Raw genomic sequence first — 72089 nt, 5'->3', positions numbered from 1 at the left:
AAGTGAATATAATTTACACAAAATGTAAAAGAGGCTCCATGGTTGATAATGGTAATACCAGGGATGGAAAGAGCAATGAAGATTAATTTCCTTTGAGACAAATTTGCTTTGTTACACTACATTTAATTGTGCCTTCATCCTACATGATTCCCAGTAATAATTAAGGCCTTATACATATATTTGCTTATATTAAAACATATAAATTAAAACATATAAACCTAACATTCATGTAATAGATCCAGTTCTTCATAATTAAGATATTTTTCAGATTAGTAATTTCTACTTGGTGGGAATAAACAGAGCGAGACATTAGAGATGAAAACAGAAACACATAAATGAATAACTTAACGTTTCCAGTGATATTAGAGAACACTTCTGACTGACTGCAGTCAGTAGATTTTGGGTCAATGTCCTAAAATACCCTACCTGACACTAGTGCAGCAGCACCATCACCACAAGGAACACAGTGATTCAAAGAGAAGGTCCACCTCCACTTTCTCAGGGCAATGAGGGATGGGCAATAAATGTGTTGCCAACAGTATTGACACCCTGAAACAAATTAAAGAAAAATCATTCCATTGTTCTGAAGTAAATGAATAGCAGGTAGAAAGAAAGTACAAGTCATAAATACTCTCTATATTCAGTCAACATATTTATATCTCCTTAGTATAGAGAAGGCTGAGAGGAGATTTGAGAAAGGTGCTTAAAATTGTGAAGGGCTTTGAAAGAGTAAATAAAGAAAACCTGTTTCCAATACCGTCATAATCAGGGGCACAGGACATGTTGGCAAAAGAACCAGAAGCAACATGAGGAATAACTTTACAAAAGCAAAATACTGTAGATGGTGGAAATTTGCAATGAAAACAGAAAATGCTGAAAGTAACGGATCAGGCAACATCTGTGGAGAGAGAAAGAGAGTTAATGTTTCAGGCCAATATCCTTTCAACCTTCTCTCTAAAATATGTGTGGTGCCAATTGCTGAGCCAGTGCTTGTTCGGGTCAGTTTTGAGTGTAGCTGCATATTCAGAAAGGTACCCACTTGCCTCATTACTATGAGGTCTCAGCACCCATTCCTTGTGGTCCCGGCAACCAAGTAAACAGGTGCATGCAGCTGCTATCCCAAACCCTGTGGTCCGCTTTCGGGTGAGGCTAAATTTCCATGCCTTTTTGTCAAATAGCAGAGGGTGCTAAACTAATGCAATCTTTGTTTGGTGGCACCTTATCACTGCTTTGTTATTTTATGCCCTGGTGGTGTCCTGTACCATGGGTCTTATCTCTTAACCTTTAATGGCTGCTTGTTAAGAAAATCTTGTCCTTCAACTTAACAGTGTAAGATAAATGTTGTTAGGTCCCACACTGCCGCTGGCATTGGGACTGCAAAGTTTACCCTTTTCCGTCTTTTCAGACACAATTGAAAATAATTAAAATTAAATACATTCTTTCATTCTGAAGCTTTCAAAATCTTTCCAATAGTCACCTGCCAAAAATACATGGAAGGAATATTTTAAAAATGTATTGAACTATAGAAAATTTAATAACTCTTATTCAAACACTGAAAATCTTACCTTATATGTGACTGTAGGCATCAATTCATTAAATTTACACCACCTATGTTAATATCATCTGTATGAAATACTTTATGAAATATTTTCCCTATTTCATAGCAACGTTATTAAAATTAAAAGCAATCAATATTGTGAGAAATGCATTACTCACAGTGACAGTGCTGAGAACTCATGCAAGATACATTTTATATTTAAAATCATGCAGCTATATTTTACTTCTCATAATCTTAAACAGTGTGTGCTATAATGAAGAACTATAAGTTACAGTTTATATCGCATTAGTTGCTCTGACTATAAATCACTTGCAACTTAATTGCTGTTGAATTATCAGGTCAGCCTTCTTGCAGTCTTTTTAATAACCTCAAAAATTAAGCTGAACTAAACAAAATGCATTTTATAAACTGAAAAAATGGGTTTTCTGCAATATAATGGTTCCTCATTATAACACACACAAATGACATGACCTCTGATAAAACACTTATACCTTGAATTTAGGTTCTTTGAATACTGGTGTATGAATGCCTAATACATTCATATGAAATTCCTTTGTCTGTTATTTTAACAGAGGCATTGGAAGCCTCATTGAAATAATAGAAAAATACATTTCAGTGCGTTCATCCACTAGAATTCAAAAAATCTCATTATAAGGAATTGGGGGTGAGATTCTTATGTTACTGCAAAACAGGATAATACCTATTTTTCTCCAAAGTGGCAACCAATTTGTAGAATATTATGGAAAGCATGGTTTTGATATGTGCAATTTCTAAGAATATGATTTCACTAATTCTCCTGTTTTTCTTTAAAGAGAAATATCAACCTTTATTCTTTTAATAGAGTAACTCTGTAAATCAGCTACTGTGTAGCATACCTTTCATTTTTTTGAATGACACCTAAAATGACATTCTGTGGATGGCAGGGTAGGATTAACATATTACTAGAATGAGATGATATTGTAATAGTACGAATGGAAACCTACTTACCTCACTAAATCCTGGACTTGTACATTCTTGGAGAACCTGTGACCCCCCCTATCATCTTCAGAGCATGTAGCCCAGGGGGAATTTGAGTGACGTTCTCAGAAACTCATGAATTTCAAACATAGATAATTAGAATTTTTCCAAATTACAAATGGGAACCGAGAGAATTACCTGTACGTAGATTTACAATAAGTTTTACTGACACTTTTTAAAAGGTTGCAGGATTTTACAGAAAGAAAATCCTTTAATTCTAGGGGGTCTGAAGGGTTCAACACTCAATTAGGCCTAAATGATTCCAGCTATTGTGTTTTTAGATCTATGTTTTGTTCATCAAAACTGTGCTCTGCAAACTCACTTTCATGTATATGTTTAGAATTTTTTTTATTGACTGTCAGCAATAAGTAACAATGTTAAATCATCTTATGACAATATGTATATGGAAAACTTTATAGTATAATTGACTCTAAATATATTAAGTTATCATATTGCAATTAACTTGAAGACTCGATTGTTAACTAACTTCAGTACTTTAGTGAGTGAATGGCTAACGATTTGAATTTTCACATAGTAAGTAACTAAGATTATACATATTGTGATAAAATTAAGTGAAAGGTTCAATCAGAAGAATATTCCAATTCTGCCCACGTGCTATGGTAATGTGTACATGTTTGGAGACGTTCCAAAACATAACAGCTGTATTTGAGCATTTTGCCCCAGACTTCGGTCACACCTCATAGCATGGTCCAGGTTCAGAACAGGGTTGGTGTGCAGGATAAGGTGAACCCAGGTGAGATAGAGAATGAGGACCTGCAGAAACAGATCCTACCAACAAGTACAACGTTCTTTGCTACATGTGAGGGTGAGGATAAAGACTATTGGAAGGATATCCAAAATGCGGACCATGGTACCTTGAAGCAGGAGGCTGTCCAAATGGTGGGGTGGGTGGAAGAGGAGGGAAGTGTATTGTGGAAGTTGTGAGGGATTCAACGATTAAAAGGGACCGATAGCATTCTTTGTAATGGATCGAAAATCCCATGTGGTATGTTGCCTATCCAATGCCAAGGTGAGGGACATTTCAAACTGCCCTGCAAAGTTATTGGGGGAGTATCCAGTCATTGTGATCCATGTTGAGACCAACAGTACAGGGGAAAGTAGGCAAGACATCTTGTTTGGAGAGTACCAGGAATTTGTAACTAAATTAAGCAACAGGACCTCAAGGGTTATAGTCTCTGGATTATTACCTGAGTTGCATACAAATTAGTGTAGGGCTAAGTAGATTAGGGAGGTGAACACATGGCTGAAGGAGTTTTATGGGAAAGATGGTGCCACTGACGCTGGTACTAGGATTGTACCAGTGGACAGGCACCATCTGAACTGGGCTGAGACCAGGATCCTAGCAGAAAGGATAAATAGGGCAGTCACAAGGACTTTAAACTAGTAAATGGCGGTGGGGGTTGGGGAAGGGTGCAGGAGGAAGGACCAGGCGGAAAAGCTTGTATAGATAATAATTTGAAAACAAACAAGAAGGAACAGAGTAAAGTAAAAGTCAGAAATTGTGCTTCAGGTATCATAGGAAAACTAAAAGGTGTAAAGCAATTGAACCAGGAGAGAGAAATAAGAAGCATGAGAAGAACACTAGATCAAAAGGACAGGTTAGAGTATGTGGCCCAAATAAGTGCTCTTTGTACAAATGTATGGAGTGTAGGAAGAAAATGAATGAATTTCAGACACAAATTCAACTGAGATGGTATGACATGATAGACATTACTGAGACATGGAGCTGGATTGTGTGCTCCCCCGCCAGCGGATTTTGACCTCTAGCCCACACCAAAAGGTACTAAAAACATCTTTGTCAGTAGTGCCCGCATCACAAGAAAATGTTTTAAAATGAAATTAATAGCAACTATTATTTTGAATAATTGTCCACCATGAGCAGTAATCCAATACAATTCCTCCTAACATTTTATTTCTGAAATTGCCAGTGAGCTTATGGCCCAATTTTCACTCCTGGGTTGGGTGTGCAGAGTCAGGAGAATTCCCGCCCACGTAAAATGGTGGTGATCAGCTGTGTGCCTGCCTGTGCCCTCAGCCCCGCTGACGGGGAGAAATTCTCCCCATTATTTTTAAAAGAGCACTCTCATTGAAAAAAAAATTCAATATACAGAAATTCCTTCAACTAGCCTCTTATGAAAACCAACATTCTATAACCACTTGAAGCTGTCAATTAAACTGTTCACTTAACAGACACCCCACTGTGATAATGTTAGTTTGTCAAATTAGTCATTGCAGTACAAATCCTATAATGAAAGCCCTCAGGCTTGTGTCAACAGGCAGAATGCAATATTGTCACAACTGGTTCCCAGGCAAGGCTCCCCCACAATTTGTTATGATCACGGATGAGGTAGCCCAAATTGTTGTGCTCCCAGGTGAGGAGGGATGAACTGGCTCCCTTCCTTTATTCAACCGCCTTGGTTGGTCGCAATGAGGTTAATTTAAAAAAGATCCCTTCCCCCATGGATACCTTTTCCCATTCCAAATGTATTTATGTTTTAAAAGGAGCCAATTTAACCAGGCTGCCTTGAGTCAAAGAAAGCATGGGTTTATTAGTTACTAAAATGGGAGAAAAAAATAATAAAAACACACCACATATACAAGCAGATTATAAATGAGAAATTGAGTCCAAAAATAAAAGTAAAACAAAAGATATATGAATCAGTCCTTTGGCTTGTCCATGAGGAGTAGGTGGTGAAATGTTGCAGCCGTTTAGTTGGGGTGATCCCAGTACCGCTAACTTTGGCAGTTGATCAGTTGGTTTGGGGATTCTTGGTTCTGTAGGTTAGCTGAAAGGAGTTGTCCTATTTCCTTTTTGACTGTGGCTTTGCTGAGTTGTGACTTGCTTCCAGCAATCAAAGAGAAAAGACTTTTTTTACCTGCAAGCACAGGGATCCCCAATTGATGTTCTTCAGCTGTGACCTTCACAGCACACGCACACACCAGAACAGAACACCAGATCAGCCCATAGAACTAAGGTTGCAGTTGGCTTTTTTAAACCTTTTCCTTGTGTATTTCTGGAATGGACAAAACAAACATGTCTTTCGCCCAGATCTGTTTTCTTTTCAACTCAGTTCATGTTCACAGTATGGAATATAACTCAACAGGAGGTGGTTTTGGCTGAGATGGTAATCATTTTCCGTTATCTCTGCAACCACAGGAAATTATAGTTCAGTTGGCATTGTATCTTTTCCTTTGAAGTGCCTCTGTCAGAAGTAGGCCATGTCACACCTTTTAGGCACGACATTCTGTTCCCTCTGAACTAGTTCAACAAGAAAACCACAGAGGAATTTTCCAGCAAATGGTTACCTCACAGTCTCAACCAGATTTTGCTTGTATGTCCTTTTATTTAAAAAAAACACATCTTACTTAAAATTTCAATATGTCCATAAGCAATTCAGGGGTAGGATCCATCGTCATGGCAATATGAAGGACTTTTTTTTAAAACTCCAGTCTGGTATTTTTTAAATTTAAAACCCATCAGAGTTAAATCCATCAACAGTTTTAATAGTTGCAATGAGTTTTGACAGTTCCAGTGATTTTTAATAGTTCTTTGACAGTTATGACAGTTCTTTGACAGCTTGACAGTTCTTTGGTAGCTTTGACAGTTCCCATGAGTTTATGCACATTTTGCGCACAATCATGTTTACATTTAACAATCCCAAAGGGTGCCTTACCTCTCACAAGGGTGTCCCTGGACCATATTCAAAGGGCTACCTTACCTCTGCAAAGGAGTCCCCTGGCTTTCTAAATGAATCCACCAAGTTCAAACCAGCTCTTACCTGGCATAATCTACACATGTCAGGTTTCACACTCCTGGCCTGCCAAAATCCCACTTCAGTGGAGGCTGATGATTTAAATGGCTATAATGGCCATAAACTGGGCATGTGCGAACCCGGTCCCGACTCCTGTCCCGTCCCCGCAAAAATAGGAAGCACCGCGTTTGTGTGTGGGACTTAGAATTTCTGAGCTTGTCCACCATTTTCACCACAATGGAGAGGCTCCCCATCATGGTGAAAATCTTGGCCTATGAGACAACATTCTCCACAGAGAGTCACCACATCACCCTCTACCCATCCCCATGGCCTCTAATGCCCTCCATGCCAACCCATGCTACCACACACTCCCATGGCTCCTTGTACCCTCCATGCCAAATCATGCGTTTACATCTCAAATGGTTAATCACATATAAAAACAAACATACTTCTATTCATACCATCGGCTCTTTAAGCTGTCAATCAAATTCTGAAGCCAGAACTCCTGTTGAGATGATTGTAGCTTTGCAAAGTTAGCCAATCATTCATAAACTACCCTTAGGTAAAAGTCAACAATTTGTGAAATTGCTTGGACAGATGCTACATTATGTATGTAGCTGACTTTTTGGTTAACTCTGACAGTTGCAGCTATTTTTTTTTAAGTTTAAAGAGCAGGGGATTTAAAAACCTTCAGATTATGACAGTCAAAAAAGACCTTATCTGCCCTTCAAGAGCCCTTATATCTACTATATAAATTTTTGACTCCCACGCTGTGGGTTAAATCCTTTGCAGCAGTCAAAATGGAGTCTGTCTGAACTCAGCACTGAGTTCAAATGCCCCTGCTGAGTTTGTGTTTCCCTCATGTGTGAATCACTGCCTGCCCCTTACCCCTTCTGGCAAAAATTGGATCCGTTGGAATGGGCCTGGGACTTCCACATTCGGGTTTCACCCAACATTTTGAAAGCTCCAAGGAGTCCTCATGACTCTGCGTAAATCTGGGCCTCTGCGTCCGTCTTCACAGTAGAAGACACAAGTTACATACCAGAACTAGAGTAACCTAGGGGCTACTAAGTGTGAGGAAATTTAGGTAATTGATATCAGCAGAGGAAAAGTAGTGGAGAAACATGAGGGACTAAAACCTGACAAATCCCTCAGACCTAATGATCTACAAGGTCTCTAAAAGAGATAGCAACAGAGATCGGGGATGCATGGCTGTGATTTTCCAAAACTTCCTAGATTCTGGAATTTTCCAGCAGATTGAAAGTGAGCAAATATAAAGAAATGAGGGAGAGAGAAAACAGCAAACTACAGGGGACCGGATATCAATCATTGGGAAAATGCCGAAATCTCTTAATAAGGGAGTCTTAACAATGCATTTTAAAAAGCATAGTACGATTAGAATAAGTCAACATCATTTTATGAAAGGGAAACCTTTGATAATAAATTTGACAAATTTATTAGAGTCTTTTGAGGGTGTAACTAGTGAGGTAGAAAAAGGGGAACCAGTGGATGAAGTAACCATGGGCCAGAATTTTACGTCCCATGGGCGGGTACATGCCCGACCCAAATGGTCATGAAGTCACACGAGATGACGTCAGGTGAGCGTCCCTATTTCATTGCGCACTCACAATGTTTCACTTAGTGGGCGTGTGCGGCAGTTGGAAGAGTGCCCACTGACAATTAAGTGGGCAATTAAGCTCATTAGTGATGCAATTGTAAGCGATTTTTTGTGGCCTGTCCAACCTTACGGTTGAGGGATGGGTCAATCACCCAGGCAGCCTTTACATTTTTGATGAAACCTCATCCAAGGGTGGGATTTTATATCCGTTAGGATATAAAATAAAAAATATCTGCGGACATTGTTTTTATGAGGTATGCTTTCAGGTGCTTGATTGTGCTGCATGGACATTTTTTGCAGCATTTCTGTGCTTCTTTTTATTATTTGGAGGTCTGAAGCTTCCTGAGGCAGCTGTCGGCCTTCAGGGAGCTCAGTAGAAGTGCTCACCAGCATCCGCAGTGACGTCGGCACCCTCCCTCTTCCCACCCCCACCGGCAGTGCTAAGCCTTTCTCAGGGCATGTTTTACGCTGGAGGGCTGTTAATTGGCCAAGCAGCGTGAAATTGCGGCAGGGGGCCAATTGCAGTCAGGGGACCATTTCCCGTCTGCTCCCAGGCCTGCCAATTGCGCATGCCCAACAAGTGCAAAATTCAGGCCATGGATTTCCAAAAGGCATTCAATAAGATGCCTCAAAAAAGGTTAATACACGAGATAAAAGCTTATGGAGTCTGGGTGATATATTAGCATGAATAAAGGATTGGTTAGCAGACAGGAAGCTAAGAATAGGGATAAATGGGTCATTTCAAATTGGCAGGATATGACTAGTAGAGTGCCGCAAGGATCAGTGCTGAGGCCTTTTTTATTCTTTTGTGGGATGTGGACATTGCTGGCAAGACCAGCATTTATTGCCCACTCTATATTGCACTTGAACTTGAACTTGCTCAGCCATTGCAGAGGGCAGTTAAGAATCAACCACATTGCTGTGGATCTGAAGGCACATGTAGCCAAACCAAATATTGATGACAGATTTCGTTCCTTAAAGAACACTGGTGAACCGATTGGGTTTTTACAACAATGATAGATTCATGATCACCATCACTAAGACCAGCTTGAGATTTGATATCTTGTTAATTGAATTTAGATTTCACCAGACGCCATGGTGAGATTTAAACTCATGTCCCCAGAGCACTAGCCCAGGCCTCTGGATTACTAGCCCAGTGACATTACCACTATGACACCGCCTCCCTCCAATCCATATTAATGACTTAGAGGAAGGGACAGAGGGTAATGTATCTAATTTTGCTAACAATGCAAAGCCATGTGGGAATGCAAGCTTGAGGAGATAAAGACAGGTTAAGTGAATGGGCAACAAGGTGGCAGATAGAGTATAATAAGGGGAAGTGTGAAGTTATTCACTTTGGTTGCAAGAATAGAAAAGCAGAATATTTTTAGAAGTATGAAAGTTGTAAATATTGATGTTCAGAGAAATGTGGATGTAGTCATAGAAGTTACACTGGAAGTTCTTATGCAAGTACAGTGAACAATCAGGAAAACAAATGGCATATTTGCCTTTATCGTAAGGGCATTGGTATCCAAAAATAAAGAAGTTTTCCTACAATTGTGCAGGGCTTTGGTGAGACCACACCTGGAAAACTGTGTGCAGTCTTGGTCTTCATATTTAAGGAAGGATATACCTGCATTGCAGGCAATACAGTGGAAGTTCACTAGATTGGTCCGTGGGATGAGAGGGTTATCCTATGATGAGAGGCTGGGTAAATTTGGCCTATATTCTCTGGAGTTTAGAAGAATGAGAGGTGATCTTATTGAACCATTCAATTATGAAGTAATTTGACAGGGTAGATATTGAGATGTTGGCCTGGATTTTCACTCCCAATGTGGTTGCACAGAGCCAGGAATTCTCCTGGATCACTGCACCTGCCTCAGGAAAAAGCATCCTGAGTGGCAAGATCTTCATTTTGGAGGCAGTAGGCGGATGTAGGTGTGGGTATGGGTGCAGGATAGATTCAGGTCCGCCACTGCTGTACACAGATCGGAGGAAGCCATGAGGGCTGCCAAGTGCTAAAGCAGGCTAGTTAAAAGGTTCAACTTGGTTCTCTGGTACTTGGTTCCAATAGCTTTCTAAAACATTAGGTTCCCTAGGCCTTATCCCTCACACACCTTCAATTCCCCCACCCACTTACCATGCCCAGATATGCCAACCCATACCTCCACCCACATACGTGGCCCCTTAAAGCCCCTATGCAAACTCATCCAGTATCCATGATTGGCAGACCCAAGAGCCATGCTGAGATGAAATAAAATAATGTTCTATCAATCACAGACTTCACTATATATTCATGAATGCCCATTCAACAATTAAATCCCTACAAGTCCTTAACCCCTGATAAAAAAAAACATTTGTATTCATAACCCCAAATCAATGACAGCTAATCCTTTCATAATCTCTTTGAGCTGTCAATCAAACTGTGAACTTACAGGCTCCCACTGTGATAATGATAGGTTTTGGAAGGCAGTCAACCATTAATAATAGCACTTTCGGCTAAGTCAACAAACAAATTGAAAGTGCTAGAACATATTTTTTTCAACTATAAGACACAGGCAGGCAGTTTTTAAAAAGCATTTAAGATGCAGGGGATTTAAATAACTTGACAGCTTGACAGCCTACAGACCTTATCTGCCCTTTAAGAACATCTAAAAAATCATAACTCACCCATTGCAGGATAAGACCATTGCCTCAGCAAAAATTGGGTCCATTTGAACTACTGAGTTCAAATGGCCCTGCTGAGTTTGGGTTTCCCACATGTGAGACATGTCCTGCCCATGTTACCCCCTCGCCGGCATAAATGCTTTCCTCTGGATATGGGAGTGGGACTTCCATAAAAGGGGTCTGTACACCATTTTGGATATGCAGTGGAGTCTCCAAGACCTCACAAAAATCCAGGCAGTTGTTTCCCCTGGCTGGGAAATCTAGAACAAGGTTGCAAGTTTTCAGAAGAAGGGACCAATCATTTAGGAATTAGATGTGGAGAAATTCCTTCATTGAAAGGGTTGTGAATTTGTGAATCTTTAGAATTCTCGAACCCAGAGGGTTGTGGATGTGCCATCATGGAATATATTTAAGCCTGAGGTAGACATATGTTTAATGTCAAGGAATCAAGCGATATGAGGAGCTGACAAGAAAGTGGAGTTGAAACCCAATATTAGCCATGATCACATTGAATGGCAGAGCAGGGTTGACAGATCGAATGGTCTTCTCCTGTTCCTATTTCTTATGTTTTATGTTCTTATATATACAAATTTTATCATTCTTAAAATTAACACTGTGAAGTTCATGGGCTGGGAAAGCACAATTACCTGATATGTCTCCCTTGTTAGTCCCAGGAATATAGAATTGGAGAATTTGGTGCTTTACTATAATATAGCAAGTTATACAATCTTTAGTAAAGATATGGCTCAAGAAAATATATTATTTTCCTCAAGAGAGATTGTTTAACTGAATTTACAACAGCCATTCATTCTCTACAAAGAATGGGGTAGAAACTGATCATCATTGAGCCCATTCCAGATCAGATATCAAGGGCAAAAAGGAATGATTTTGCAAGGCTCTGCCCTCCATCCCATGAATGCCTGAAAATACTCACCTAAAACTATTAGGACATTTGCCTGTGGTAATGAGAGATCTAATGCCTGTTTTAGGACTTCTTGGGAAATTGGTTTGTCCTCAGTGGAGCAGAGGACACTAGAAAGCTACGTTAAACTTTTATTTAAATTTATGTGGAGCCAGGAAGAACATCTCCGAGCCCCACAGCACTCCTGACAGTCACTGATAGTCAAGATCAGCACCCCTCCCACAATCTTCCACCAACCACCACTCCCACCTACCCAGCATTTACCTGAGGGCCATTACTGGTGAAGCAAGTGGCACAATTTTTATGAGATGGATGTGCTGCTAGGAAGGCACGACTAATTCCATAGCTTTCCAAATTTATTGTGGGTCAGTTTTGCAGTGGCACAGCATCCAATACATCTGCAACTTTCCATTTCTGTCAGTGATTTGTATTGTAATAGCTTGTATTGGTTTCTATGAATTTGTTCCTGCAGTAATTATATAATTGCAAAATAAACAATAATGCATTTTGCTGCAATGTAAGTTCTCTAATTTATTCCTTTAATTTTTAATCTTCATGTTAATACAATATCAGCTTCAATGTTCTATCATTTTAAAGTGTATTGCCATCTAATTCTCTGGAATTAAGTTTTTCAACACTGTACAATTTTGAATCCCCATCTGAAATGTGATGAGCAAACAAGGAGTCCGTATATATATAAAACAGTTATATACACACATCATTATATGCATATATAAAATATAATCTACTTATGTAGTACAATTACAATTCCTCAAATTGTTTCAGAAATAAAAGAGGTTGGCTAACAAGGTCTGATTAGCTGAAGAATGTATTTTGATGCAATTATATGGAAGCGATATTGTGGTGTTTTCTGGAAAAAAGATAATCACACATTTTGTATTATTTTTCTAATTATTCATTCACATATTAATTTGAATGGTCTGTACAAACTATTCTGTTTTATAATATATAATGATTAACTGTATGCCTCACTCAGAAACACAAGCTTACTCCAATATACACACAAGATGTTATAACCCAGTTGTGCATCACACTAGACAATCTTGTAATACCACTCTGCTAATCACATCATTCTGGTGTATTTTTGCTCATATTGCCCTTTCACTTGTATCACATAGCACAGCATATTCACTCCAGAAAACTGACAACATGGAGTTTTAAAACTGTTAGTCACACTAACATAGGCATTAGGCTTCTTGCATATGTCAATGTAGGGCATAGCGCCAGTTTCAGGAACCCTCCTGGAAATTGAACAACACTGAGCAGAGCAGGCACCAGGAGGGGAGAAATTGGCTCCTTTGTTGTCTATTTTCCAGATGAAAGACAGAGGCAAAGAGGACCAATTTTGGAGCACAATGTCCCATGCCCGATCTCTGTCTGTGCTACAAGCACTGCCGTGTTAGTAAAGGTGGTTTCCAGGCATGCCTGGAAGCTATGTAAAACAGACTCTTTGAATATGTTTATGAGGGCCTAACATCTACTTAAGGACCCCCTTCTGGAAACTTAGCAGAGATGTGTGGAGCCTGCTCTTCTCAGGATTATTTGGCCTGCATGTGGCCTAACAAAAGGTCCTCAAAGGGATCGCTGGAGGCCAGCATTGAAGTCTTTTAAAACTTACCTTTATGTGAAGCTGTGAGGAACAGGAGGGGTGCTCTTCTTGACTCCAGCACAGTGCTGCAGGCTGTTGGCAGGCATAATTAAGCCTCATTCTCATTCTCCTCGCCTACCTGTCTCCGGTACATACCCTTAGGGCTACTGCCAATGAGGCAATCAGCCCAAATTAGATTGAGCAAAGTGGTAAGCTATTCCCAGAGACATGACAGGCTCTGCTGCCATAATTATTAAAATGAGGCTTAAGATCCAATTTTAAATGAGCTTCAGGCCTCCAGCTTCTGGTACACACTCCATATGTATTTGTTTCCTTAAACTGACTACTTTCTGAGACATTATCAATGAGCAGCTTTGTCTGTGGAACTGTACCTCCTGGTTGCTCTTCTCCTTTGGTGTAGCTTTATCTTGCATTACTGTCCAATTTCTTTTGTCACCTGCTTCCTCTATCATGAAGACATAAATGGGAAGTCCCATAGTAAACCTTATGGTAAAGATCAGCCATGGTTCAGTTGCCTCTTGCCTCTGAGCCACAAGATCCTGGGTTCAATTCCCACTCCAGGAACACAAAAATCAAGGCTGACACTCCAGTGCAGCACTAAAGAAGTAATGCATTGTAGGAGGTGCTATCTTTTGGATGAGATGCTAAACCAAGGCCCCGTCTGCCTGATTGGGTGGGTGTGTAAGATCCCAAGACACTATTTTGAAGAGGAGCAAGAGAGTTATCTCCAGTGTCTTGGTCAATATTTATTTGTCAATCATATCACAAAAAACAAATATCTGTTCATTGTCACATTGCTGTTTGTGGGAATCGATGTGTGCAAATCGGTCACCACATTCCTATATTATAAAGATGACTATACTTCAAAAATACTTCATTAGCTGTAAAGTGCTTTGAGCTGGCCAGTGGTTGTGAAAATCGCTATATAAATGCAAGGCTTTTTTCTCATGTGTGACAGAAGTGCTAGAAGAGAAAGAATTTCTCTGTCTGAAAGGCAGAACAAATGAGAAGAGTGTTCTCTAATCTCTCCAGTGAAAGCTGATTTTTCAGATAAAGCTTGTGGACATTCAAAGCCTGTGATCGTGATTTGACAAGTCATGCAAGTATTTTTTTCCCTCTGTTTGACAGGCTTAGCTTAATTTGAGTGCAAATGATGGGCAAACGATAAAATTTCAGGGAGAGCAGATTTCTCTCTTACTGTCCTGTCACTTACAAATACAGATCATATTGAGGATGGGCACATCATCAGTCAGCACCCAGTTATATCATAATTTAAGATATATTTTAGAATGACTGTAGCCCTGGCCTTTCTGAATGATTTTGCCAAGTCCTAGCCTTGCCAGGACTACAATCCTTTTGCTTTCAAATAGATCACAGAAATATGGACCAATATAAATCTTCAGGTGCAAACAGGAAAATAGTAGCAACATTTTTATTTTATTTGGTCTGTCAGGCGCTTGACCAGAGCCAAAACCCATCACCATGCTTAAGAGTCTATAGACCAAGCTACCTACAGAGAAATTCAACATTTCTGTTTGGTGTGTACTCTCTTTCCTCATAGGACACCCACCCTCATCTGCCTAAGCCAATGAGCTTTGTTGTACTTTGGAAACAGACAAAGCTTAGGGATTTGTGCTGGAGCTGAACCTGCTAAAACTATGCAGCTTGCCAGAACAAAGCACTGCCGTCATACTTAGAACTTCCTTACCAATTAGGAAATTTATTTGCAAGATTATCCGGAACCAAGTAGGAAGAATCCCAGCCCAATAGCAACTCCAGATCTCATTAATCAGCCAAGTCAATTAATCATCAAGAGTGCTGCAAAGTTAGCAAAGTAACACCTTGCAGACAACACCTCAAACAGACCCTGCTTATCCTCCCCACAGAAGAATTAAGCAACTTGCAGGAGCTGATTTGAGCTTTCATTGGGCACATACCAGAACCCAGAAACTGTTCATAGTGGCATGGTGAGCAACATAACTCATTATAAAGCGTCTGAGTGCATTGGGCACCATTCTTTTAACCTCAGTATGGACACATATATCCCAACTGAATGGTTGTTTTACCAGTTGGGAAGTGCATAGCTTCATAAGTGGGTGCAGATGTTTATCTCTCTGCCGTCCATATATTGTAGACACTGAACTCTGGATATACTGGCATGTAGTCTCATTTCAAATTTCCATATTGTATCTTTCAGCAGTTGTTTACCAAACTTCAAAGTTTCATCATCAACTATATGATAAATATCTGCCTTCAATGTGGAAAGCTTCATTGTCTTCATGTCCAAGTCTAATATTGTATACCAGGCCTACTTGGCACCACTTGCTGAATCCAGATCCTCATGTGATGTTCTGTGACATGCCACATTAAGTGTAAGGAAATAATTAATCAGATTATCCCTCTACTGATTATCCCACGACTAACTAAAATCAACATTGATCATTTAAACAGGTAGCTAATACACCAAACTAAAGAAAAGGTACTTTCACATTAATTAACTAACAATCACAATATGTCCTACAACCCCTTTCACTGTGCACAACGCTCCTGGCAGATACGTAGCATTACAAAAACAAGTCCCAAGTTATTCCCAGCTCTCTAGCAGGCTCACTTCCCCTTGCCACACCAAGCCAAAACTTACAGTGTTTTGAAAAACATTCCCCTTAGCCTGAAACTTCCAGGTCTGACTTTCAGCGGCTAACTCCACCTTGGCAACTCATTGCTCCTTATATCTCCAAAAGCCTTGTCTGTTCTATCCACTTTTTTTGAAGAGAAAACAAGCTCTCACAAACATCCTGCTTGGTTGCTAGCACAAAACAGTCTTTCTCTGTTCTTCACAGCAGTAGCTACTTTGTTACTCCACTCAGCAGTAGTTCCTTTGCTTTTCTCTCTCTGCATTTAAAAAAAGCAGCTGTCCCTTTTCTATAAGTTACTGTGTGAAGGTGTGAAAACTGTCACTTGATTTCAATAGCTTTCTGTTTAAATTTCATTCCCATGGTAACCTGAACACATAAGCCGGTTTCCGAGACTGTTTGGTATGACCTCACCATCCCCCTTTTCAGAACCTTCTGTGTCACCCTAAGCCAGGGGAGACATTTCAAAACACAACTGTCCTACAAAGTTCGGCAATCACAACAATAGCCCAAATCTTCAGGTCTTCTACGACAGAAGGTGCACATCTGGACCCAGTGGACCTCCTGACACATTGGGCCTATGTGGGAATTGCCTGGGAAGTTTAAGCTTTCAATGGGCTAATTCCCTGCTCCCTTGCGCTAAAATCTCTGACTCTGAATTAGAGTCGGACACTTGGGATAGACCTACGCAACTTAACTTGATAGTTACCCAGGAAATGTTAGACAGTTTAAAATCTTGTCTGACAGCTGGGTAACTACACAACTAACCCTCTCCAATCATCCCCCTGATGACCTGACTAACCCTCCCCCCGACTACCCTTGACTTAGACACCTATTCCCCTGATCCGACTACCCCCCGAACACCCAACTACCCTGACCACCTACCTGATTAACACCCCTGTCCCAACTACCTCCAACCCAATTAGCACCGCCAACAACCCGACTACCCCCAACCCAAACGGCCTATCCCCGACCACCTTACTACCCCCAGCAATCACCTGACTGTCCCCTACCACCTGACTAGCCCCCCTGACATGACCCAGCAAACCCCCAACCTGACTGCCCCTCCCAAACATCCGACTACCCCCAACCTACCCCAAATATTGCCCTGACCTGACAACCTCCCAGCCATCTGACTAGCCCTCTGACCGGACCTGACTATCCGTCGACCCTACTACCCCACCGGCCATCCAACTCCTCACCTAGACACCCAAATATGTAAATAATGAGCTGACCAATCCCCAACCCAACTACTCCCACCAACCTGACCCAACCCAACTATCCCACCGACTTGACCCAACCTGACTACCCTCGACCTAAACCAACAACCCTGCCTGATCAGTCACCTACCCATTCATCCACCTCATGTACCTCACCCACCTCACTCACCTACACACTCATCCACCTACCTACTTCACCTGTCTATCCATCTAACCTACCTAGCCACCTACTCACCTCACTTACCCACCTACTCGCTCATCCCCTAGCCACTCGACCACCTACCCAGTCACCAAACTAACCACTCATCCACCTACTCACCTCAGCCACCTACACACCTATGCATTCACCCACTCACCTATTCATTCATCCACTCACCCATTCACGCATCCATTCACTAACCCACACTCAAAGACCGGACCTTTAAACTTGCCACAATATGGCAGCTAGTGCCGTAAAATGGGTGCATGTCCTCTCTTTCTTCAACTTTACTCCACTCTGGTGGAGTTCTCTGGCAGGTGCCATGCTGTGTATTCTGTGACAGCTGGATCAGAAAACCCCAGATGAAATACGCAACAGCTTCAGTTCGGGGGAATCTTCATGCACAGTCGCAATGTGCGTTGCTACTGACCAAAAGATTCAGGCCAAGATATCCTTAAAAAACCTTAGAAAAATAGGAATTCAGCTAATGTATTGTTGATCAGAGAATCAAGATCATATTCTTAAGACTTGTCTCAACCTAGGCCCAACCATCTTTAGCTGCTTCATCCATGACCTCCTTTCCATCATAAGGTCAGAAGTGGGGATGTTTGCTGATGATTGCACAATGCTCAGAACCATTCATGAGTCCTCAGATACTGAAGCAGTCCACGCAGCAAGAACTGGACAATATCCAGGTTGGGCTGACAAGTGGCAAGTAACATCTATGCCACACAACTGCCAGGCAATGACCATCTCTAACAAGAGAGAATCTAACCATCTATGCTTGACATTCAATGGCATTACCATTGCTGAATCCCCCGCTATCAACATCCTGGGGCTCATCATTGACCAGAAACTGAACTGGATTAGCCATGTAAATACTGTGACTACAAAAGCAGGTCAGAGATTAGGAATCCTGCAGCAAGTAACTCACCTCCTGACTCCCCAAAGCCTGTCCACCCTGTACAAGACACAAGTCAGGAATGTGATGGAATACTGTCCACTGGCCTGGAGATTCACTTCCTCTACCACCAACACACAGTGGCAGCAGTGTGTACCATCACTCACCAAGGCTCCTTAGACAGCACCTTCCAAACTCATGACCACTACCATCTAGAAGGACAAGGGCAGCAGACACCACCACCTGGAAGTTCCCCTCCAAGCCACCCAGCATCCAGACTTGGAAATATTTTGGCATTCCTTCATTGCCGCTAGGTAAAAATCCTGGAACTCCCTCCCTAACAGCATTGTGGGTGTAACTATGCCACATGGACTGCAGCAGTTCAAGAAGGCAGCTCACCACCGCCTTCTGAAAGGCAATTATGGATGGGCAATAAATGTTGGCCTAGCCAGTGACATCCACACCCCATGAATGAATAAAAAAAAAAACAATATCATAAAATTCTAATCCGTCTAAAGGCCTTCTGTGAAATGATTCAGAAAGTGTTTAGAAATTGATATGTTTGGTGGGAGGGGTATGGGTGATCTCCCTCTTCTGCCCAAATTATATCACTAAAAGGAAAATCTCCATATATTGTAAATATAAGTTGAACTGTATTAACTTCTACAAATACCTGAATAGGTGGGTCAGTTAGCCCAAAATATGCAAACAAAGTTATTGAAGGCATCTGGCCCTAATTCACTAAGATTTTTTTTTGGATTCGCCCACAACTCAGTGATTGCAAGAAGGCTTTCGATCTCTGTCAATGAACCACACTATCCCATAGGTCAGCACTGCAGTAAGCCTGCAAAAAGATGGAACCAAGTTTCAGACCACAGGTTACCATTGCTGTCAGTGGACTATTATGGCAGGTGGATGGTAAACGCCAAGCTGTCCAAATCCCAGAGGGAAACTTGAAGCAGCTGCCACAACTATTTGCAATTTGTACTTATTTTGAGATGCGTGCTTTGAATTCAGTAGTAATAAGACCACCGAGTCTTATAGGTTTCTTACAGAACTAAACTAAACCTTTATTTTTTAAAAATGGTTTTAAGCACATACATAGGTTTACAAATTACTACTATAATAAATTATAGCTCCCCTGATTAATTTACCTCCCAATTACATCTCTGTTAAGGCAACAGTAAAAGCACATATATTTTAAAAGATGCAGGAAAAGTAACATGATACCGTAAACAGTTGAATTCAAAGTGAGTTTTCTTAACTTCAGTTCTTGCAGACAGCAGTTTGGGCACAGAGGCTGGAGGCTTTTCACACTTGTTAGATCTTAGAATTCCTTCCCTTGCACACAGCCTTCTCTCCTTTAAACATATTTCCCCCTTTGAATGCAAATCCCCATTGTTTCACTATGCCTTTGGACTTTACCTCTCTAACAATAAAAATGTTTCATAGTACCAATTTTACTAGTAATCTTTGGGAAAAATAAACACAGTGGGCTGAATTTTGACCCTTGTCGGAGGATTGTGCGGGGGCGGGCGGGAGCGAGTGCGAACCTGGTCGATGCCCCTGATCGGGTGCGTGCTGCCATTTTACATGGCCGGGCCAATTAAGGCCTGCCCAGCGTGACGCTTGCCTGAAAGCGCTGAGCGCTCCTTATGCAGGTGAGGGGTGTGGGGGGGGTGGATTCCCTGAGTCAGGAGTGCCTCAAGGAGGTTTGTTTAAGTTTAAAATTTCTGAATAAAGTATTTGAAAACTTTTAAAGCATATCCCCTCATGTGACAGTTTCACATGAGCCGGGATATATCAATGATCTTTTTAAAAAAAATTTATTGAATTTTTAAGCACTTCATGAGACCTCATCCCGCCCGTGGATGAGGTTCCATGAAAAATGTGAAGGCTGCCTGGGCTCTTTGCCTGCCCACCAACCTTAAGGTTGGACGGCAGCTCATTTAATTGTTTAAATTAGTTTTTAACCGGCCTTAATAGGCCTTTGACAGTTCGGTGGGTGCGCAGCCGAGCTGGCTGCGCGCCCGCTGAACTGAAAAATTAAATGACGCGCGGTGACGGGACACACGCGCATCATTTTATGCATTGGCGAGCTGGCCCCGCTCCAGCTCGCCGACCAGAGTTTTCAACCCAGTGTTTCTTAACTTCTCCTGGCAAGGTGAAACATTTCACCCCCTCTTTTGAATTCAAGCTATTGCGGTTTATTTAAAAATGCAAATGTTCCCTTTACACCTCACATTCTAAAACTTCACTCATGTTTACCTACTTACATTTCAAATCTAGCTTATTTTCTGATACATCAAAGCCTTCAGACCAGCTGTCTTTAATTCAATTAAGTCACACACACACACACAGACCCATAGACACAGACCCCACTATTATTCTACTTTATAATAAATTCCAATAACATTATGAAAATTATTATATCTTCCTGACATCCCCCTCCTTATTGAAAGATGAACTGTCCTAATTTAAAAAGACGACTTCATTTTCTGAATCCATTTTACATTACCTCCTATGCTTATGACACTATTACATTCCAGATGCATGCATTAACATAAAATATATATATATATATACACACACACAAATCCTTGATATCACCAGAAATCATTCCAGTCCAGTGTCCAGGTTTTAAATGTCCAATTTTCCCTTTAAGCATCAGACTCTTGAGAATGCATCTGCATCAGGTTTTCTCGCCCAGTCACATGTATAATTTGTAGATTAAATGGTTGCAGTAATAAGCTCCATTGAATAGCCTTGCGTTTCTGCCTCAAAATTTGTCCAAAAACTTTAAAGAATTGCGGTCTGCGTAAACAATTGTTTCTGACGAATTGTTTACAATGTAAATTTCAAAATGCTGCAATGCTAATACCAAAGTCTCCGTTTTCATTGTTGAATATCTTCTCTGATGTACATTCAGCTTTCATGAAAAATACCCTATCGATTTCTGAATTCCAGGGTCATCTTCTTGTAACAGTACAGCCCCAATGCCTATATTGCTTGCATCAACAGCCAACTTACATTGCTTGGCGTAATCGGATACTGCCAAAACTGGTGTTTAGTTAATACAGTTAATACACTTTTGTAAACCAGCCAAAGCCATATTGCAGTTTCACCACTTCAAAAAAATACCTCACACCAACTCCTGAATTCTAAATGCTTCTCGTACTCATAACCATAAGATTCACCAACTGCAAACCAATCAAGGAATTTCAAATATATCCTGCAAAGAGCCCCAATTCTGTTATGGCAAGTGGATGGTAAATGCCAAGTTGCCCAAATCCCAGGGAGAAACTTGAAACAGCTGCCACAACCATTTGCAATTTGTACTCATTTTGAGATGTGGGCTTTGAATTCAGTGAAAATAAGGCCACCAAGTCTTATATGTTTCTTAAAAAACTAAAGTACACCTTTATTAAGTAAAAAAAATGTTAAGTACATACATTGGTTTACAAATTACTACTATAATAACTTCTAGCTCCCCTGATTAATTTAACTCCCAGTTACATCTCCGTTAAGGCAACAGTAAAAACATATATTTTGAAAGACCCAGGCAAAGTAACATGATATCCTGAGCAGTCGAATTCAAAGTGAGTTTTCTTAACTCAGTTCTTGCAGACAACAGTTTGGGCACAGAGGCTGGAGGCTTTTCACACTTGTTAGATCTTAGAATTCCTTCCCTTGCACACAGCCTTCTCTCCTTTATACATAATTTCCCCTCTGAATGTAAATTCCCATTGTTTCACTCTGTCTTTGGGCTTTACCTTTCTAATAATAAAAATCTATCATAGTACCAATTTTACCAGTAATCTTTGGGAAAAATAATTGTTTCTTAACTTCTCCTGGCTAGGTGAAACATTTCACCCCCTCTTTTGAATCCAAGCTAGTTTGGTTTATTTACAAATGCAAATATTCCCTTTACACCTCACATTCCTGGATGGTATCGCTCCCCCTGATAAAAGAAGAATGGTAGTCAGCAAGAAAGAGTGACTCTGTCAAACATCAGATGAGAGGCACTCTCTACATGGTCAAACACCTACACCCAGCTGCCTAAAGCTAAGGAAGAGCTTCATGAACAGTGTTGTTCCATTACAATCAACCCTATCTGAAGCCCGCAACACCTAGTGGAAAGACCGGCTCGCCAGTCTCGAACAACCCCCAGCGATGGAAATTCTACCAGATGAAGCCTTCCCCCAGGAGCTAATTGCAACTGGGCAACCTGGAAGTGCCTTAACAGACTTAGGACTGGTGTAGGTCATTCAAAGGTGTCACAAAGGAAATGGGGATATACAACCTGCCCGACAACTTGTGAATGTGGAACTGAGCCACAGACTATGCAACATCTCCTGCAATGTCTATCGCTAGAGGAACCCGGCACTGTTGCAGATCTTGCCGAATTCAACAACAAGGCGCAAAAATGTGTCCAGTTCTGGCTGGGCCATGTATAGACTGTCCATGGACACGATAAGAAGACCTCGCATTCTAAAACTTCACCCATGTTTACTTACTTAATATTTCAAACCTAACTTATCTTCTGATACATCAAAGCCTCCAGACAAGCTGCCTTTGATTCAATTCAGTCACACGCACATACACACACACACACAAAACGCACTATTACTTTACTTTAAAATAAATTCCAATAACATTATGAAAATTATTATATATTCCTGACAGGACCGTCAGTCCTAAGTTGCATAGTAGTTGCAGGTATCCATAGTAGCAGACAGCAGAGCTCTGTATCTGGCTTTCCAATGACCTAGCCCAGTGAAGAACAGTTCCTTATGCTATTTGCTATGAGGCAGTTGCACTTGGACTCCTCCGGTAAAGCTGATGGTATCTTGACAGCTGTGGCCAATCAGAACAAAAGCAAGTGCATAGGCAGAATGCTTGTTATGTTTGCATTATTGAATATTGAAAATCAACCCAAACAGAGAAGTAAACTGCTTGAAAGCTTATTCTGACTCATCATCTTCCCAGTGATTAATTTGGCGGCTTATCTCTCAGAGAACTACTGCCTGATTTTGTAAGTGTTTCTCTTATGGCTGCCTGAAAATGCCAAAATAATCTTCAGTGCACCATCTTGTTCTTTGAATGCTATATATGCTGCCATACAGGCTCTGATTAAAAGTGAGAACTAAACTTGGAGCTGGGTACAGATCTACAAAGCAATTTCCACATTTTTCATCAAGTTCTTCAATGTTTTGATAATAGTACTCGCGAGTATTTTATTGATGAATTGAAGTAGTGACTGAAAGATATAATTTCATTCAATTTCAATTGCACTTACCATCAAAATAGTCACCATGAGCACTTCCAAAAAATTTGAAGCCATATGTTGTGCACTTTAGTGCTAATTGGGAAAAATAGATCTATTTTCACACAACATTAAGCTTTTCAGGGTATGGAAGCAGGTTTCCATCATCAATAATACATGCAAACTTTGAATGTTTTAAGAATGTTTTTAATAAGGCATTACATCATTACAGAATGTACTTTTCTGTTTTGTTTCCATTTGCTATTATCCACTAGCATTTGAAAGACTATCAGATGTGGAAAATATCTTAGCACGCTGCCAAGTGTTAAAGGAATTCAGTGCTTAAAGGCTCAATGAAATTGCCTGCAATGTGTCGCAGAATCTGGGCACTTGTAAATATTTCATTCAGACACAACTAACAAAGACACAAAACACGTTTGATCAGGGAAAAGCAGGACCAGGATAACTGAACCATTAAGAGGCTAAGCAGTCAGTTGTTCCATGAAGGATATCACATCTACCAGGTTGTGAGTTTATAGCTGAATGCTATTTATTTAAGTAGTACTGTGACAGTGAAAGAGAAAGGCAACGGTTTTAAGTCCCCACCTCTACACCCAACAACGTGCAGGATATGGTTGAGTTTTAAATTTTAAAATCGTACGACCCGACCCCAATCAGCCGCATTCCAGTCCGTTGTAATATTTACAGTGCTGATTCAGATCCTCGAAAAGTTTCCAGCTGTAAAGCAGGCAGGGGCCTACTTGACATTCAGAAAACTGGCCAAATGATGTCATCAGTGTGACAATATATTTTTAACCTTACCGCAGGAGGAATCCTGCACTGTCTGGTGCCTGACAGCAGAACATTGTGGGAGGAGCCGACTGGCCAGAAGCGGTCCAGGTAAGTTTTACAACTTTTATCTGTTTTTAAGCTCCTTTTTGGCTGGAGAAGCAGGTGTGCCCCCCCATTGGCAGAGGAAAACTTTGGCTTTCTCAACCCCAGACTTAAACTGATCATGATCTGACCTCCCCCTCCCTGGTTGTGATTATGCCCAGACCTCCCCCTCCTGATCACAATTATTCCCAGGCCTCCCCAACCTCCATCCTGATTGCAATCATTCCAAGTCCTCCCTCGCTCCCACTCCCAATTACGATCATTCCTAGCCTTCCCTCTCCTGATTGCGTTCATATCCAGATCACCTCATTCCATCTTACTGCAATCATTCTCAGACCTACCCTCACTTCCAATCACAATCATGCCCAGTTCAACCTCACCCCTGATTGCGACCATGCCTACTCCTATCCTTCTACCAATCTCATTCACAATTCTGCACTGACTGACAACCATCTGATTGCAATCATGCCTAGATCCTTCCTCCTCTCCCTTCAACTCCAAAGATTTTTCAGCACAAATCCTCCTTCTCTTTGCATTGTAAATTCAAGAGTTTATAATTCTGTATTTTATGACAAATGTGCTGCCCCTTATAAGGCAAAGAGGAAGCTGAGAACTCAAATTCCTTTCACCTCACCACACAGCCATCTATGTTTTTTCCCTCTTTGGTATCATCTTGGGCAACCTTGTAGACTTTCTTTGATTGGAGCCAGTAAAGGAAAAGGCAGCTATTTGATGTTAGAAAGTATTTGATTTGGGAAGCCAATTTAAGGTATTAGTGTGATAATAGATCCAGTTGTAAGTTGCAGCTTGAATTTGTGCCTTGCTCAAGTATGGCTACATATAATAAACATTCAAAGCGTGTAAGGTTGTCTCAGTGCTTTTAATGAAGTATCACTCTGAGGAACATTATAGGAGTAAGACCCTTAGATGCATATTATAGGACAGCTGATTGTTATAGGAAGCTATTCTGTAACTGACCTAGTAGCTTTCCTGAAGTCTGCCATCTTCTTCGTCATGTTCAACCAGGTCTGTTGGGAATTGTGGAGAGCATTCATCCTATTTGTTATCTGCTGCCAGACACTTTGGATAACTGCTTCAAAGAAAGTGCCATTGGGTGATGACCAAGGCTTTCCTCTTTTCATTTAACTCTGAGGCTTCCTCAGTAAATCTGGGATTGCAGTATCTGGAATGCTTCATTCTTTCATTTCAGTCATCTATCTGACATTTAAGAATACAGCTCTTTAAAAAGGTAGAGCAGCAGTACAAATCCCCTGGCAGCCATGTGCACACTTACACAGGCAGTATGCTGTGCTGCACAAAGCTGTCATACAATATAACAAATATGTCAATCACAAATTTTAGATGGATACAGCCATGTGAGAAAAATCAACAGGATCAACATTTCCCTGCACTCAAATTTCACCTGAAAGAAATTTCACCAAAAGCATTGTATGTGCCCTGATATGAAGCACATGTACCTTTAAGGTGTATATTTTAAACTGCTGTCAATAATGACCACCTCGACAGGATATGATGTACTCATCCCATGACTTGTACTCAGTCTAAAAAATAACAGAAATGGGAGTCAGATGTGAAATCCATAGTATCCCACTTAAGTCTACCTGTTTGTAGTCTGATATTTTTTAAAAACCCACAATATTGTTTCACCAATCCTTGTCATGTGATTGGTGCATTTATGTTGAAGAGAAGAACATAACATGGTGGCAGCATGGTTTTTGAAAATTTGACTGAGAAATAAACATGCCTCAATCCTTCAGACGCAATAGAAGAAAACAACTGGTGAAAGTGAAACAACTTTTTTTTTCATTCATGGGACATGATGCTGCTGGCTGGGCCAGCATTTATTGCCCAGCCCTAATTGCCTTTGAAAAGGTGGTGGTGAGCTGCCTTCTTGAACCGTTGCAATCTATGTGGTGTAGGTAGACCCACAGTGCTGTTAGAGAGGGAGCTCCAGGATTTTGACCCAGTGACAGTAAAGGAACTGCGATATATTTCCAAGTCAGGATGGTGAGTGGTTTGGATGGGAATTTCCAGGTGTGGTGTTCCTATGCATCTGGTGCCCTTGTCCTTCTAGATGAAAGTGGTCATGGGTTTGGAAGGTGATGTCTAAGGAGGGTTGGTGAGTGCATCTTCTAGATTGTACACACAACTGCCATTGTGCGTTGGTGGTGGAGTGAGTGAATTTTTGTGACTAGTTACCAATCAAGCGGGCTGCTTTGTCATGGATCGTGTTGAGCTTCTTGAGTGCTGTTGGAGTTGCACTCATCTAGGCGAGTGAAGAGTATTCCATCACACACCTGACTTGTGCCTTGTAGATGGTGGACAGGCTTTGGGAGTCAGGAGGTGAGTTACTCACCGCAAGATTCCTAGCCTCTGACCTGCTCTTGTAACCACAGTATTTATATGGCTAGTCCAGTTCAGTTCCTGGTCAATGCTAAACCCCAGCGTGTTGATTGTGGGGGACTCAGCGATGGTAATGCCATTGAACGCCAAGTGGCGATGGTCAGATTCTCTCTGTTGAAAATGATCATTGCCTGGCAGTTGTGTGGTGTGAATATTACTTGCCATTTGTCAGCCCAAGCCTGGATATTGCCCAGGTATTGCTTCATTTGGACATGGACTGCTTCAGTATCTGAGGAGTTAGAATGGTGCTGAACATTGTGCAATCATCAGCAAACATCCCCACCTCTGACCTTATGATGGAAGGAAGGTTACTGATGAAGCAGCTGAAGATGGTTGGGCCGAGGATATTATCCTGAAAACCTTCTGCAGTGATGCCCTAGAACTGAAATGATTAACCTCCAACAACCGCCTTCCTTTGTGCTAGATATGACTCCAACCAGTGGAGAGTTTCCCCCTGATTCCCACTGACTCCAGTTTTGCTAGGGCTCCTTGATGCCACACTCGGTCATGCTGCCTTGATGTCAAGGGCAGTCACCCTTACCTCACCTCTGGAGTTCAGCTCTTTTGCCCATGTTTGACCAAGGCTGTAATGAGGTCAGGAGCTGAGTGATCCTGCCGGAACCCAAACTGAGCGTCAGTGAGCAGGTTATTGCTAAGCAAGTGCCACTTGATAGCACTGTTGATGACCCCTTTCATTACTTTACTGATGATTGAGAGTAGACTGATGTTGCACTAATTGGTCGGGTTGGATTTGTCCTTCTTTTTGTGTACAGGATATATCTGAGCAATTTTCCACATTGCCGGGTAGAGGCCAGTGTTGTCGCTGTACTGGATCAACTTGGCTATGGGCGTAGCAGGTTCTGGAGCACAAGTCTTCAGTACAATTGCTGGGTATTGCCAGGCCCCATAGCCTTTGCAGTATCCAGTGCCTTCAGACACTTCTTGATATCATGTGGAGTGAATTGAATTGGCTGAAGCCTGCCATCTGTGATGCTGGGGACCTCCAGAGGTGGCCGAGATGGATCATCTACACAGCACTCCTGGCAGAAGATTCTTGCTAGTGCTTCAGCCTTATCTTTTGCACTGATGTGCTGGGCTCCCCCCATTGAGGATGGGGATGTTTGTGGAGCCTTCTCCTCCAGTGAGTTGTTTAATTGCCCACCACCATTTATGACTGGATGTGGCAGGACTGCAGAGCTTTGATCAGATCTGTTGGTTGTGGAATTGCTTAGCTCTGCTTATTGCATGCTGCTTATGCTGTATGGCACACATGTAGTCCTGAGTTGTAGCTTCACCAGATTGCCACCTCATTTTAGGTATGCCTGGTGTTGCTCCTGGCATGCCCTCCTGCACTCTTCATTGAACCAAGATTGATCCACTGGCTTGGTGGTATGGCAGAGTGTGGGATATGCAGGGCCATGAGATTACAAATTGTGGTTGAGTACAATTCTGCTGCTGCTGATGGCCCACAGCGCCTCATGGATGCCCAGTCTTGAGTTGTTGGATCTGTTCGAAATCTATCCAATTTAGCATGGTGGTATTGCCACACAACACGATGGAGGGTATCTTCTATCTGAAGATGCAACTTTGTCTTTACAAGGACTGTGCAGTGGTCACTCCCAATGATGCTATCATGAACAGGTACATCTGCAGCAGACGGATTGATGAGGGTGAGGTTAAGTATGTTTTTCCCTCTTGGTTTCCCCACCTCCTGCTGCAGACCCAGTCTAGCTATGTCCTTTAGGACTCAGCCAGCTTGGTCAGTGGCGGTGCTACCGAGCCACTCTTGGTGATGGACATTGACGTCCCCCACCCAGAGTATGTTCTGTGCTGTTGCCACCCTCAGTGCTTCCTCCAAGTGGTGTTCAACATGGAGGACCACTGATTCATCAGCTGAGGGAGGGTGGTATGTGGTAATCAGCAGGAGATTTCCTTGCCCATGTTTGACCTGATGCCATGAGACTTCATGGGGTCCATAATCAATGTTAAGGACTCCCAGGAAAACTCCTTCCCAACTGCATACCACAGTGCCACCACCTCTGCTTGGTCTGTCCATACCTAGGGAAGGTGATGATTATGTCTGGGACATTATCTGTAAGGTATGATTCCATGAATATGACTACAAGTCAGGCTGTTGCTTGACATAACTTTGAGACAGCTCTCCCAATTTTGGCACAAGCCCCCAGATGTTAGTAAGGAAGACTTTCCACGGTCAACAGGCCTGAGTTTGCCATTGTTGTTTCTGGTGCCTAAGTTGATGCTGAGTTGTCCATCCGGTTTCATTCCTTATAGGTTATGTAGCGCTTTGATACAACTGAGTGGCTTGCTAAGCTATTTCAGAGGGCATTTAACAGTCAACTACATTGCTGTGGGTCTGGAGTCAGACCCACTAAAGGGGTTTACTACTAAAGCTGGGGGGGGAAGAGAGAGAGATAGAGAGAGGGGGGGGAGAGAGAGAGAGGTTAAAGGGCATTAGTCGGTTTGAAACAATGTTTTCACAATCATCATTAGATTTTTAATTCCAGATGTTTATTGAATTCAAATTTCACCATCTGCTGTGGTGGGATTTGAACTTGGGTCCCCTGAGCATTACCCTGGGTGTCTGGAATATTAGCCCAGTGACAATACCACTATGCCACCACCTTCCCATAAAGACTCACCATGTGTAAGTGATTCTGCAGCACTGTAGGAATCCTACACACTGTATCTTCATCTGGGATCTCATCTGACTCCAGCCAGATGTGATTGGGTCCTGATGGATTGTTCAAATTTGGGAGAGCTTAATCAGTATAAGTCTACCTGCTACAATGTTTAAGCAGGAGCAGAAATTAAATAGCTGACTTTGGAAAGTTTAATTTCAAGCAGAACTCATAGGCAGGAGATACTCTGTTACTGTTGCTTACTGTCACTTCGGGCGGTCTGGGGAAATTAAAATACTGCAGATTGGACCAGGAATAAAAATACTTCCAGCCGGAGGAAACCTGTAAAAAAGCATTCTTGACTGTTTTATTTTACTTTTGAAGTCTGCAGTTCCTCTTTGCACCTAAAATCACTGTTTTGTGAGCAGAGCTTAGAGTTAACCCAAGGAAAACCAGAAAGAGATCAATAGTGCCATTTTGCAGTCAAGCAAGCACCTATGAGCAGCTAAGGCAATGGCCACTAAACTCAGAGCTATGTTCAATTTAGAAGAACTGCCAAAACAGCCAGAATAATGTTCAACAGTTCCAGATAGCATTAAAAATTCTGAAACTATCTAAAAGATGACCACAAATTTTCCAATGCTCAATTGGAAGGCAGCAGACCTCCCATCTGAGTTTACTTTGTTCCGGCAATGCTTAAAGCTGTGTTTTCTGGCCCTCGATATTTCCAATTAAATTTTCATGAAAATTAAAATTTCTAAAGACAATGAAAACCTCCATAGACTGAACACGTCTGGCCTGTCCGCCAGCCATCTCAAAATTCCAGTTAAAATATGGTCAACGTTCGAAAATCAATTACAAGTGAAGCTCAACTTCAGAATACACCATCTGGAATTCACATCCTTTAAGCAACAACCGACAGAGACCATTGATCAATTCATAAGTAGATGCAGAGACAAGGGCAATGTTTGTGACTTTACGGCAGCATAACTAGCCAACAGAATAATTGAGTTCATGATAGCATTTACCTCAATAGAAGCATACCAAAAAAGTCTCTTGGACCAACCCAAAGATTATACCATGGAAGCACTACTATAAAGCAGGTGCAAGTATGAAGCCATTCTACTGGGTGGACAGAGTCTACAGGCTATGTGTAATTCATTCAGCATTGCCAGTATGGCAATGAACTTGGTACGCTGAAGTGTATGTACCCACAGAAGTGGCAAGTGATGGTTCAACCAACCGCTGCCAAACTCACCAGGTACAATGGCTCAGAGATTCCATCTCTGGGATCTATTTCATTCAAGTGTCACTGTGACAACTTATCCTGGTTACCCAGATACTTTATGTTGCGGGCATAACAGTCCAGTGATCGCAAGCCTACTGACATACAGGAACTTGTCATTGGTCATCATTCATGGTATCACCGAGACAATGATTGAGGACCACAGACCACAAGGAATGCCATTGGAAACCCCTCGCTTACACCATGAGAAGATACCTTAACTCTTCAATGCATATCATCAGCCAGCTGGCTGAGTGGCACAGTTTGAAATGAATGTACATATCCATTCCAAAATGCACACTTCCATACTGTGGAACCAATCTGGAATTATTATTTTGCTGACAAGTGCAGACAAACCCCTCCAGTCAGCACTCGTCGGTACTCAGGACGTGATGCATTAAGATAAACAGGGGAAGATGAAAGATGCCCATGACCGGCATGTGGGTAATAAATTACCCAACCTGAACATCGGTTAGAAAGTTTGAGTGCAACACCCAATTAATGGTACTAATCCAGCAGAAATTGTCAGCATATGCCCAGAACCAAGGTTGTATCAATTACGAACATTAAATGGATGTCAGTGCAATGAAATGGATGCTAAATCAGAACAATACCACAACCAGAAACACCGAATAGCCCTACTAGAAACAGAACACAGCCTAAGACACAACACAAACCCCAAACTAGCATTCTGAAAATGTATGGCAGTCTCCAGCAAAGATCACCACAACTAAGTCTGGACAGCTAAGCAAACAGCTGATGCATTTCAGGGACATGTACATTTATTGCTCTGTACAATGGTTTTTTCAGATACAATGTTACTTTACGTTGCAGTCATGTAAATATTTTAATTCTTTAAAGGTAAACATTTAGTTAGAAGAAAGAGGGATGTTGTGATTTGAGGTGCATGTACTTTAAGGGTACATATCTTTAATTGGTGTCAATCACTACCACCTTGACAGGATTTGATCTATTAGTCCCATTAATTTTACTCAGTCTACAAGAAGGAGTAGGAATCAGATGTACCATCCATAGTCTCCCAGTTAACTCTACTTGTATATAGTCTTATCTTCAACTAAAAAAAGCCCACATTATTGTTTCACTAATCCTTGTTATGTGATTGGTATGTTTACGTTGAACAGAATAACATAACAGTATGATACCATTCTTCCAGTATTGTGCATTTCTGTTTAATAAAGTAGTTTAAATGGCCGAAATTTTCTGGCCCCTCCTGCCAGCGGGATCTTTCAGTATTGCCGAAGTCAATGGCCTTTTGAATGGTTTGCCGCATTTTCAGGCCCTGCCCCTGCTGCAACAGGGCCAGAAAATGCCATCCAATGTTTTTGGATCTAGATTAATAGCCCACTTTGGGCTAGATTAATAGCCCACTTGATAAATTGGAGAAATTGCTCCAGCACCTTCGATTCATGGCGATGTCAGCTATAAATTTCGTAGGGTTTAATTTTGTTTCTCCAGCAACTAAGGGCTGATTTTTAACTTTCAGACTTGTTCGCAGTGGGGTGGGAGGGCGGAGGGTGGTGGGCTTGCATGGAGGATGATGTGAATGCCTCAAGAACACGTAAGTTTCAACAGCACGTTTGTCAGTGTTTTTTTTTAACACAGCCACTGCATTTTCATCTGATTTTTGGCTTTTGCAACAAATTAGAGCAAGAGCATGTGATGGTGACCCGCCTCAGTCTGCTTCAGCTCCAATATTTAAAGGGACCCTGCAGGTGTCAGATTGAAGCAATGGTAATGTGTTTTGACAGAGCCAGAAACTGCATAGATTGAAGCTCAACATGGTAAAGCAGCACTGTACTTCAGTGATGAGGCCCTGGAGATAATGCTGCGTCTGTAAGGACCAGCAGGACGGGAGGAAAAAGGCAACCTCAGAAAATAAATGGGCATGGGCGTAGGAGGTCAGCAGCAGAAGTGTGGCATCTTACTCCTGGATACAGTGATGCAAGAAGTTTAATAGCCTGAACAGGGCAGGAAAGGCAAGTGACATTGCACATTCAGGTACAAAACCCTTACTCTCCCTTTCTCAGCCTTCTCCTGCACGGCAGTCCTCATATAAGCATGACTTGTAGTGCATCCATTTCTTTCCATTGTAGTATCTCCTCACACTGGTCACCACTGACACTCACCCTCATCTTATAGCAATATCACAACTATTCCTCACAGTCACCTTCCAGAAATGTTGTCTTTTCATCCTCTCAAAACATTACACTTCTCAAATTCATAGGTCTCTTTTTTATCTAAAAAATAAACTTACAGAAGAGAGCACTAAATACCAGGGATGACAGAGAACCGGAGATGGCCCTCCAGTCATCTCCACCTTGACAGGTATAGAGGCGATAGAGATAAGCCAGGTCTCTGCATGCCTGGCCATTGGTGTTGGAGAGATGGGAATCTCCCAGCTACTTAGACACAGTGTTAGATAGCACACAGACACATGGCATATAACTCAAGTTGACCTGATATCAGTAGTGGCTGAAATATGATGATCTGCACCAGTGACTTAGAACCCTCTCAACCTTGTCAATTCTAATTCATGCCTTTCATCTCACATAGGTCCTTCAAACATCTCTCACAAGATGATGTGCGAGGATGATAAAGACTCCTCACAGGAGGACATTCATTTTGAGGATGCAGTGTCACAGGACTCATGCACACTCTCCCCCGGCTCCAGATACACAGACCTTGGTGGAGCTGCCAAGACAGATAGTTGGGTTGTCACATGGTGAAGCACACAACATAAGTGAGGAGATTGGAGATAGGGACAGCACTGGAGGGTGCAGGACACTCCAAGCTTTGTTTAACTGGATGGGTCATCGATAAGGATGACTATCCTGGAGAAACAGTAGAAAAATTATGAGGTTCTGTCAGCAGTTGCAGAGGCATGGTGCACCCTTTGAGAAGTTTTGTAGGAGTACTTCCTAACTACGAGTGTCATGATGTCTCAGCTAATCATACTAATGTCTAAGTTCACGGAAAGAGTGACCATCTGCATGGAGCATCAGATGTCGCAGGCAACTGAGTATATGCTGGCCCTCACAAATGGCCTGTGTAATCAGACTACCATCTTAAACAAGATTGAGGAAACCCTCACCTTGGCTATTCAATGTCTCACTCGAATGCAGCAAAGAGCTCTCCAGATGAGCAGGGGAGTGTGGGTGGACAAAAAGTGGGAAGATGAAGAAAGTGAACATGGAACTGGGGACTCTACATAAAGCACTTCCGCTCCTGACCTGTTATGTCACCTACGCGCCCCTCACCACCACCCCCTCCACCACCCCCTCCTACCCCCCCGTAACCCCTCAGTCAGAGCCCCTTACGCTACCTTCTGCCCCAATGGCTACCTAACCCTGCGCAGATAGAGGTGGGGAAGTCTTTGATGAGGCCCTCTCAGGCTTCAAAACCCAAAAGATGTCAACTGAGGGCATCTGGATGGTCAGAACAGCCTGCTTCAATCTTTGCTGATGGACAGCGGTTGCACAGCACAGGAGTCAGAGATAAAAGGAGGAGAAAGGATTTATAGTTGTACATGGGTGTTTAACACTATGGCCAGAACATTCCTGCCCCGTTGGTGTCGGGGCGGGTGGGAGTGGGGGGTAGGGGCAATATGGCGAGAAGGCCAAAATTTGGTTTCACACTGTCGTAAAACCAGTTTGCGATCGTCTGTTCCACCTGTCAATGGCAGGACGTGTTTCCTGCCACCGCACATCAAGAACCTAATTTCAATACTTTAGCATCTCATTATAAGGCCTGCTCACCGGAATCATCGCCCCATGCTTCATCATCCGGGCACAATCACGTTGATGTGTTTCACAACTGTACATGAGCAACGTGCACCGGGCAAGCTGCACTTCGTTCAGGACTTCGAGGTTTGTTTGCCTACCTTGCTTTGGGCAGCACTTGTGGTCATTAGCACCAGGCTTCGCAGGCAGCACTACATCACTTTTAAAGGGGTTCATTGGCAGGTCTCTACCTATCAGACCGGGCGTAGGTCGGGGGTGGATTTTCAACTTCTTCAGAGCTAGGGGAAAGGAAGAGGCTACAGAGCGGGGGCTGCGCTGGGGAAGGGGGGTATCCCAGGGTGCGTGTGGTCTGTTGGTCTGCGAAAGTGGTCTCAAGATGGTGAGGGCTGAGGAGGAAGTCCCCAGAGGAGATGAGGCCAGATGGAAATGTGAGGGTTTGTGTGAGAGTGAGTGGTGATGTCCCTTAGGCTGGCCATGAGTGAGATGCCGGTGAATGTGTGGTGGCCTTGTCAGTGTGGGAGTTTAGAGTGATAAGCTTATCCTGGCAGCACAGATGAGATCACTTATCCATTTTCTGCATTGAATGGCTGACCTCTTGTGTGCAGCATTGGCACTGACCACCACTGCCACCACCTCCCAGGACAGAGTAGTGAGATTGATGGGCCTCCTGTGGCCAGAGCAGAGATAGAAGACATTGCGATGGGCCTCTGTGGCGTCCAGAAGGTATCCCAGGGATACATTGAGAAATGTGTGCATGGCTGCAGTTCAAATACAGCACCCTCTGTGAGGGAGCGGCGAGGTAATGGTGTGGTGGGCAAATTACAGGCTGCTTGCCAGTGAGACAGAGTGTTTCTTGTGACTGCATAATTTATGAGACGGGAAGGGGACAAAACAGTGCGAAAATCCACCATTGTGGCTGGTGGCTAATGATGAGGTAACCATGATTACAGCTTCCTCTCCCATGATCACTGGCTCATTGGACCAATGGGCAAAGATTTTTAGCTCAGTGGGCGAGTGTGCACCCAACCTGCTCGAGTGTAAAATGATGCACATTGACGTTGGGCGAGCGTCCGGGCATCAGCGCAGCCGCAAGATATTTTGTTCAGCAGGCACGTGCCGGAGTTGGCAGAATGCCCGCCAACAAATTAAAGGCCTATTAAGGCCATTAAATGATCAATTAAATGTAATTTTTCACTACCATCTTACGGTTGGTGGGCAGGCAAAAAGGCCAAGCGACCTTTGCACTTTTTAGGAAACCTCACTGCACTTTTTAGGAAACCTCACCCTCACCCACGGACCGGATGAGGTTTCCTAAAGCAAATAAAAAGAAAATAAAAATCTTAAAACTTAATTAATAACATGTCGCTGTTTATGTCACAGTGTCACATGGGGTGACATTTTTATTACATTGTTATTGTCTCTATTTTTTAAAAATATAACTCCATCTCCCTGAGGCAGCTCTGTGCCTCAAGGACATTATCAAGCACGCACTCAAGTGCATGTGCGAATTTCACGCTTGCCCCGCTCGCCCTCCTCCCCCTGCCCACAAAGGCAGCGCTGAGCGCTGCCACTCTCGTTTCACGCTGGACGGGCCTTAATTGGCCTGCCAGTGTCAAATCGCCTTCCTGCCCAGAATGCGGGCAGTGGTTGTCTTCCCAACCGCCCCCACCCACCCCCGCTGAACCCGCCTGACAAGAGCAAGATTCGGCCCCATGTTTCTGTCACTGCTTTACTATACTGCATAGTCTTTTTAGATACTGATTCCAGAAGGACATCATAAATATATAAAAACTAATATTTGTACTAGTATTGAAGAGGATTTTATGCTTCATTCAAACCTAATAAATCCACTTTTTGACTTACTGAGGGAAACTTTGACTACCTACTACCTAGTATGTGCTGAGAAACAGAATAGTTGATGACAATTATTTTAAAAAAAACAGTTAGGAACCTTACTAAAATATTGAAGTCAGGATCCTTATAGGATCCTGATGCAATTTTCAGGTATCAAAAAGCAATACTGTTAGTCACACAGCACTGCTTCCCTCCCACTTCCTTCCTTTCTGCATTGTCTCCCCCTCCCTCCCAACACCCACTCCATCCCAAGTCCCCTCGTCGAACTTTCGTATTTTGACTATGTTATCAGCTCAAAGATTCCTGATAACTCACCAAAATTATGCACATGAAACCTAATGATGAAAATGGTTCGGGCCACTCACTGAGGCCATTGTGTGGGGAGCTGCCATCAAAAATACTGCTCATCATAATGGTAATATAAGGAAAAGTCTGCCACTTAAAAAAATCAATTAACCTTCCTTAGCTCAGGATGGCCCTATGCAATTGGACAAAGAACAATGAAGCAAGCTGAGATATGCAGTAGCTATAGGCAAAGCTGAAGGCAACATTACAAGTCTGCATTTGCCTTTAACACAGCTGAAACAAGAACAACTAAAAAAATCAATGGAAAATTAATTTTTCATTTGAATTGCTCTAAAGTAAACTCCATTTTTTTCTGCCTTCCTCCTGTCATTAAAATGAGGTGTTCTTGTAAAACCAAACATGCAGAAAATGAAAGGTGAGAGCTGTCTGCACCATGAAACCATTTTTTACACAGCAGCAGCTTTTATTAGATTCATCTTTCCTCAGATAAATCTTTAAACTAATGCAGTTCTTATGAAACAATCATAAAAATTTACAGCCAGTAACTTTTGCCATTCCCTTACATGGTGTTACAAGTACTTTAAAAACCCTTGTTAATGTCTTTAATTGATTGTCTAATGAGTCTCAGTCATTTCTAAAAGAATTTCTGGAATGCAGGCCATTATAAACTATCTCCTCTATCTCTAAAAGTGAAATACAAAGAATAATAAAATGCTATCACTTGGCATGTTGTCAACCAATCCAGATAAGGGTAAGCAATGTAATATGATTTTGATGCAACAACTTAGAGAAAGGAAATCCTCCCAATTACTAATAGATCCAGTCTGTACATCAAAGTTTGTAATTAGTTTATATTTCAGTGTCAAAGTTATCATGTACATAACCAGCAGCAACTTTACAAGAGCCTTAAAGCAGAAAACAAAAACAGGAAATACTAGACATACACATCAGGTTGGGCAGTATCTGTAAAAGGAAAAAAATCAGGTTAATCTTTTGTCACAGAGCTGAATGTAAATGACAAGCCATTTCTCTTTCCAATTGCTGATGAACATGCTGTGCATTTTCAGAACATCTTTGATGCAAAATTGAGCTTGGCAGTACCAGTTGTTTGGGCACTAGGGGAACTGTTTAGGGGCCAAAATGGCATCTGATGTGTGCACACGTGCTCTGCTGCGGATTGCACTAGACACAGTCTTGATGAGGCCATCAGTGTGTACACAGTTTAACATCCAGCGAAAGTGTGCAGAGCAGTCAGTCATTACATCAATCAGCTGTAAACACTGATTTAATGCCAGCAGTGTCATTTTGGAGCTCAAAATCCAGACAATACTCTCTTAAACTACAACAGCACACACATTCAGCAGCAAGAAGGAACCCCACCTCCCTCTGTCCACCAATGCTGTTTAAAGGGGTCATCAACTACCAGCTTTAAGCAGCACTAGGAAGTTATGATTTTGGGCCCCCTACTGTTGCACGCAACCAATGAACAGCACGGTTAGCACTAACTAAAAGCAGAAATCATTACCTTAATCAGATAATATGAAGTTGGCCTGTTGCCTCATTTCAATCAACAGATGTGGGTGAATTGCACATAACGATCCCTGTGCCCATTTATTCAATTTATTTCAAATTGTCAGTATTTATAGTTTTTAAAAATCTTCACTCCAGCCTAAAAAGAGTTTGATGAACACACAAAGTGCTAGAAATTGGCATAGGATGCACCTGTGTTTTGGATGTACAATGTGCCCAAAGCACGCCAGTTTAGCGTGGATCATCTTCAACCCAGTTGGCACAGGTGCTAGTCCAACTGTCAAATGTGTAGACACTTTTATTTGGCATCCTAGGTGGATGGATGTTAAAGGATCTCTTGGCAAGTTAGTTACAGTGGAGCAGGGCAGGAAAAGGACCTTCCGCATTCACGATTCTTTAGTGACCCTGTGCCTTTTGAATTTTTTGAAAGGCATTCTCCCATAGACCTAGGAGAAGCAAGAATGTTCCTCTAACTCCGTAAGAGTCACGATTGCCAACCCCCCATCTCTGCCGTAGCTGCTCCACCCACTCCACCCAATTCCTCGCCATCCCCTGGACATCTATAACTTATCTTTCTACCTAACGAGGGTCTATGCTGGAAATGCAACTTCACAAAATTTACTCTTAGATATGTGAGGTCTGCATCTTTCAGCATCATTAAACTTTTTTATTACTTTATACCCCATGTCAGTTAGGTGGCATAATACTTCATTAAACTCTGTGTTGTATAGTAATGCCTGAGCCATTACCATATTTAGGTTGCAGTTGGGCCATAATGAAGATTAGCAACCACACTCTAAGCCTTGAATAGCACCATAGGAGATCACAAAACAAGATGTAAGATGCTTAATCCCTTGAGGGATAGTATAAGTACTGTTTGATTATTAAAAATAATCAAATAAAACCCCAGCATATTCATCCATCCCATCAGCTCCATTCAGCAATCCTGATTTACTGCTCCTTTCAAATGCACCTTTGCCAAGCCCCAACAACACTATAATGTCCTGTAGGCTATCTGATTATTTCAGTTTATACCTACCCGTTTCTAGAACTTCCAATCCCATTCTTAGCCAGATTGTTATATTACTCTTGTAAACAAGTCTTCTGTTGCCTGTCTCTATTTGTTGCATTTTATGTTGCTTTTTTAAAATGAATTTGCAGTGATAAATCATTATTTTAGTTGTGATAAATGATCTTGCCATGGGTGCTAAACAATGTTTAACAAACCTATCAAAAAGGCTGACAAGAACAAGAAAAATGAAGTCTGTGAAATACTCACTAGATTATAAGCTTGGAAATGTGATTTTAAATTTTATTTGATAAAGTTCCACCAGACTTTTGAGAGGACTGGTTAAAATGATAAATGTTATTTTTCTTTAAATATTGTTATTTATTGTGACACATTACCCCTCTGACTCTTGTCCATCTTTGTGTGTATTTACATGTGTGTGTGTGACATGAATGGGCACAAGTGCTTTTTAATCTTACTTATGAGGCCAATAGAAAAATAGTCAAGTGCACTGGAATTTCGTCAGTAGCATAGGAAGTCTAGTATACCTCTATGTTAGAACACACACCAGTTAAGATTGCTTTTGTCTGTGCCTCACCATAATATTTTCACTATATTTCAATAATAGCAAATAATGTTAACTCCTATGAACTGCATCCATTTCATTTTGAAGAAATGTGTGACTGTCCCAACATTCCAAAGATAAAAGGTGCAATGTAAAATAAAAATATTATTACTCTTTAAAGCCCTATTTGTTCAAATACATATCTACGTTGACTTGACAAAAGCTACATTAAGATATTTTATTCAATTCCCTGCTTCAATGCAAGTGGCTTTTTTGACAGCCAGATTTTCACTAAGCAATTTTTTTGTAAATCTGCATTTTTTAAAATCATGAAAATAAGAATTTGTTTGGCATTTCAACTGTTTTGTGGAAGTCATGCAATTTGCTGTTGGCTGTCCCTTGTTTCTAGGATAACGTCTACTCAGGATCATGCATTTCAAAAATGGAGTGTTCAGGTTACTAAGCAGGCCGATTCTTGACCTTCAGATCTTTGGGCACATGGAACAGGACATCCAATGAGGTAGTGGGGTCTGGAGTGCAGGATTTGCTTCTTTTTCTTTCCTTCCCTGCCTCTCCACTGCCTCACCTTTAGGGCAGTGTAACTTAAAATGTAACGCAGCTTGATGGGCAAGTTGTCACCATTCTAAACAATTGGTAGCAAGCTCCTCATTAATGTCAATGCTGTCGGACTTCAAAGGGAGCTTCGGAGTGTCTTTGAAACATCTTCTTTGTTCTCCCCTGGAACCTTGATCATTTGAGGGTTGAGAAAACAGGACCATATATCAACCCACACCTGGTCAGTCAAATATTCTATCTCATATTTATTGAAGGAGAGACTCTGGAATATGTTGAGCACCTCCCATACCTGACAACCATCTCTCTCAAAAGACCACCATTGACAAGGAGATCCAATTCCGGATCAGCTGCAGTAGCTCAGCCATCTACAAACTAAGGCAGTGAGTGTTTGACAACAAAGACTTCCACAAGTCAACAAAAGTTCTAGAGAGCAGTTGCCATCACTACACTCCTGTACTCCAGTGAGACCTGGACTGTGTATCAATGACACATAAGTCCACTAGAGAAATTCCATCAGCAATGCCTCTGCCGCATCCTCTGGATTCAATTAGGGGAGCATCAAACAAACAATAGTGTCCTTCTTGAAGCAAGATCCATAAGCATTCAGGCAAAACTCCAACAAAATCAGATGGCTGAAAATCATCCCCACCCCCCATACCATCAGGTCCTGTTCTCTCACGCAACTAACACTGATATTGGCCAGGATCTAATGCTAGCAGTAATGGTCTCTCCCACTGGTTGGCGAAGTGGTGGGAGACTTGTATCATTTCCATGGTGGAGACCCAACATAATTTAAGTGTCTTAGGCACTTAACTGGCCTGTGTTGGGCCTTCCACTCAATCAAGCCTCCAGTGAGGCAGAAATCCTGTTTCTGAGAGCTACTGGCCAATCAGAGGCCAGCAGCTCTCCATTGATGGCAGTGCCACTGGGAGCTGGTAGCTGCCAGCAATGCTCCAAGGCCAAGCCTGAGTTTTACTGTTGGACCCGTGGGCACAGTTGAGTGGGGTGGGATGAGGTTCATGGGAAAGGGATAATGAAGAGGAGGTCAAGGGGCTTGGAGGCAAGGGCATGGGAATGGCTTTCAGTGCCCCCCCACCTCACCTCCCATTGTTAGATACTTCAATCGGGCACTGAGTGCCTCACAACGATGGACCACCCCAATAGAGTTTGCTGGACAGCCTTCAGGAGGTACGGGAGAGACAAATAAATCCCTTTAAATCCATGAGCCACTGCTAAATTCTGGTGGGCACAGGAATATTCAGTATCAAGTGGCTCATTAATGAGCCTAATTAACGTTCCACTGCCAGCAGGCAGGATTCCCATTTCCCACCCAAACTTAATTAGGAACAGTTTTTCCAATGCTGGGAGTCCAATGCGTCCAATTCTCTCGGCAGCTCTCCCCCCACAACTCTCCCCCCCACCCCCCCCACCCCAACCCCACCCCCCCGACATCATGCCTGCTTCAGTGGGCTCCATCAAATTCCACCCAATGCGTCTATCGTCATATTGTAGAACAGGAAACTTTCCCAGCTGCTTATTCACTATTCATTTAGGAAGTAGCTGGAGTTGAATGTTTATGAAACTTAGCAGTGTTATATCCAGTTACATTTTAAAGCAAATCTGTTTTATGGAGGCTTTACTGAAGTACTGATATAGGGTTATAGGGACAGACACCCATCTTCTGCTTCAAGGTCCAAGTCTGTGAATAAGACGACTACTTAGATTTTGGCAATGATTAACAAGGACCAATCGTTTCTTACATTAGGTAACTTCAATTTAAATCATTTTTAATTCATTAAAGCAATAACATGTAGCATGCTTTTGAAATTCTAAAATTAAAATAATAGATTGTATCCTTGAAATTACACTAACTAATCATTGTGTGTATTTCATTCATTTGAATTCCTCCATTAAAATGTAACTTTCATATTTGCACAGAGAATTTCTAGACTTGTGTCCAGCTAATACACATACTACATGAACGCAAAAAATATATTGAACTAGGATTCCATAATTTAAATTTGAACTCCCAAAACATTGTAATATTAATATCATTGCCATTGATACAATTATAATCATTCCAAAGCCACACCACCAATATCACAGATATCTCAACACCACTATGCCACTAAGTAAGTCACTCCAGAATCACACTGACATTAATAGTTACTCCAAGATAATACTGTCATAACTCAGTCACGTCAAGATTACAATGTCATTAACAAAGGCACTCGATCCAACATCTCACTAATAATCACTGCAAGACCAAATTATCATTGACACAGATACTCCAACTTCACACTACCATTAGCACAGTCACTCCAATATCACACTACCATTAGCACAGTCACTCCAATATCACACTAACATTAACACAGCTGCTTTATATTGCACTGCCATTAACCATTCACTCCAATATCGCACTGCTATTAACTCGTACATTCTAATATCACGCTATCACTATTCACGGAAACATACAACTGCATTCTGTGATGTATGCAGACATTTCAACCTAAAATTACCATTAACACTGAAACACAAGACACATGCTGTGCTAATGGGGAGCGCTGTAATCAGTGATTGGAAACAAAGTTGAATAAGTATTTGCAAGTTTTGTTGAATATCCTTTAATTTTAAAGAGACTTTAAATTATTTCTGCCTGCCTTAGAAAGGATACAGAGGCAGTTTACCAGAATGTTATCAGCGATGAGTTACGTCAGGTGTAAAGAGAGGCTGGAGAAGTTAGGATTGTTCCCTTTGGAACAGAGAAGGTTAAGTGGTGGCCTAAAGGAAACCTAATAGATGATGAGAGTTTTTGAGAGAGCAGATAGAGAAAAATTATTCCCTTTGGTGAGTAGGTCAATAACATAAAATCATTGGCAAAAAATCTAGAGGAGATGAGGAGAATTCTTTCACTCAAAGAATTGTTGGGATCTGCAGTGTTCTGCCTAGAAATGTGATGGAAGTTAATTTCATAAATAGTTTTAAAAGAGAGTTGGGCAGGTACTTGAGAATGAGGAACTTACAGGTTGGACAAAATGTGGGTGTGTGGGACTAATATGGCTTTTCTTTCAAAGAGCCAGCACGGGCACCATGGCCAAATGGCATCCTTTACTGTAAGTTTCTATCCTATTAAATGTACCGCAAAATTTGTGAATGATATAACATTGATGCATTGAAATGGGTTTCTTGATTGATATGCTGTGATAACAAAATATACACTAAATTAATCATAGTGCATGTTTTAACAAAGTTAGAATTTCCTGAAATTTGCCCTCTAATTTAATTTTTAATCTAAAATAGTCACATGTTGTTGCTTGACGTAAAAGCCAGTTTAAAAATGTCATTCAACAACCGGCTCAAAATAGGTAACAATTTTTTCACCAAAGGGAATGTTCTGTAACTTTGTTAGTTTAACTGTTCAGTAATTGCTAAGCTTTTCTGTCCAAGGTTAAATCAAGATTGTGGTTCTTTCTTCTTTTGGAAAAAAAATCCAATTGTGAACTTGGCTGAAATGTTAAATAAGACGATTACCCAGACAGCTTATTTTGAAGGACAGCTAGTGTTCTATGATGGATTTACTTTTGAACAACTATCTTATTTTACCAAGAATAAATTTTCTCCCTACCCTGGTGCAATAAAATTTCTATATTTTTGCTCCATTAAAATAACCCACAGTTGATCTATCAACAACTAGTGATAGCCTTTGCCTGGCTTCGACATTCATTTAATCAGTCTTTGAGGACTAGTTCCAGGTGCTGCACATCAAATATTTGTTTTCCAAAATTACACTGCATAAAAATGAAATATTAAATCATATAAAACAACACATCGTGAACAAAGTACAAACCCAAACAATCTTCCCATGTTTACAAAGGCAATGAAAGAGAATGCAGAAGTCTAATATTGTGCTGTATAATTTTCAGGTTTGATGCAATGTATTCATCTCCTAAAGGATTGGAATATTTTAACATTTCATAGTGTTATTATGACAAGCTTAATATTTGTTATTCAATACTATATAAAAAGCTACATGTTTATGTTGTATTTCTGTTTGCATTCCTCTTATATTAAATATAATATTAAAATTTCTTCAAACATATGTTAAGTAGACATTAGGAAATGGAGAAAGGAATTCTATTCTGTAAAAGTCCAATGAAAATTTCATATTGAAATTGCTAAATATACCTGTATAGGCTATCAGACAGATTATTGGCAGTATTTTAGATATAATGTAAGTTAACAGAACAAGATGATATTTAATATTTACATCATCTACACTTTATTTAAAGAAATAACATTTCTAGTACTTAGCATGGGGTTTAGGCAAAACTGAACACAATACGAGGAACATGCATTGTTCCTATTAGACCCTTGGGAAGTAGAGGAAAATCCTCAATGAGGCATGTCTAATGAGGACAACTGTAGTCAGTGACTTAAAAAAATCAGTAGGAAGGCCAATGTAACCTTCATTGATTATTTACCTACAGCCTTCAGTGGTGATCCTCTAAATCATTGGGATTGAAGTCCAGAGCCACAATTATCCTTATTAAAATTTATTGTGCTGTGAACTACAGTACTTTATAGCACTTTGTAGCATAATTAATTCAGCAGATACACTGTGTGATCAAAGCAGGTGAAGCTAGCAGGGTTTCAGCACCTCTTAGTGAGGATGTCTATAAACATGGGCAGCATTGTTTAAGCATAAATTCATTGATGGTAACACAATAAATGTTAAATAATCCAATTGTTACTGCCCTGAGATCAGACAGATGTTATAAGGTCAGAACTCTAGGTCACGAAGATGGGTGAGGGGAGAGAAATTTGCACCAGTAAAATGGGCATTAGACCTCTGAATTCCATGTACAATCTGTTATGCTCAATTTGGATCGGCAATGTGCTGGGCATCAAATTTGCTCAGGTGACTTTTAGTCATTCAGGACACTTCCCAAAACAGGCATTAGGCTCCTATACACATTGAAACCCTATAACATTGTAGAATTCTGAATGCAATGTTCAGGTAAAAATGAGGAGAGGTTGTTTTGCGCAGGATATGTCTAGTTATACCTGGTCTTGATCAGCCTAACCAGTGGTCATTAAATGGATGACCGGAGGGTGTACAACAGTTTCTATTTCCCTGAGTCCAAGAGAAAAAGGAGTACACCTCCCACAAAGGGAATCGGTCCAACTGCCAGTTCATTCGTGGTCAACCCCTGTGGGGATGCCAGCCTCTCCACTCTACTCCCATAACTCACTAGCTGGCTGGCTCGTTGAAAAATGGCAGATTTCCAACCTTGCCTGACCAGCCAGCTGTAGCAAGGCATCATTTGACAGCAGCTTGCTGGTGATGGCATCCTGACCCTGTTTTTAGCTTGGGACTGAAGCTGGTATAGATTAGCATGAACATTGTGTGTGCTTTGAGCATAGTTCAAATTTCTCAACTGGTCAGTCCCATGGTATTTTAATAGGTGGGCTTTCATTTCCATTAGGTTAGACAGTTGCCTATCCAAAATGGGTGGAAGAGACCACTGGAGAACATTCAACATGTCAAAATTGCAGTTCCTGGAGGCTACTCGCTACCACCCATGTGAGGTGGGGTGGGTGGGGTGCAGAATCGACGGTGTTTCACATGTGGGAATGAGTGATTAGTAGCCCAGTTTTTGAACTTGTGCAGCACAGAGGAGTACTCCTGCTTCTCCTGCCCTACTCAGAAAAGTTTTTAACTTATCTTACTGGGCGTCTTCTTATACCCCACCAAATTCTACTGAGTGGAGCACTACCACGGGGAACCTGCTCAGTAGGTCATTAAATTGTCCTTGGCATCCTAATGATTCAAAAGGATTCTGATTTGCATTTATTCATGAACGTTCTTCTGTTTCAGATGCCTTAGCTGCTCAGTGTGTAGTTAAAATGGTAACGAATGGGAATTGAGCAAAAATGGTGTGCTAATAAGTCCTGGGACATTCTAAATGTGCACCTGCCTTGTTTCTGGTAGATGATATAGGTTAAACTTTCATCTCTAATGTTTGAGAGCATTAACAACAGTAAATAAACATACAGCACCAAACTATAATTCATCATTTTTATTGTAAATATTTCCTTCCTTGGAGTTTATCTTATTTCTTGTGCATCATTTGCAAGTTGACCTTCACTTAATTCTGTAAAACTTCACTGGGAAGTCAATGTTAAGGTCAATGTGATATCCAGCAGATTGTTCAAAATTTCAATCTCTCTGTGGAGAGTGCAACAGCAGTCTATGGTAATTTCAATAGTTGGTTAGTCAGTTAGTTAGCTAGGAATTTCAACAACAAGCTCCTTTACAAACAATCATTATGCGCTCATCCTTCCATAAGCAATGGTCAACCTTCAAATACTGAACATTCAGCACTGCCATGGCTGTTGGGAGAACAATGGTGACCTCACTGCTGGGCAACCATACCTGCCCATGGCACCCCAGCCTCACTGACACTGGTGGACCTGGGCGCATGGTGCCTCTCCAGATCTAGGGTCTCCTGCTCGTACTGGGTAAGCATCGCCACCTGGGCCGGCCCTCTGCCACTCCTCACCCACTTGGTGGCATTATGAGCTCACAACTTGGTGGAGCAGATCATCGGGATGCTGAAGATGAGGTTCCAGTGCCTGGACTGCAGATGGTGTCACACATCGTCGTCGCCTGCAGCACCCTTTGCAACCTGGTGCTGCAACATGGAGAGGAGCCAGATGAGGAGGAGATGAATGAGCTGGAGGTCTTCTCTAATAAGGAGAATGCTGACGGGGTTGAGGGTGAGGAGGTCCTCAAAGGCGACAATGACAGAGAAGAGGCGCTCGCACTGGCTAGATGAGGCAGGCGCACTCGGGAGGCCCTCATAGCTGCCAGATTTGTGGAGGATGTTGACGATATGCAGTGAGGTGACTCCATAGATTCTCACATTGCATCAGTGAACGTTTGACTCCAGTCTGGCTTATGGCAGCACGAATATCCTCTGTGATAAGGCTCCTGTCATGGAGACGCAGTGGAGGCCCTAATAGTCGTTCGATTGCAGGAGGATGATGATGACATGCAGTGAGGACACTCCATAGATCTTCACATTGCCTCTGAGAATGTCTGACTCCTGTCTGGCCAAGGGCAGCTCATTTGAGCTCCGTGATCAGGGTCATATCATAGAGATGCAGCCATGAAACTTTAGAGGCATCTGATCCTTTGTCCGCCTTCAGCACCTGAGCAAATGAGAGAACTGTGCCCACTACCTTCTGACAGGAATGACAAGCACCGGCAAGGTGTAGGCATCGCTAATGTGTCGAGGGAGTGTGAGGACGAATCATCACTTTGGTCTGAAGGCAGCATAGAGCACAGGGAAGACGCTCTGGGCTGAGGCATCTGCCTTAATCTTGTGCAGAAAGGTTTCACATCTGAGTGACCTGATACTGCTCATCAGAACAAGGAACCATAGTCATGGAGATATTCTTGGGAGTTTGTTGACAATAGTGAACAGTATGTACAAGTGATTAACACCCATGCCCAGGCTGTGCAACTAAATTCTTCTTAGAGACCTGCCATTTTTGTGGTCTTGTGGAGTCCGTGGACCACGTTTAATAGGGTGTTGTAGGCTACACTCCCTTTTCAGTTATTTAAAAAACCTTTTATTACTGTTTTGTTTGCACTTCAGTCCCACGCTCCTGATCTACAGGCACCCAGTGCGGAGGGGGGCTGGGAGGGAGGAGGACCTCGTGAACCTGCTCCTGGGCCCAGCCAAGTTAGCCATTAACTGGTCCAGGCAGCGGGTGATTGAGGGTGTTGTCCAACCCGACTGTCTGCCCCTCTTCTGCGGCTACGTCCGTGGCTAGGTGTCCCTGGAGAGGGAGCACATGGTGTCCGCTGGCACCATCGAGGCCTTCCATGCCCAGTGGGCACTGCGAGGACTGGGGTGCTTTGTCAACCTTCTTAATCACATTTTGATTTGATGTTTGTAAGTTTCCTTTAAAATTTGTCTTTGGTTTTACAGTTCCCTAACTTAGGGGCTGCATATATTTTGTCCCTAATTTTGTAACTTTAGTTTATTTGGTGGACTCCGAAAGAGTTAAATTCTTCTTAACCTTCCTACCCCCGGTGCTACGTCTTGGTGCTCCCCGGACATCCACAGCAGAGGTGGGGGCAGCCTGCTGACTCTGTCTGTGATGACCTTGGTGGGCGTCCTCTGGAGGACTGAGACTTGGAGGGCACGGGCGTACTTTTGAAGTCCTGCTGTGTGACAGTGGCACCCTCCTCGCCCTGTGGAGCTGGAGCTGTTGAGGTCACAGGAAGAGGAGAGTCAGTTGGGCCGGACACTCCCGAAGTCACCTGGGTGGATGGCCCCAGAGTGTGCACCTGCTGATTCTCCTCCAAATGGGTGCGCGAGGGCCCCAGGCTGACTCCTTGAGGAGAGGGGGTAGCTGGAGTGAGATCGAGCTGCCCGGCACCCCTCTCGCGTGTACACTTTTGGAGGCCAACTGTGGCAAATGCAATGGAGTTGAGCCCGCGCAGCAGTGCAGGAGTGAAGTCCTGGACCAAGGCCTCCATGGCAGCTGCCATCCTACCAGTGTTGCCCTCTGTGTTGGCATGACAGTGCTATCACCTCAGGGTGAAGGTAGACAGGCTCCTCCTTTGTGCCTTGCAATCTGAGGAGTGCAGTGGCCATCCCTTCCTGATGTTCCCTTGCTTGCCTTTGCAGCTCCGGCAACTGTGACATGACCAAGTCCAGAAGCTTGTCATCTGACTCGAATTCAGCAAATGTCTGGCCTCTAGCTGTCCTCCGAGTGCCGGACACCAGGGAAATCCCTGCTGCCACCTGCTGTGGATCAGAAAGTGCAATGTGCTCACCAGATTGTGATCCCAAGGCTATTCTAAAGCTAGGTCCCACCGAGGTGTGTGTCTCTGTGCTGATGGAGGGTGTGGGTGAGCACTGTAATGGGACTTCAAGGAGGTTCCCTCCAGATTTCTCTTCAGAGGTTCCTTCAGGGCTTGATTGGAGACCCTGTGTCATGGACTATGTCGGCTGTTAGGCAGATGTGCCTGCGGAAGCAAGGGGAGATAATTAGTGCATGGCAGTGGCCTGTGAAAGAGGGCACATCACTCAGAGCATGGTTGTCTAATGGATCTTGCACTGCTGGACCCTCACTTGGTAGAGCTCCGCCGACCTCACCATTAGCACAGGACTGGTCCAGATCATCGCCAGCCAGCTGGATGGCTCTGTTTTCAAAGTCTGTGAGGACCTTGATTTCAGGCATTCCTCCACCGGTCTGCGTACTCTCCCTTTTGTTGTGTGCCAACTTGTCTTGCATGAATAGAGATGGAGAAAGTGTAAGCAGGACGCCTGCCAGGCCAGATGATAAGTATGCCTGGCATGTGTGGGTGGTGAGTGGTGCCTGGACAGGATGAGGCCAATGAAGATGTGTGTGAGAGAGTGAATGGTGATGTCCCTTGTACTGGCAGTGAGTGAGGGCCCTGTGGATGTGTGATGGGTTTGTGAGTATGAGTTGAGAGTGATGAGAAGAGTGACTTACTCTGGTGGAACGGATTACATCATTCATGATTTTGGGGCACTCGGTGGCTGTCCTCTTTGGAGGGGCGTTGGCATTGACCACAGCTATTACCACTTCCCAAGCCTGGTTGGTCACGCTGCTGCCCATCCTGCAAACAGAGTGGGAGTAGAGGACATCATGGCGGGACTCCATGACGTCCAAAAGGCGTTCTAGTGACCCGTTGCTGAACCTGGGGCTGCAATCATTTTGCCTTTTAGAGCCATGTCTTCCCTGCAGCAGTCATGGTCTGAAAGCACTGAGATGTGTGCTTGCATCTGGATTTTAAATGGCGTCCCCTGTGATGAAGTGGCAAAGTGATGTCGGGCGGGCGAATGAGAGCCCGCCCGCCATGGAAACAGTGTGTTTCCCAGGAATGCATAAATAATGTGGTGGGTTTGGGATGATACAACGTGAAAACCCACCATCACAGCTGGCAAATCTGGGATGATTCCGCCCTGAGTTCTAAGTGGTACCAGCATTTGATAAGCACAGTAAATTGTAGTATACATAGGAATTATTCCAAGTTAATTAAGAAAGTAATTAAATTAAATTAACTAAATCACATAAGTGACAATGGCAGCAGAGGCATTGTGTTGCATCTATGGAATGCGGGTGCTCCTGGTTGCCAATGCGATCCAGGACAAACACGTCTGCAAAAAGTGCTTGCAGCTAGAGGAATTCTGGATCAGGATTATTGATCTGGAAACCGAACTGTAGACACTACGCAACATCAGGGACATGGAAAATACTCAAACGCTTTGTATGAGAAGATGGTCACACCTCTTAGAATAGGGTTGTCTGTTTTAGTCAGCGGTGAGGGACAGGATGGTGTGGCCATGAGTGAGGCAAGTAAATGGACCAAGCAGACAACAGATGATGAGCCTCTGACTTTGCAATTGTCAAACATGTTTGAGGTGCTTGCAATCTGTGTGAACGAAAGTGAGGTCTGCATGATGGATGAGCAGACTGGCCATGACATGATAGTACAGGAAGCTATTCAATCAAGGGGAGCGAAAAGGAATGTAGTGGTGGTAGGGGGCAGTTTAGTCAGGGGGATAGACACTGTTCTCTGCAGCTGAGAGCAAGAATCCAGAAGGCTGTGTTGTCTGCCCGCTGCCAGGGTTCAGGATATCTACTCAGTGCTGAAGGGGACCTTGCGGTGGGATGGGGAGGATCTGGTCTCGTGGTCTATGTAGATACCAATGACATAGGTAGAGCTAGGAAAGTTCTGCATAGTCAGTATGAGGAGCTAGGCACTCAAGTAAAAACAGATCTTCAAAGGTAATAATCTCTGGATTATTACCTGAGCCACATGCAAATCAGCATAGGATAAATGAAATTAGAGAGAAGACAGGTATGAGAGAAGTGGGTTCCAATTTGCAGGGCAATGGCATTATGGGGAAAGTTGGGGACTTACCATTTGAACTGCCTACACCTTAACCGTGCTAGACAAGTGTTCAAGTGAGCTTCGTAGCTAGGGAAGTAGAAAGGGTTTTAAACTGAATAGTGGGGTAAGGGATCAAATTTGGGAAGATGTGGTAAACCAAAGAGTAGAGGCAAGGCAAGAGAGACAGGTATTAATATGAGAAATGATAAACAGACCATGACAAGGAGGGACAGAGAGTACAAATCTAAAGGTAAATCAGCAGATAAAGACTAGAGGTTGCAAAAATGCTAAAAGGACAGAACTAAAGGCTCTGTATCTGAATACACGTAGCATTGAAAACAAAACAGATGAACTGATAGCGCAAATAGAAATAAATAAGTACGATCTGATAGCCAGTACGGAGAAATGGTTGCAGGATGACATAGATGGGACCTGAATATTGAAGGATACGTGACATTTAGGAAGGACAGGAAGTTAGGAAAAGGTGGAGGGGTGGCCTTTTAATTAATAATGGTATTAGCACAATAGAGAGGGATGACCTAAGTTCAGGAAGCCAGGATATAGAAGCAGTTTGGGTAGATATGAGAAATGATAAAGGCAAGAAGTCACTTGTGGGAGTGGTGCACAGGCCCCCTAACAGTAACTACACAGTAGGACGGAAAATAAAGGAGGTAATAATGGGAGCTTGTTAGAAAGTTACAACAATAATCATGGGAGATTTTAATCTACATACAGACTGGAACAATCATATAGCAAAAGGTGACCTATATGAGGAATTCTTAGAATGTTTTTGGGATTGTTTCTTCGAACAGCAGGCCTCCATTCTGGCACCAACCAGAGAGCAGGCTACACTAGACTTGGTATTGTGCAACAGGATAGGATTAATTGGTGACCTCAGAGCGAAAGTGCCCCTAGGTAGCAATGATCATAATATGATTGAATTTTACTTTCAGTTTGAGGGAGAGAAGAGTGGGTCTAAGACTAGTATTTTAAACTAAAATAAGGGCAATTATGAGGGCATGAAAGCAGAGCTAGCTAAAGTGAACTGGCAAATTAGGTTAAGGGATAGGTCAATAGAAATGCAATGGCAGATATTTAAGGAGATATTTCAAAATAAACACAATAGATACATTACAACAAGAAAGAAAAATTCCAAGGGGTTTGTGAGGACAAACCATCCGTGGTTAACGATAGTATCAAACTATTTAAAGAAAAACATATAATTGTGCAAAGATGGGTGGCAGGTCAGAAGACTGGGCAGAATATAAAAAAAGCAAAGAATGACTAAAAGATTAATAAGAAAGGAAAAATTAAGTACAAGAGAAGGCTAGCTGGAAATATAAAGACAGATAGTTGAAGATTCTATAGATGCTTAAAAAAGAAAAGAGTCAACAAAGTGAGAGCTGGTCCCATAGAAAATGAATCTGGGGAATTGAATATGGAAAATAAGGGATGGAAGCATCCCAGATTTGCACTAAGTGGGGTAGAAAGCAGGTAAAATGACATTTTACCCACCGCCCGCAATGGCAGGTTTTCATGCTGTATTGCCCCAAACCCACCACGTTACTTAAGTATTCCCAGGAAACATGCCTTTACCATGACAAGCAGGCTCTCATTCACCCACCTTGCCATCACCTCGCCATTTCATCACACCGGGCGCCACATTTAAAGTACAGCCACACTCAGTGCTTCCAGCCCAGAACTGCAGCAAAGAAGATATGGTCCCGAAAGGCAAGAAGACTGCAACCCTTGAGTGCCTTTTAGACATTGTGGGGGCCCGCTGTGATGTCCTCTACACCCGCGCTGGCCACAGGAGGGGCAGCAACATAACCACTCCGGCTTGGTAGGCGATGGCAGTGGTGATCAGTGTCAATGCTGCAAAGAGGAAGTTGACCATCTAATGCAGATAGAGGATGAATGAGCTCAAAGGACATCACCACCCATTCTCACACACATACCCTCATATCTCCATCTGGCCTCATCTCCTCTGGAGACTGCCTCCTCAGCCCTCACCATCTTGAGGCCACTTGCACAGATCAACATGTGCCCCCTCACACACCTTGGGATACCCTCCTTCCCCAGTGCAGCCTTCACACTTCAGCCTCTTCCCTTGCCTGAGGCCACTTCTCCCCCTTCCTCAAGCAAGACCTTGCCCTGCAGCCATTGAAAAGCCACCCACATATGGCTGATTTGGTAGGTAGACACTTACCCATGAGCCGCTCCTAAAAGTGATGTGGAGCTGTCAGTGAAGTCTGGCGCTGATGACTGTGAGTGCTGACCGAAGCAAGGTAGGCAAACAAACCTTGAAGTCCCGAGTGAAGTGCAGCCTGCCAAGTGCATGCCTTATATATGCTGTTGTGAAACATGTCGGCATGTTGTCCCGTCAACGTGGGCAGACGATCCAGCGGGAGGGGATGAGTCCGGCAGGCTGGCCTTATAATGTTATGCTGGTGGATTACAATGGGGTTCCCGATGTCCAATGGTGGAGCTCGTGGCCCGCCATCAGCGGGAGGAGCAAACAATCGCAAACTGGTTTCATGATGTCGTGAAACCGACTTTTGACCTTCTTGCCATATTATCCGTTCACGGGATCGGGAATGAAGGGGTAGCCGTGTCAATTCAGGTTGAGGGGCAGTTGGATTGGATCAGGAGGAGTAGTTGGGTTGGACCGGGGGAGTATATGCGGGGATAGGAGGGGAGCCGGGGGCCTGAAGTCATCGGGGGGGGACGGTCAGGTGTGGTAATCAGGGGATCGAATGTTAAACCAAAACAGTCTTTGCCTCCTGGCCTCCCTGTCCTGCAGCGGCAGCAGCAGCAGCAGTACCTCCTTTCTCTCTCTCTCTCTCTCCACCTCTCCCTCTCCCTCTCTCTCCATCTCTCTCTCTCCTCAGGCCAATCAGGGGATCGAAGGGGGAGTTAGAGGTCAGTGTGAGTGATTGGGCTAGATATCCAAGAGTTAGACTAGGTTTTTCTGCACCCCGGATGCAAGCGAGCCCAGCAATTGCAGCGAAGCTTCTGATTCACTCAGCCTGGCTGGCTTTGTCTGTCTGGAAATGAAAGAAGTTCATCACCCGTCTGAACAGAGCATCAGTGACCAGCTTGCCGCATCTGTGGGCAGCAGATTGGGAGATGCCACATACATCACCCACTGACCCTTGGAAGGAACCAGAGGCAAAAAATGTTCAAAGCCGCTGCGACCTTCAGAGCCACTGGCATCGGGTGGCCACCAACACAGTTTGAGGTGATCTCTGGGCTAATCATGTGGCAAATGGAGGTCACAGCCTCCCTAGAGAGGTGGAGCCTCCTTCGACAGTGGACCCACCCTGCAGGCTAATGGCGTCCTCTGTGGACCCCTCTGCCTTGCACTTCCTGCCGGCCCTATACCCCATCTAGCTGCACCTCTCTTTCCACTGGTCGCTCTCTGGGATGCTGCCAGCGGACACCAGCCCTCCTCTCCCTTCTGGCCCTCTCCTCAGAGCAGGAGGTCCCTCCAGCTGAGTAGGCAATCCCCATTTGCTCTAATACAGATGACACAAGATAGTGCCCTGAAGGTTGCACTTGGCAGAAAGCCTCTAAGAAAGCTTGAAAGCCAAAGAGTTTTCCAGAAAACATAGACAATGCAAATAATTCTCAGAAAAACACCTTCAACCAGCTCTCATCTACCTAGTCATATCGCCATGGCCCTGGTCGACTTTTATCCCATCCTGGATTGAGTTTCACTTAAAAACGGGATGACCGCCTGGCCATGTGGCCCCTGTGCCAACCACAAAATTGCAGAGGCCATGTAAAGTTTCAATCAATTGCCTTTTCAATGGGCTTAATTGCCCATTTAATTGTCAGCGGGCATGCTTTCAACACCTGCGCATGCCCGCTGACCTTAATATGGCACGACAGCGCGATGACGTCGGGATGTGTGCCCGATGTTTTCTTATGCAATTTCACACGCGGTCGGGCTGGCCGTGCGCCCGATCCTGTAATGTAAAATTCAGGTCCGTGAAATTTTGGAACATAGCAGAATGAAACTGAGGGCTGTTATCTGAGACAATGTCCTCTGGTAATCTAAGACAAGCAAAAATAGACTGTACCTCACCTACTGTTCATCCCATGTTGACCCATGTGCTTTATTTTGATGAACTTTCAATGGCTATTAACGAGCACCAAGAAAATTTTCATTTTCCTTTTCATAAAAGTCTCTTTGAACTCTTTGAAATGGTTGTGTCAGCCATGACCTTGTCTGGAAAAAAGTTTTTGGGGGCTTGTTTCTATAGTTTTGGCAAATAGTACATTAGCTAACCAATGATTCAAAGTCACTGTCTAGACCAGGCCAATGAACAAAACCTCTTGCTATGGACTTCTTGTTGGCTATTCCTGTGATCAGTATGGACTTCTGCCAGAATTCTATCTCTCAAAGTATTTGGTTACCCCACCTAATGCAGCCCTACTCACATGACAACTCATTGCGATGGTTTCAGTTTCTCATCTGTACACTGTTCAAACTCTGTAAAACAATTCAATGTCTATTCAACACTGAGAGTGGAATTTAATGCCCTCCCCCACCAAAAGTGAGTCCTGAGGTGGGGGTAGCGGGAGCCGCTTGATTTGAAGGGTGCAGTGCTGGCTTCCCACCACCCCCTGATCAAGCTTAGGGCAGGAAGGATGGAGGGCAGCCTTCCCACCCTCCTGTCAGGATTGCCAGTGGCCTACTGGTGGAGGGTCCTTCATTCACATACACTCTGTATCCGAACGAGGGATCTGGCATCAGGAAGTGGGGAGCATGCTTCAAACCACCTTCCAACTCTTGCTTCTGACCCTCCCCCCACATCACTAGTGACCCCCTCCCAGCAATCCCTATCCTACCCACATTCACCTTTTTCTAGCCTTGTAGGTCTGAGTTTGCACCACCAGTGCCCACCCCTCTTGGTGGCACTGCCAGTACTGGAGAGCAGCCAGCCTCAGATTGGCCGATAGCTCTCAGGGCAGGATTTTTGCCTTACTGGGGCTTGATTGCATTGGAATCCCAAATCTGTCCAGGTCAGTGCCTGATTATTGTGTTGGGCTTCCTGGAGGTAAGCGACGTGGGACTCCCAACAGTTCTCCAACCAATGGTCGAAACCCAAATCACTTACATTAAATTCTGCCGAGTCTTTCTGTGCTCCAACTGCAATTTCAGTTACAGTAATTGGAAAGTCATTGGGCTGAATTTTCTGCCTGTCGGGCGGGCAGGCCCGACCCAATCTCCAGTGGGCGGGGAGCTGACCCCTGCCGGAGAAGCGGGCGCCGCCGCCATTTTAAGTGGGCGGGCCAATTAAGGCCCGCCTGGCGTGATGTCCGATGGGAAGCGCTATGTGCTTCCTGTACGGGCGGGGAGGGGGGAGGATTCCCTAAATGCGAGTGTGCGCTCTTTCATGCATGCTCACGAAAGAGCGCACATCTCCCTGAGGCTAAGTGCTGCCTCAGGGAGATCGCTGAAAGTTGTACAAACATTAAAAATAGAAAAATAAAAAAAATCCTTAACATGTCCCCCTCATGTGACAATGTCATACGAGATAGGACATGTTAATAAATTTCACTCAAACTTTATTAAAGTTTTTTAAACCCTACATGAAACCTCATCCCGCCGGTGGATGAGGTTTCATGTTTTCTCTGTTTGCCACCAGGACTCCTGGCCTGCCCACCAACCTTAAGGTTGGACAGGCAGGTCCTTTAATTGTTTTAATTATCCTGTCAATAGCTTCAATTGGCCATTGACAGGTCGGCAGGCGCACAGCTGATTTTACTGTGCCCCCGCCTTCCTGAAGATTTAAATGGGGCGGGATGACGTCGGGGGTTTCCCCCGACATCATCCCGCATCATTTTGCACGTCGGTGAGCAGGCCCCGCCCCTGCTCGCTGACGGCAAAATTCAGCCCATTATCTACTACTTTCATTGTGAAGATTGCACATTCATAGCCTACTTCTGAGTCCTCATGTGGCAAATGCGAGAATGCATCAGCAATAGCATTCTCCATTGAGCTGTGATATTCAATATTGTGGTCATATTGTGAAAGAAATGCAGCCCACCGTTGCATCCTTGATGCTGCCAACATTGGCATTGACCCCAGAATAGATACTGGGCTTCGTGATCCGTTATTAGTGTAAACTTCCTGCTCAACAAAAACTGGTGAAGCTTTTGATTCCAAATTTGATTCCAAGTGTTTCCTTTTCTGTCTGCGCACAGTTGTATTCAGTCTTGGTGAGAGTACACAACTTGAATGTTATGGGCTTTGCTTGACCATCATCCATGACATGAATGATTGCCGCTTCAACTCCAAGGTTTAAAGCATCACATGCTAGCTTCAGGTCATGATTTGTGTCATAATGAACAAGTAATGCATCACTGGTCAAGTTTCTCTTACATGCATCATAAACATCTTTTGTCTTCGACCTTTCCCAATTCACATTTTTCTTGAGCAACTTATGGGATCGAGCTAATGCCATTGCACGCTCAGGCAGAAATCACAAATAGTATTGGACCATGCCTAGACTAGACCTAAGCTCAGACATATCTTTTGGCTTTGGGGCATTGATGAAAGCCTCTAACCTCTCTTTCATTGGCTGTAGCCCCTTTTCATTGATTTCAGACCAAGGTAAACTACCTCAGACTTCACGAAGACAAACTTGCTCCTTTTCAACTTCATATTGTGATCACAGAACCATTTTAACACTTCAGCCAAAACTTGAAATTTCTCTTCCTCTGTTGTGGTCATGATCAACACATCATTCTGATTTTTAAAAATTCATTTACGGGATGTGGGCTTTGCTGGCTGGGCCAGCATTAATTACCCATCCCTAGGTGCCTTTGGGAAGGTGGTGGTGAGCTGCCTTCTTGAAGCACTGCAGTCCATGTGGTGTATGTAATACCCACAGTGCTATTACGGAGGGTGTTCCAGGATTTTGACCCAGCGACAGTGAAGGAGCGGCAATATATTTCCAAGTCAGGATGGTGAGTGACTTGGAGGGGAGGTTCCAGGTGATGGTGTTCCCATCTATCTACTGCCCTTGTCCTTTTACATGGAAGTGATCGTGGGTTTGGAAGGTGCTATCAAAAGAGCCTTGGTGAATTCCTGCAGTACATCTTGTAGATGGTACACACTGCTGCTACTGTGCATCTGTGGTAGAGGGAGTGAATGCTTGTGGATGTGATGCCAATCAAGTGGGCTGCTTTGTACTGGGCGGTGTCAAGCTTCTTGAGTGTTGAGGGAGCTGTTCTCATCCAGGCAAGTGGAGGGTATTCCATCACACTCCTGACGTGCCTTGTAGATGTTGGACAGGCTTTGGGGAGTCAGGAGGTAAGTTACTCGTCACACGATTCCTAGCCTCTGAACTGCTCTTGTAGTATTTATATGGTTAGTCCAGTTCAGTTTCATGTCAATGGTAATCCCCAGGATATTGATAGTGGGGGATTCAATGATTTGCTAATGCCATTGAATGTCAAGGGGTGATGGTTAGATTATCTCTTGTTGGAGATGGTTATTCCCTAGCATTTGTGTGGTGTGAATGTTTGTTACCACTTGGCAGCCCAAGCCTGGATATTGCCCAGGCCTTGCTGCATTTGGACATGGACTGCTTCAGTATCTGAGGAGTCACGAATGGTGCTGAACATTTGTGCAATCATCAGCGAACATCTCCACTTCTGACCTTATGATGGAAGGAAGATCATTGATGAAGAAGCTGAAGATGGTTGGGCTGAGGACACTACCCTGAGGAACTGCTGCAACAAATTCCTGGAGCTGAGATGACTGACCTCCAACAACCACAACCATCTTCCTTTGTGCTAGGTATGCTTCCAACCAGTTGAGAGTTTCCCCCCTGATTCCCACTGACTCCAGTTTTGCTTGGACTCCTTGATGCCACACTTGGTAAAATGCTGTCTTGATGTCAAGAGCAGTCACTCTCACCTCACCTCGGGAATGCAGCTCTTTTGTCCATGTTTGAACCAAGGCTGTAATGAGGTCAGGAGCTGAGTGGCCCTGGCAGAACCCAAACTGAGCATTAGTGAGCAGGTTATTGCTAAGCAAGTGCTGCTTGATAGCACTGTTGATGACCCCTTCCATTACTTTACTGATGATAGAGAGTAGACTGATGGGGTGGTTATTGGCCAGGTTGGATTTGTTCTACTTTTTGTGTACAGGGCAATTCTGGGCAATTTTCTACACAGCCAGGTAGGTGCCAGTGTTATAGTTGTACTGGAACAGCTTGGCTAGGGGCACAGCAAGTTCTGGAGCGCAAGCTTTCAGTACTATTGCTAGAATATTGTCAGAGCCCATAGAATTTGCAGTGTCCAGTGCAGTCAGCCGTTTCTTGATATCACGTGGAGTGAATTGAATTGGCTGAAGACTGGCATCTGTGATGCTGGGCATCTCCGGAGGAGGCCGAGATGGATCATCCACTCAGCACTTCTGGCTGAAGATTGTAGCAAATGCTTCAGCCTTATCTTTTGCACTGATGTGTTGGGCTCCTCCATCATTGAGGATAGGGATATTTGTGGAGCCTCCTCCTCTAGTGAGTTGTTTAATTGTCCACCACCATTCACGACTGAATGTGGCAGGACTGCATAGCTTAGATTTGATCCGTTGGTTGTGAGGTCTGTCTATCACTTGCTGCTTAAGCTGTTTGGCACACGCAAGTAGTCCTGTGTTATAGCTTCACCAGGTTGACACCTCATTTTTATGTATGCCTGGTGATGCTCCTGCACTCTTCATTGAACAAAAGTTGATCCCCTGGCTTGGTGGTAATGGTAGAGTGAGGGATACGCCGGGCCATGAGTTTACAGATTGTGTTCGAGTACAATTCTGCTGCTGCTGATGACCCACAGCACCTCATGGATGCCCAGTCTTGAGTTGCTAGATCTGTTTGAAATCTATCCCACAGTAGGAGTGCCACACAACACGATGGAGGGTATCTTCAATGTGAAGGCGGGATTTTGTCTCCACAACGACTATGCAGTGGTCACTCTGACTGATATTATCATGGTCAGATGCATCTGCGGCAGGCAGGTTGGTGAGGATGAGGTCAAGTATGTTTTTCCCCTTGTTGGTTCCCTCATCACCTGCCGCAGACCCAGTCTAGCAGCTACGCCCTTTAGAGCTCAGCCAGCTTGGTCAGTAGTGGTGCTACTGAGCCATTCTTGGTGGTGGACATTGAAGTCCCCCACCCAGAGTACATTCTGCACCATTTCTGCCCCCAGTGCTTCCTCCAAGTGATTTTGTGGGGTCCAGAGTTGATGTTGAGGACTCCCAGGGCAACTCCCTCCCGACTATACACCACTGTGCCGCCACCTCTGTCAGGCCTGTCCTGCCAGTGGGACAGGACATACCCAAGGGTGGTGATGGTGTCTGACATTATCTGTAAGATATGATTCCATGAGGATGACTATATCAGACTGTTGCTTGACTAGTCTGTGACACAGCTCTCCCAATTTTGGCATTAGCCCCCCAGATGTTAGTAAGGAGGACTTTGCAGTGTCAACCGGGCTGAGATTGTCATTGTCATTTCTGGTGCCTAGGTCGATGCTGGTTGGCCTGCCTGGTTTCCTTCCTTCCTTGTGACTTTGTAACAATTTGATACAACTGAGTGGCTTGCAAGAGTCAACCACACTGCTGTGTGTCATTGCTGTAAGGACAGCAGATTTCCTTCCCTGAAGGCCATTGGTGAACTAGGTGGGTTTTTACAACAACCAACAATGGTTTCATGGTCACCATTAGACTTCTAATTCCAGGCTTTTTTTGAATTCAAATTCCACCATCTGCCGTGGTGGGATTCGAACCAGGTCCCCAGAATATTACCCTGGGTCTCTGGATTACTAGTCCAGCAACCATACCACCACACGATCACCTCCTTGCGAAATCTTATCTATTGTCGCTTGGAAGATTTTTAGAACAGGGTTCACACCATGGGGCAACTTTGTATAGGAGCATGTGTGTTTATTGTAAGATGCTATTGACTCTTTCAATCCACATAGTGCTGCGCATAAGTGTGGGAAAAACCTAACCTGGTGAATAGCTTGGATTCCACTAACTCCACAAAAACATCTTGGGAGGTTGGTGATGTATGCTGCTTATCATTCACTGCCTGGTTGTTTGTGACTTCATAATTCCCAGTCTTATGCTTTTATCTGGCTTTGGTATGAGTACAGTTGGTGTTCCCAATCACTGTGATCAGTTTTCACTGGCACACCATTTCTCTCTAGCTTCTTTCGTTCCTCTTCAGTCTGGGTTTTGGGAGCATAAGGTACAGGCCTAGACTTGCAATATACTGATTATGTATCAGGTATGATTAGGATGCTCTCCTCATCACTGATTATGCCTCCAGAGCTGTCCTTGAAAATATTTCTGTAACTATTCAATAGCTGATCAAGCTCCTTCATCATCACAACTTGAAAAACATACATCCAGTCTAACTGCAGCTTGTGAATAGTATTTGCCTATTAACATTGGTTTTGTTGACATATCTTGCTACAGTAATGGGTAGCTTGAGGGACTTGCCCTTGTATTGGCCATTGTACTCCATTTGTCTACATGTTTCTAACCCCTCACCAAAGTAGGTTTCCAACTGAACTTTGCTCTCAGTAAGAGATACATCACTGATTTTGCTCTTGTGCATATCTCTGCTCATAATGAAGCAATTGGCTGGCAGTCGTATCGATGTGCATGCTGATGTACTGTTGATTTACCTGCACCTTTGTACAAAAGTCTCTGTTACTTGAGTGATTGATAGTGGCATAAATACCATACAGCACTAGCTTCTCTTTTCTTAGATGCTGGGTTCACTTCAAGATTGTAAAATCTACCTTTATGATGTTGTTCTTCACTACCACTGGAATGAGTTCTCTTTCCTGCTTTGGCCTTAACTTGTCAAGCAGTTGCTGTATGGCCTACGTTTTGGCTATTAAGGTCTTTAGCATCTCTGTATTGACATACTTGTGCCATGTTGTTGTCAATGCTGTGATAGCAAATCATTAAACTGCTATCTCCATTACTTTTTTGGCTATGGCCCAGATTTTTGCAAAGTCGGGATGACTCAGGAGCCGTTTAAAAATGGCAGGAAGAACCTGATTCTACTATTTTTGTTCTTATTCCCATTTGCAGCAATTTTCACAAGGTAAGAGTGCAGGTAGCCAGCCCACATGCATTACTTCTCTCCTTGCTGGCTACATTGCAGGGGTGGGAGGTTTAAACCCCCTTCTCCCCCACCCCCCCCCCCCCCCCATCTTTAGTAAAGGTGAGCCTCTTCTGTGAGTAGACATTGTTCAAAGCCTTTCAGAGAAGGAGTGAACCATGGGGCCTCCCAGACCTAAGTGGAGAACCAAAACAAAACAGTTACCTGCTCCCAGAATTCTTTCAATGACAGGCTTTGAAATACAAAAAAAAATATTCTTTTCGCTTCATTGGTTAGGTGTTATTTTGTAAGTTAGATGTATTTTTACTTAAGTGATTGGGAACTCAAATGTAATAATCTATTGTGATTTAAATATCAAGAATACTTTTAAAATGGAAAAAGAAAACCTTCAACAGCTGTCAATTAGAGAAAAAAAAGCCCTCATCTGCTCCTGGACTGCTTTGATTGACAGACCATCTGATGTAGCTTAAAATAGCCTTTTCTTTTTGAAATGTTAGTAGGCTCCATTGTCTGTGAGCTGGAATGGTTTGTAATGACAGTTGTGGACATCTTAAATGCTTGGGTGATTTTCAAAAAAGTCTAGGACCGCTTGTCTCAGCAGAGAGCTGTATAGACAGTTTGATTGACAATTTTAAGAGTTTATTAAAGAATTATCTGCCTTTGGTGTGATTAGTGAAATAAATGTTTATTTGTTTTTATAACAGATTGATCACTTGAGGAGATTTAGTTTTGTTTGGAATGCCATTTTTAGGAGAGCTTTTTTATCGGTATGGTGTGTTTGAATGAGATTAGATAATTAAATGTTTATTTGTTTGTAGTATCCATTTCAAAGACATCCTGAGGTTTGCCCATAGTAGATACTGGGTGAGTAGCTATGGAGAATAAATGGGCATGTGAGGTATGAGGGGCCTGGAGGTGTGGGTGAGAGGTGTTGAGAGGGGGTGAAGAGTGAGGGTTTGAGGGCCTGACATACATCATTAAAACTGTGTTCGAATGTTAGATTTTGTGTGTTCATTAACTTCAATTGGATTCTTTTGTTCACTAATCTACATAGAAATCTATCTCATAATGCACAGAGAATGTGCCCAAGTTGCAATGTAGCAATAAATTCTTTCATTCATAATCTACTCATTGTCTGTTTCATTACTTTTCTGATTTCTGGTTCCAAATTTGTAGCTTTCCGACATCTCTAGTGGCTTAGGGTTGAAATGTTCCCCAAATTGGTGATTATTTTGAATAGCACATCTTTTTTTTTGCCTTTTTCAGAGCAAGAAGGTTTGTTAACATGCTGTACACTTTTCAGCAAATTTCTGTTAGCAAAATTGCTTCCTTGCATTCAAGGATTGTCTTATTCTGGGTCTTGACCTTTTCACTTTCACCTTCAATTTCTAAAATGTTATTAGCTCTGAAAGAATATGTCCATTCTTTCAATACAGAAAATAATAGTTCTCGAGCCCCCTCATAAGTTCTGAACCTTTCAATGTATCCTGTGGGTGCAGCCATATTGTCCCATTGCCAAGTTCAACAGTGACATCGTAAATACCACACTGTGGCTGTCTATACCAGTGATACCAAATCTCATGCACGTGTACTGTAAATGCGAGGCAAATAATATTCACCACAACTTCCGCAATAAAGCATCTCAATGAGACAGCTCAGGGAGAAGAAATTCACTTAAAACCAGTGGATGAAAATATTCCTGAAGTCAGCAAAGCCGCAGTATCAGATTCAGTATCAAATACTTCTACTTCCATCACTGTAAGCATCCAGGCAAGTTTTACAGCAGTTCTACTCTACAGTCTTGGAAAGTTTTTATGTGCAAAGAACTATTTGTTTTTATTGCCTTCCCTTGTTCAACTCAGCCTACTGAAAGGTTTTGTTGGGATTTTGAGGACTTATTTCTGCCCTGATCTAGACTGGGTTCTACCACAGTCACCAGAGCCCAGGGGCAAACGCCTCAACTTCAACTTCAGTGCGGTGCTGATTGCTTCCACTCTGCTTTCACAAATACAAACATTTTCAAGCTATAAAAAAATTACCCACTCCTAATCGAACTTTCCAGGCTGTCGAATCGATCCTGGACACGGCGGTTTCAGCACATCTATCTATATTGCCAATTTTGTTACTTGGTGGGTGGCACAAATAAATAACAGCAATACCAAAACATGGCCAGTTCACATGTGAGTTTATTGTATCATTGCACACTGAGCATGCCCTGACATCTTATCCCATTAACATAATATATGAACACTTTATTCTACATAAGCACGTGAGGAAGAAATGAATAGAAGGATATGCCGATAGGATGAGATGTGGAGAGATGGCTGGAGATTCTTGGAGAGCATAAATACTGGCATTGACTAGTTGGGTCATAGAATCATGGAATCCTACAGTGCCTGTTTCTGTGCTGTTGACACAATGTCATTCTATATGTGCCTTATATGGTCATTATTTTCTTCTTCACCAGGTTTGGTTGTCCTGTTAGGCCCTACATTTGGGAGGATGGTGTCAATTTTTGGTAGGGGTTGCTGTCTTTGTGGAGCCAGACTTCCTCTACTCTTGGTCCCAGAAAGAACATCTACAAATACTTCTCTAGGCCTCTTTATTGTCTTCCTCATTGGATTGATCTGGCGGGTAAGTACCTGCTACTTCCTGTGCAGGCCAGCTGGTAAAAGTTGTAGCCGGCTTCCAATGACCTAAAAAGGACTCAACAGGCTTTAGATACATGTTCTTTGTTGCCTGCTTAGGAGAACAGGTAAAAATCAGAATGTGTAAGCTCCAGGGCATTTCCAGGGCAGGCAGGTTATTTGGAGGGTTTAATCTGCCTACCTGCCTTGTTTCTGCTGGGTGAGTAGGGTTAAGATTTACCCAATATGTTTATGATTTCACCACACATAGCACCAGAGTACCTCCCCATGGTAATTTAAAGTATATTTTTTATTTAAAATGGAGTTTCAAATATTGATTTTAGCAGACAATGCTGAAAAAACTCAGCAGGTCTGGCAGCATCTGTGGAAGAGAAACAAAGTTAATACTTGGAGTCCATATGTCTCTTCTCTCCACAGATGCTGCCAGACCTATTGAGTTTTTTCAGCACTTTCTGTTTTTACTTCAGATTTCCAGCATCTGCAGTCATTTGGTTTTATGGATTTTAGCAGTTTAGGATCAATACTGTGACAGTAAAATTCAGACATTTGAGTAAAAGTGCTCTTGTTATATTAATATATGCTTCAGCAACATAATGCATGAGCTGAAAAAATAAAAATTCACTAATGAAACCTCTGAGAACAAGGATTAATCTTCCTCTGTGTAAATGCTGATCAAATCAGGGTTTCTTGCATATTTTTATGATATAGATGTGTGAATGGTAAAATGCTGGTGGGGCTTTAGCAGTGTGTAATGTCTAATGTGAGTATGCAGACTTCGGAGTCATACAAAAAGTTGTAACAAATACTGAGACTGAAATCACTATTAATTTGCACTACTAATTATTCAGTACTTTCTTTTGGTGTTTTAAACCTTGGAGTGTAAAGCTGATTTTTTTTTCAGACATAAAACAAATCAGCAACATAATAGCACTTTAAACAAAAGCAACATAATTTAATTTGCATATAGTCAATCAAGTGACCGTTACCAATGATTGCTGATGAGGACTTTCATAAGCGGATCAAGTTCAGCCAGCATGACTAAAGAGATTTTTGCATAACTATTCTGCTATTGGCATTCAGTATATGCCATCAGATGGAGCTCGGTTGTCCAGTTTTAAAATATTTAGCACCTAATGTGAGCATACAGTTGGAGATGGATTAATTATATTAACTTTATTTAGAATAAGAAGTGTTAATATCAATTGCACAGTTGTTTGCAACAGTGTGTTACTAATACAAAGCAGCTATGGACATGTCTCTTTCCAGGAATTAATAAATGCAATTCATAAGGAATGTTAACTCAGAATTTAATGCTTGGTGGGCAGCAGCCAAATTGATTAAATAATAATTAGAGCAGATTTCAAGGGAAAGGTAAGGAGACTGCAGCAGAATATAAAATTAGATTTAAAAAGCACTGGTGATTGCTAACATGAACCTGTAAGATGATAGCACGCTAAAGGGTTATATTAACCCTAGTGTATTTATATTAGTGCTTCTCCCTTGTGTTAAAGCAAATGCTAAGGTTTAGGAAATACTGATCCTTTTGATGAAGAACCCCACATGAAATGTTAAGCTATTTTTTCTCTTTTGGATGCTGATTTTGCTTTTCTCTGCATTTCCAGCATATTTTATGTTTATTTCATGCTTCTAGTATTTGTGTTTTTTCACTTTTAATCCAAAACTCTTTGAGAACTTTTTTTAAGTGTGATAAAGCAATACAATCAGCAGTGCAAGGTTACATGAGGTATGGGTTTAGGCATACACCATCCAGAATATTGGAGTGGGAGTGGGGTGCTGGGACCTCACTCTGCATTGGGTGGTTTGACTTTATACTTCCTTTTGACTTTGGACTTCCTTTTGACTTTGGGGTCAAATGCATTGTGGTTGTGATGGAGGAAGGTTGGGTGAGAGAATGTGCTTTGCAGGTCCCTGTGCTCCAGGCATATTTGGGGAGAAATTGGCTAACACCCAGGCATGGTGATCATGATACACAATTATCACATGCCCATTCATTGCGTTGCAGGCAGCATTGTAAATTGATGCTGCCTGCTCTTTCAAAGGATTGCTGTGTGCCTTTGCCTTTTAATGACTGCACACATCTGAAGGGGGGCCTGATATCATGAGTGGTTAGGGCTAAATGTAATAAATAGGTGCAAGAGTAGACCATATCTTGCCCTCAAGCTTGCTATCTCAATATGATCATGGCTGATCTGCCTCAGTTCCACTTTCTCCTATCCACTCTGTGCTTCCCTTGATTCTATTTATCCCAGCCTTGAATATACTGATGGTGGTGCATTCACAACCATCTGGGGTAGAGAATTCCAAAGATTCAGAACCCTTTGAGTGAAGAAATTTCTCCTTATCTCAGTCCTATAGTCCACCTCTTATTGACTGTGCGCCTCTGTCCTAGATTCCTCAGCCAGGGGAAACAACCTCTCAATGTCTACCTTATCAAGCCCCTTCAGAATCTTATCCTTCTAAATTCCAAAGAGTTTTGACCCAACTTACTCAGTGTCTTATCATAGGACAATCCTCTCATCCCAGAAACTAATCTAGTGAATGTTTGCTGTACCGCCTTAAAGGTGAGTATATCCTTTCTTAGTTATAAAAACTAATCTGCACTCAGTATTCCAGCTGTGGTATCACCAAAGCCCTGTAGAACTGTAGCAAGATTACCTTGTTCTTCTACTCCAATCCCCTCACAATAAAGGCAAACATGCCATTTGCCTTCCTAATTGCCTACTGTACCTACAACCTAACTTCCTGTATTCCATGTATGCGCACACCCAAGTCTCTCTGAATATCAATATTTAAAGATTTCAGACTTTTTATCCATACCCTCCATTTCCTGTGCATCAACCAACCCTCTATCTGTGTTCAGGAATTCAGTGAATCATCATGGTGGGGAGAATTTTCTCCCTGTGTGCGGGCTGGGCGGGAGCGAGCGCGGGCGGGAGTACAGCCGATCACTGCCTGCGATCGGCTGCACGCCACCATTTTACATGGGCGGGCCAATTAAGGTCCGCCCAACGTGACGCGCACCCGGAAGCGCTCAGCACTCCCTGTGCAGGTGGGGGAGAGGAGCGAGAGTCTGGGCCTGCACTCTTTCGCACATGTGCACGAGAAAGCACAGAAATCTCCGAGGCACGGAGCTGCCTCAGGAAGATTAATTTCATTGTGAGAGATAGAAAAAAAAAATTTAAAAATTACTCAGACATGTCCCTTCATGTGACAGTGTCACATTAGCTGGGACATGTTTATGTATTTCAATAAAAAACTTAATTTAATTTATAAAGTCTTCATGCGAAATGTGAAGACTGCCTTAGCTCTTTGCCTGCTCGTCAACCTTAAGGTTGGACGGGCAGCCCTGTTAATGATTTCAGTTGGTTTTTAAATGGCCTTAACAGGCCTTTGACAGTTCGGCGGGCACACAGCAGACTCCAGTGCGTGCCCGCTGAACTGAAGATCGGAATGACATGCAGTAACGTCGGGACGCACGCCCGACATCATTGCGCGTCGTTTTACATGTCAGCAAGCGGGGCCCGGTCCCGCCTACCAACCAGAAGATTCAGGCCGGTATGTAATTAAAAAATGGCATTTAAGGCATACCTGGTGACAATGGGGCAATTCAACCCTAACCAAGAGGACTGACGTGATTACAAATGAAAGCTGCACATTTGGCTGATAATGAATAAGATAGAAGATGAGGATAAACATATGAACATATGAAATAGGAGAAGTAGTCCATTTGGCCCCTCAAGCCTGCTCAGCTATTCAATAAGATCATGGCTGATCTGTTTGCGTTTCGAGTTCTACATTCCCATCTACCCCTGATAACCTTGCCTAGCAAGAATCTAACTCTGCCTTAAAAGTATTCAATGACCCCACTTTCACTGCCTTCTGAAGCAGACAATTCCAAAGTTGCACAACTCTCTGAGAGAAACAATTTCTCCTCATCTCTATCCTATAAGGGTGACCACTAATTTTAAAACAGTGCCTCCTAGTTCTGGACTCACCCACAAGAGAAAACATCCTTTCCATATCCACCTTGTCAAGACCATTCAGGATCCTATATACTTCAAAGTAAACAATTTCCTCACCATGATGGAGCCAGATGCTTTTGAGGTGTTGTCTAAACAATGTTTGATTATGGACTATTCTGATTTTGCCAAGTGAGACTGTTGCAGATTACATTCTTGAATTAAAGAAACTCTTTCATCACTGTAGGAATGGCGCAAACTTAGAAACCAACCTTAGCAACGCATTTGTAAGAGACCTAAAGAACAATAAAATCCAAGCCATACTTTTGAGCAAAGGCAATAAGCTAATATGGAAGGGGGCCTGAGATGATACCACAGCCATATTGCAGGAAGGGATAGTTGCAAATTGCAAGGGAGTTCTTTCCCTGAGCTGGCAGGGGAGGTCCACTGGATTTCAGTGAGATCCAGGCCACAGCAGCCAAGTTCATAGTCTCAGAGTCAAAGATGTATATGTTACCATTGCCATAGTAGCCACCAACCATCTAAATGCCCTCATTTCCAGTCAAAGTGCCATGCCAGTGGGGAAGTCAGTCATATTCAGGCAGCATGTAGGAGCAGAGGGACCAGTAATGCTCCAGGGCGTGGTAAAGCTCCAGGTCACAGCCACACACCAGGTCGAGGTCATGGTAGATTTAAAGCTAGCTCAGGAGTCTGGGAATCTTCGAATGTGAATATGTTAGATTTGGAAACAAAAGTTGAAGCTCAAGAGCTACATTCAGTCAGAAAGCAAGAAAAGAGCACATGGAAGATGAGAGTAAAAGGTTTGAAGATGTAAGTCCAGCACCCACAGTAGCAATGAAAGTCGAAGATTCACAACATACTTTCATCAATGATACAACTGCACCAGTGCCTGTTATCTCAGAGAGCAATTACAAGGAGTCCGTAAGTCTCTTGGACCCATAGATGTCTACAGCATAGAAGGGGGCAATTCGACCCATCATGTCCATGCCAGTCAACAAATATCTGACTATATTAATCCCCATTTTCCAGCACTTGGCCCATAGCCCTGGAGGCTATGGCAACGCAAGTGAATATCTAAATACTTCTTAAATGTTAAGAGTGTTTCTGACTCAACCACCCTTTCAGACTGTGAGTTCCAGACTCCCACCACCCTCTGGGTGAAACAATTTCTCCTCAAATCCCCTCTTAGCCTTTTACCTCTTACCTTAAATCTATGCCCCCTGGTTATTGACCCCTCTACTAATGGAAAAAGTGCCTTTCTATCCACCATACCTATGCCCTCATAATCTTATACACCTCTATCAGGTCCCCTCTCAATCTTCATTGCTCCAAGGAAAACAACCCCAGCCGGTCCAATCTTTCCTCCAGCCCAGGCAGTGTCCTGGTAAATCTCCTTTGCACCCTCTCCAGTACAATCACATTCTTAATCACATTCTATTATGCAAAACTAGTGTGAAACTGACTAATTGTTCTAATAACAGTTTTCCAGTGTTAGGTAAAGTTAGTGTTAAAGTGGAATATGATCATACATCCTATGACTTGCCATTGGTAGGAAGTACTAATTGTACCATTTAGGCCCACTATGGTCCCAAGAAAAATTGGTTTTAGCATGTGATGCCTCACCACAGGGGTTAGGTGTGGTGTTATCTCACATAATGGAAGACATTGTGGAGAAGTCTGTAACATATGTTTCATGTACTTTAACGAAATCAGAGCAAAATTACTCATGAGTCGACAAAGAGACATTAGCAATCATATATGGGCTTAGTTCCACAAATACTTGCCCAGTAGGAAGTTCAATTTGTCAACTGACCACCCAACCCTATGATCACATTGGGTTTAAAGAAGGGAATACCACCCCTACTGGTAGCACAGCTTCGGAGGTGGTCCATCGATATGTTATGAAATATCTTTTGCCAGATCATACAAATGCAGACATTCTTTTGAGATTTCTTGTGAAGACTGATGCATTTCCAGCTACTGAGTGAAGGTGAATTATTTTACATACACAAATGATATGCCTGTATCTGCCAGAGAAATTAGTGAAGAAACTCGCAAGGATGTGGTGCTCCGTAAAGTGCCCAATGGGTTGGCTGAGTGGGCGGTAAAGTGGCAGATGGATTTTAACATAGAGAAGTGTGAGGTCATACATTTAGGGAGGTCAAACAGTTACAGGGATTACACAATAAATGGGAATATACTAAGAGGGGTAGATGAAGTGAGAGATCTTGGCGTACAAGTACACAGGTCCCTAAAGGCAGCAGTTCAAGTAGACAAGGTTGTAAAGAAGGCATATGGAATGCTCTCCTTCATTGGCAGAGGTATAGAATATAAAAGTAAGGATATAATGTTGGAATTGTATAAAACACTGGTGAGGCCACAACTGGAGTATTGTGTGCAGTTCTGGTCACCACAGTACAGGAAGGATGTAATAGCACTGGAGAGAATGCAGAGGAGGTTTACAAGAATGTTGCCAGGGTTAGAAAAGTGTAGCTATGAGGAGAGATTGGATAGGTTCTCTCATGCCCACATGTCCATCCTTGGCCTGCTGCAATGTTCCAGTGAAGCTCACCGCAAACTGGAGGAACAGCACCTCATCTTCCGACTAGGAACTTTACAGCCTTCCGGACTGAATAGTGAGTTCAACATCTTTAGATCATGAACCCTCACCTCCATCCCCACCCCCTTTCCGATCCCCCTTTTTTCCAATAATTTATATATATTTTTCTTTTCCCACCTATTTCCATTATTTTTAAATGTATTTCCATCCATTGTTTTATCTCTACCTATTAGCCTATTTCGATCCCTTCCCCCCACCCCACCCCCATTAGGGCTATCTGTACCTTGCTCGTCCTACTTTCTACCCTTAATGTCACCTATTAGCACATTTCTTAGCTAATATCACCACCGTCAACACCTCTTTGTCCTATTGTTTATGATATCTTTTGGCAATCTCCACCTATCACTGGCCCTCTATCCAGCTCTACCTGTCCCACCCCACCTTAAACCAGCTTATATTTCACCTCTCTTCTATTTTTCCTTAGTTCTGTTGAAGAGTCATACGGATTCGAAATGTTAACTGTGTTCCTCTC

Source organism: Cetorhinus maximus, chromosome 14 (assembly GCF_964194155.1).
Source record: "Cetorhinus maximus chromosome 14, sCetMax3.hap1.1, whole genome shotgun sequence".
NCBI classification, from domain to species: Eukaryota; Metazoa; Chordata; class Chondrichthyes; order Lamniformes; family Cetorhinidae; genus Cetorhinus; species Cetorhinus maximus.
The sequence above is the reverse complement of the archived record's forward strand: the minus strand, read 5'-3'. Positions refer to the sequence as shown.